The sequence below is a fragment of the Pseudophryne corroboree genome, chromosome 6, assembly GCF_028390025.1.
Source record: "Pseudophryne corroboree isolate aPseCor3 chromosome 6, aPseCor3.hap2, whole genome shotgun sequence".
NCBI classification, from domain to species: Eukaryota; Metazoa; Chordata; class Amphibia; order Anura; family Myobatrachidae; genus Pseudophryne; species Pseudophryne corroboree.
This window is the reverse complement of record NC_086449.1, coordinates 725,727,767-725,799,855: the sequence shown is the minus strand read 5'-3', so window position 1 is coordinate 725,799,855 and position 72,089 is coordinate 725,727,767. Positions and strand designations below refer to the sequence as shown.

General features: G+C 43.6%; 1 protein-coding gene across 3 annotated transcripts; it reads right to left on the bottom strand.

Moving 5' to 3' along the window:
* Positions 1 to 52,759: 52,759 nt before the first annotated feature.
* Positions 52,760 to 61,299, bottom strand: LOC134933312 (uncharacterized). 3 transcript variants are annotated; one of them, XM_063928419.1, is made up of 3 exons: positions 60,832 to 61,299; positions 56,477 to 56,615; positions 52,760 to 55,249 (listed from the first exon to the last, which is right to left on the bottom strand). In XM_063928419.1, the coding sequence occupies exons 2-3, from the start codon at positions 56,543 to 56,545 to the stop codon at positions 54,416 to 54,418; spliced, it is 903 nt and encodes a 300-aa protein (XP_063784489.1). In that variant the 5' UTR covers positions 56,546 to 56,615; positions 60,832 to 61,299; the 3' UTR covers positions 52,760 to 54,415. The 3 variants fall into 3 exon arrangements, with proteins under 3 accessions (XP_063784489.1, XP_063784488.1, XP_063784487.1); XM_063928418.1 differs by having other exon boundaries at positions 56,477 to 56,612; XM_063928417.1 differs by lacking the exon at positions 56,477 to 56,615.
* Between the last annotated feature and the right edge of the window lie 10,790 nt (positions 61,300 to 72,089).

The window sequence follows — 72,089 nt, the reverse complement described above, 5'->3', positions numbered from 1 at the left end:
ACTCTCACTCAAAAAAGTCCGTATTTCGGAATATTCCGTATTTCGGAATATTTGGATATGGGATACTCAACCTGTATATATATATATGTGTATATGTTTATTTTTTATTTTTTGCTATGTGTTTTGTGACAAACACATATGTATAACTATTAATGCTGCTGCTATAATAAATACAAAATCATTCAATTAAATAAGGAAAAAACAAAAGAGTTTAATAATTAATGATATTTAAATGCATTATACATTGGAAAAAGATTAAGAAAACTAATCTACAGCACTTTAAAAACACTTCGGTGACAACACTATACTATAGTAGCCAGGAGCGGTTCTTGGTGCGGGCAAGCAGTGCCTTCGCCCAGGGCGCTGCGGCCTGGGGGCGGGGCCGCAGTCACCCCGCAGTCACCGCTGCCTACCCGCACCCTGCTCCCCGCTCCACGGCTGCAGCAGACGCCGTGGGCTGTGTGGGCGTCCGCTGCAGCCGGCTCCAGGGACAGACATTAGAGGTCAGTATTGACCTCGAGTGTCTGTGCGGCGCTGCTATGGGAGAGACTTCATGACGTCTCTCCCATAGAGAGGAGCCAGCGGCCAGACGGCGTAGCAGCAGCAGCGATTGGGAAGCAGGAGCGGGGCAGCGGTAAGTATTGTTTTTTTATTTTTGTGTGTGTGTGCACAACTACTGGGGACAAAAATGGGGCACAACTGCTGGCGGCAAACAAAGAGGGGGCACAACTGCTGGGGGCAAAGAAATGGGGCACAACTACTGGGGGCAAAGAAAGAGGGGGCACAACTACTGAGGGCAAAGAAATGGGGCACAACTACTGGGGCAAACAAAGAGGGGGCACAACTGCTGGGGGCAAAGTAACAGGGCACAACTACTGGGGCAAAGAAGAGGGGGCACAACTACTGGGGGTAAAGAAAGAGGGGGCACAACTACTGGGGTCAAACACAGAGGGGGCACAACTACTGGGGCCAAAGAAAGAGGGGGCACAACTGCTGGAGGCAAAGAAACGGGGCACAACTACTGGGGGCAAAGAAAGAGGGCACAACTACTGGGAGCAATGAAATGGGGCACAACTACTTGGGGCAAAGAAAGAGGCTGCACAACTACTGCGGGCAAAGCAACAGGGGGCACAACTACTGGGGGCAAAGCAACAGGGGGCACAACTACTGGGGGCAAAGCAACAGGGGGCACAACTACTGGGGGCAAATCAACTGGGGGGCACAAATACTTGGGGCAAATCTGGGGGCACAGCTACTGGGAGCATAACTGTCCACGCCCCTCCCCTCCCCTATGAGGCCACTTTTTGCACGCACAAGCCGTTTTGCCGCAGGGGGGTCGCCAGTGGAAACTTTCGCACTGGGCGCCACAAGGTGTAGAACCGGCCCTGTTAGTAGCACAGGATGGCACACAAAAGTAAAATTACTTCACATGCGGCAAAACAGAAGGCATACAGCAGGAAGAAGGGCACCTCATGCATGTCAGTAGGGGGAATCCACGAAGACGGCGAGGAAGAGAAGCACAGGAATGTGGAGGCGACGGACAGCAGCAGGCATATGCCGCTTCTGCAGGCAGTAAGTATAGCGGTGACTGGGTGCCGATCGCATCGCTGAGCACATGCTACGGGCCCCTCACTACAGTGACACCGCCACAGCTGCTGCTCCTGTGTCTGACTCTGACCTCGCGATCCTGGCCACGTGATGATACCGCCACTTCCTTATGTCAGCGGGTGAGGATCTGGCCGCTGACAAGGGTTTTCCAAAAAAAGAATTTGGTCCATCAGGGGGGTTTCTGGGTACTCGGAACCCCCCTCTGAGTGCGCTACTGCAAGCTGGTGATTAACGGCAGCCTCAGGTATTAGTGTGGTCCAGACACCGTGCAGGCAATTATTAAGGGACAAAAGAGCACTCAGTGTATTGCAGTATCCACTTTCAGTCCAATTACCGACGTCTGGTTACTGTGTGAGCCTGGTTGCCTTGGACGCCCTGCGTGCCTGCATCATGACGCTATGCACGGGAGCCATGATGGAAGCAGTTCCCACCCCCGGACCCCTCTGTACTTCCAGCTCGTGGGTCTTCCCTTTTATAAAGGTATGTTTTATTTCACTTTGTTATCACCTTGACGAAGGGGCATCACGGCCCCGAAACATTGGATGACTATTGTGATGGATTAAACGCACTTTTTGCTCATTACTTATTTACAAAGTCTCCGAGTGCCGCTGCATGTTAGATGTGGTTTGCATAATTTCCTTCCAGAGGGCACCAGAGCAATTCAGCAACACGTTTGGGTGAGTGCCAATTAAAGTACCATATATATAATATATATATATATATATATATATATACACACTAATTGTTTGAAGACACACCCTTTAATGAAATAACTATTGACGAAACGCGTTGAGTGATATGCAATTGGGATTCAGAATGAGCTGGATTGGCTGGCATCAAGCCCGCCCATACAAGGGCGACAACATGTGCAGAACGTTTGCTTTTTTAATGGTCATACAAATATGTATTTGTGAAAGTTTTTACTTGAAGTTTTAGATTAAAATTGTCATTTTATATCTGAATCTTTATTGAAAAATGTATTTTACTGTAATTGGGAATTTTAACTTCCATATAAATTAGGCGCTACCCAAATAACAATCTTTTCCCTTAATTACACTTGGTCCATCCTGGCAAAGGACCATTTTGAGGATATACTTGCTACTTAAAAATATTGAAAAATATTAGCACCCTAAGGAAAACTATTTTATCTTATTTTCAGCGCAATATAGGTACTGTATATATAGCTATATAACTTCAAGACAGAGACAGCACTCAATGGACTTTACAGTGACAATGAACGACACTGCACCCACCATAATGCAGTACTTTACAGCGACAATGAACGACACTGCACCCACCGTAATGCAGTACTGCATTATGGTGGGTGCAGTGTCGTTCATTGTCACTGTAAAGACCGCTGAGTGCCGCTCTGTCTGGAAGTCATTTATCTATTGAGGGCACCAGGACATGTCTGCATTGTATCTGAGTGCCGGGTTTATATATATATATATATATATATATATATATATATATATATATATATGTTAAGGACACTTTTATTGCACTACCTCCATAACAAAGTGTTGAATAAAGATGAATTTCAGTTCTTAATGATAACTAATCCCATTATTCTGATCTTATGAATCTTTGGCAGGAAGTAAAAGTTTCTAATGAATCCACCAAGCCGACCTATTATTGCAGGCATTGGGTCCTTCTTTTTTAAAGAAAATATGTGATGAATCTACCTTTATACCTAAAAGATTTAAATAGTGTTTTAACCTTGGTAGCACAGATGGAATGGATAACGGTTGATGTTCAGAGCTTATACACCTGTATTGAACATGATAAAGGCATCGAAGCCTGTTGGAAACTCATAGATAGAGATGAAGAGGTATCCTTGCTACATAAAAATGGGTTATGTGATTTCATTAGATTTATTTGAAGTCATAATTACTTTAAATTTCTGGACTCCTTTTTTATACAAACTTGTGGCACGGCAATGGGGACAATCTTCGCCCCAAGTTTTGCGAACCTGTTGATGGGTTGCTGGGAAGAAGAGTGCATATATAGAAACAATCCTTACTGGGGAAACCTAAAGATGTACAAAAGGTGTATAGACGACATCAAAATAATCTGGGTCGGTGATGAAGCCTCCTTCATAGAATTCTTTGAATTCATTTCCATCAACAGTTTTAACTTGAAATTCACTTATAACTTAAGTAAAGAGAAGGTGGAATATCTGGACTTAGTTCTAAAAGGAGAAGATAGGATAGTGACTTCTAACCATAAAAAAATCAGTGGACACGAATAGCTACCTGCACTTTAATAGCTGCCCCACACAACATTGGGAGAATATACCTTATTCGCAATTCTCAAGAATCAAGAGGAACTGTAGTAAGAAAGGTGATTGCGGTCAGCAGTTACAAATGTACACAGAGAGATTAAAAGAAAGAGTATCCGGATGAAATTATTGAAAAAGCACTTAAAAAAACAGACGCTTTGAGAGAAGGAATTGAGATGGAAATAGGGAAAACACAAGAATTACAGAAAGATTTGATTCCCTTCATTACGACCTTCAGCTGTCAGGAAAATATTATTAAAAGAGCCCTCGAGAAAAATTGGAATATTCTTCTAATGGATCCAGTACTTAGAGGTCTTCTTCCACCAAAACCAAAAATAGTCTACAGAAAGACAAGGAACTTAAAGGAAATTCTAGCACCAAGCCTACTTAAAGTAAAGAATACACAGAGCAACATATTAAAATGCGAAGGGTGTTATAAATGCGGCAGATGTAACATCTGCAGATATATACATGCGAAGAGGAAAACCTTCAATAACCATGATAACACTGAGGATTACAAAATAAAGGATTTTATAAACTGTAATTCAAATATGGTTATCTATGTACTGGAGTGCTTGTGCAAGATGAAATATGTGGGCAAGACGAAAAGGACCTTGAAACTACACATTCAGGAGCATGTGCGAAATATTAAAAACAGAATAACTACCCATGCCATCTATAGACATTTTATTGAGAAACACAATTGTAACGTAGAAGAGTTCTCATTTAAAGCTATAGAAATAGTAAAGATGGGAGAGAGAGGAGGAGATATTTTTAGAAAATTATCCCAAAGAGAAATGTTCTGGATTTTTGAGCTTGGAACTCTCTCCCCTCAAGGTTTTAATGAATCATTTGAGATCGCACCATTCCTATAAATTATGGCAGCTATTTTTAATTCCTCTTCTCTTCTTCTTCCTTTAGCTAACCATACTTTTTAATAAATAAAAAGTTCTTTTACTTTATCTTTACACTAAATTATATTAATATCTCTATTATGCTACACTTAAAATATTCTTATTACCTTTATCATGTTTTTTTTCACATATTTTAGAGATTTAATTAATAATTAATAATGATCCCTACACTGTATGTATTAGAGGTCATCATTATACTACTATATGGTGATTTTTTTCTGTTATTTAATTTTTTTCACTAGTGCACTTTATGAATCAAGGATAAAGATCCACCTCTTCTCTCATGGTTGACTAGTGTGCAGCCTTTTAAGAAAAATGGACATTACTGAAAAGGATCATTAGATTATAAATCCATAAAAGAATATAAATAAAAGTCAGAAACTTCATCACTTATTAACATATACTTTGATAACATAGAGCTGGAGACCTAACTGTACAAATGACGTCATATTCCCGTGACTGAAAGCTTTTACTGCGCTCCACGGATTTCATTTCCGTGTTCCAGTGGGCACACAGGAAGTACGCGTCCGTGACCGGAAGTATTGACTACTCTCCACAGACTTCATTTCCACATTCCAGTGGACATACAGGAAGGGCTTCTTGCGTTCCAGCGCTATACAGCGCACAAATTGACTTTGGGATCCTTGTTTAAGCACGTTTCTTATGCATTCATTGGCCTATTAATGTGTTAAATCTATTACATGTATGTGGAATCAGTATGATTGTGATTTTTAGGAATTCAAGCTCTGTTTATTTCCCAAGACCGGAAGTGACGTATTATGCATCTCAAATGCATTCCAAACTCTGTTTCTGATGTCTTAGAGTGGTATACTTAGTTTTAAACATTTACTGTTTGAAGTGAGTTTATAGTTTAATTGCCCCACTCTCTCTATATCATTAATATGATAATATTGTTACTTTGAACCACTTCCTGTTAGCTAATGACAGGAAGTAATGTCATGTTGTTTGCTCCACATGTCTCCTCCATCTTTATTGCTAGAAGTATAAGTACACCCCATTGTCTCTTGGTCAGTATCCCCATGATGAAGTTTTGCTATTAAAGATGAAAGGCATTGGGATTTATCCTGGACCCTTTTATGATGGACAGATAAGATTTCAAAACTTTCATTCTTGTACGTTTGCTACCTGTGTAAATTTGTTGTGGACTTTTATGAATTTTTTAATAAACGTGTGTATTTTTTACTGTATCATTGTGGAGTGTGATATATTGGGAATGATACATAGACCATTAACACTCTCACTAGCACAGTGTAAAAGTTGCAGGTCTAAACGGTACACACTATTTTGTCCTCTTTTTCTGTTTCATGCTACCATGAATAATTATTGGCCTGAGGACTGAAGACTGCATTTAGAGATAAGTGATTTTTGTATACTCCCAATACATGTGTGTGTGTATATATTAGTGATGAGCGGGTTCGGTTCCTCGGAATCTGAACCCCCCCGAACTTCACCCATTTTACACGGTTCCGAAGCGGACTCGAATCTTCCCGCCTTGCTCGGTTAACCCGAGCACACCCGAACGTCATCATCCCGCTGTCGGATTCTCGCGAGATTCGTATTCTATATAAGGAGCCGCGCGTCGCCGCCATTTTCACTCGTGCATTGGAGATGATAGGGAGAGGATGTGTGCAGCGTTCTCTCAGTTGTGTTCAGTGTGCTGCAAATATCTGTGCTCAGTGTGCTGCAAATATCTGTGCTCAGTGTGCTTGCAAATATCTGTGCTCAGTTTGCTGAAAATATCTACGTTCTCTGCCTGAAAAACGCTCCATATCTGTGCTGCATTGTAGTATATAGTAGGAGGACAGTGCAGAATTTTGCTGACCAGTGACCACCAGTATATAATATATAGCAGTACGGTACAGTAGTCCACTGCTCTACCTACCTCTGTGTCGTCAAGTATACTATCCATCCATACCTGTGGTGCATTTTAGTTGTTGTGCGCAGTAGTAGGAGGACAGTGCATAATTTTGCTGACCACCAGTATATAATATATAGCAGTACGGTACAGTAGTCCACTGCTCTACCTACCTCTGTGTCGTCAAGTATACTATCCATCCATACCTGTGGTGCATTTAAGTTTTGCGCAGTATATATAGTAGGAGGACAGTGCATAATTTTGCTGACCACCAGTATATAATATATAGCAGTACGGTACAGTAGTCCACTGCTCTACCTACCTCTGTGTCGTCAAGTATACTATCCATCCATACCAGTGGTGCATTTAAGTTTTGCGCAGTATATATAGTAGGAGGACAGTGCATAATTTTGCTGACCACCAGTATATAATATATAGCAGTACGGTACAGTAGGCCATTGCTATTGATATATTACTGGCATATAATTCCACACATTAAAAAATGGAGAACAAAAATGTGGAGGGTAAAATAGGGAAAGATCAAGATCCACTACCACCTCGTGATGAAGCTGCTGCCTCTAGTTATGGCCGAGACGATGAAATGCCATCAACGTCGTCTGCCAAGGCCGATGCCCAATGTCATAGTAGAGAGCATGTAAAATCCAAAAAACAAAAGATCAGTAACATGACCCAAAAATCTAAATTAAAAGCATCTGAGGAGAAGCGTAAACTTGCCAATATGCCATTTACGACACGGAGTGGCAAGGAACGGCTGAGACCCTGGCCTATGTTCATGACTAGTGGTTCAGATTCTTATGAGGATGGAAGCACTAATCCTCTCGCTAGAAAAATGAAAAGACTTAAGCTGGCAAAAGCACAGCAAAGAACTGTGCGTTCTTCTAAATCACAAATCCCCAAGGAGAGTCCAATTGTGTCGGTTGCGATGCCTGACCTTCCCAACACTGGACGGGAAGAGGTGGCACCTTCCACCATTTGCACGCCCCCTGCAATTGCTGGAAGGAGCACCCACAGTCCAGTTCCTGATAGTCAAATTGAAGATGTCACTGTTGAAGTACACCAGGATGAGGATATGGGTGTTGCTGGCGCTGAGGAGGAAATTGACAAGGAGGATTTTGATGGTGAGGTGGTTTGTTTAAGTCAGGCACCCGGGCAGACACCTGTTGTCCGTGGGACGAATATGGCCAGTGACATGCCTGGTCAACTTACAAAACAAATCACCTCTTCGGTGTGGAATTATTTAAACAGAAATGCGGACAACTGGTGTCAAGCCGTGTGTTGCCTTTGTCAAGCTGTAATAAGTAGGGGTAAGGACGTTAACCACCTCGGAACATCCTCCCTTATACATCACCTGGAGCGCAATTATCAGAAGTCATTGACAAGTTCAAAAACTTTGGGTGACAGCGGAAGCAGTCCACTGCCAACTAAATCCCTTCCTCTTGTAACCAAGCTCCTGCAAACCACACCACCAACTCCCTCAGTGTCAATTTCCTCCTTAGACAGGAAAGCCAATAGTCCTGCAGGCCATGTCACTGGCAAGTCTGACGAGTCCTCTCCTGCCTGGGATTCCTCCGATGCATCCTTGAGTGTAACGCCTACTGCTGCTGGCGCTGCTGTTGTTGCTGTTGGGAGTCGATCGTCATCCCAGAGGGGAAGTCGGAAGACCACTTGTACTACTTCCAGTAAGCAACTGACTGTCCAACAGTCCTTTGCGAGGAAGATGAAATATCACAGCAGTTATCCTACTGCAAAGCGGATAACTCAGACCTTGGCAGCCTGGGTGGTGTTAAACGTGTTTCCGGTATCCACCGTTAATTCACAGGAAACTAGAGAATTGCTTGAGGTACTGTGTCCCCGGTACCAAATACCATCTAGGTTCCATTTCTCTAGGCAGGCGATACCGAGAATGTACACAGACCTCAGAAAAAGAGTCACCAGTGTCAGCAGTTGTACCCAATGTCCACTTAACCACGGACATGTGGACAAGTGGAGCAGGGCAGACTAAGGACTATATGACTGTGACAGCCCACTGGGTAGATGTATTGCCTCCCGCAGCAAGAACAGCAGCGGCGGCACCAGTAGCAGCATCTCGCAAACGCCAACTCGTTCCTAGGCAGGCTACGCTTTGTATCACCGCTTTCCATAAGAGGCACACAGCTGACAACCTCTTACGGAAACTGAGGAACATCATCGCAGAATGGCTTACCCCAATTGGACTCTCCTGGGGATTTGTGACATCGGACAACGCCACCAATATTGTGCGTGCATTACATGTGGGCAAATTCCAGCACGTCCCATGTTTTGCACATACATTTAATTTGGTGGTGTAGAATTATTAAAAAAATGACAGGGGCGTGCAAGAGATGCTGTCGGTGGCCCGAAGAATTGCGGGCCACATTCGGCATTCAGCCATCGCGTGCCGAAGACTGGAGCACCAGCAAACACTCCTGAACCTGCCCCGCCATCATCTGAAGCAAGAGGTGGTAACGAGGTGGAATTCAACCCTCTATATGCTTCAGACGATGGAGGAGCAGCAAAAGGCCATTCAAGCCTATACAGCTACCTACGATATAGGCAAAGGAGGGGGAATGCACCTGACTCAAGCACAGTGGAGAATGATTTCAGCGTTGTGCAAGGTTCTGCAACCCTTTGAACTTGCCACACGTGAGGTCAGTTCAGACACTGCCAGCCTGAGTCAGGTCATTCCCCTCATCAGGCTTTTGCAGAAGAAGCTGGTGAGATTGAAGGAGGAGCTAAAACAGAGCGATTCCGCTAGGCATGTGGGACTTGTGGATGGAGCCCTTAATTCACTTAACCAGGATTCACGGCTGGTCAATCTGTTGAAATCAGAGCACTACATTTTGGCCACCATGCTCGATCCTAGATTTAAAACCTACGTTGGATCTCTCTTTCCGGCAGACACAAGTCTGCAGAGGTTCAAAGACCTGCTGGTGAGAAAATAGTCAAGTCAAGTGGAACGTGATCCGTCAACAGCTCCTCCTTCACATTCTCCCGTAACTGGGGCTGCAATGAAAAGGCTAAGAATTCCGAGCCCACCCGCTGGCGGTGATGCAGGGCAGTCTGGAGCGAGTGCTGACATTTGCTCCGGACTGAAGGACCTGCCAATGATTACTGACATGTCGTCTACTGTCACTGCATATGATTCTGTCACCATTGAAAGAATGGTGGAGGATTATATGAGTGACCGCATCCAAGTAGGCACGTCAGACAGTCCGTACGTATACTGGCAGGAAAAAGAGGCAATTTGGAGGCCCTTGCACAAACTGGCTTTATTTTACCTAAGTTGCCCCCCCTCCAGTGTATACTCCGAAAGAGTGTTTAGTGCAGCCACTCACCTTGTCAGCAATCGGCATACGAGGTTACTTCCAGAAAATGTGGAGAAGATGATGTTCATCAAAATGAATTATAATCAATTCCTCCGTGGAGACATTCACCAGCAATTGCCTCCAGAAAGTACACAGGGACCTGAGATGGTGGATTTCAGTGGGGACGAATTCATAATCTGTGAGGAGGGGGGTGGACACAGTGAAAGGGGTGAGGAATTGGACGATGAGGAGGAGGTGGACATCTTGCCTCTGTAGAGCCAGTTTGTGCAAGGAGAGATTGATTGCTTCTTTTTTGGTGGGGGCCCAAACCAACCAGTCATTTCAGTCACAGTCGTGTCGCAGACCCTGTCGCTGAAATAATGGGTTTGTTAAAGTGTGCATGTCCTGTTTATACAACATAAGGGTGGGTGGGAGGGCCCAAGGACAATTCCATCTTGCACCTCTTTTTTTTCTTTAATTATCTTTGCATCATGTGCTGTTTGGGGACTATTTTTTGAAGTTCCATCCTGTCTGACACTGCAGTGCCACTCCTAGATGGGCCAGGTGTTTGTGTCGGCCACTTGGGTCGCTTAGCTTAGTCACACAGTTACCTCATTGCTCCTCTTTTTTTCTTTGCATCATGTGCTGTTTGGGGACTATTTTTTAATTCTGCCATCCTGTCTGACACTGCAGTGCCACTCCAAGATGGGCCAGGTGTTTGTGTCGGCCACTTGGGTCGCTTAGCTTAGTCACACAGCGACCTTGGTGCACCTCTTTTTTTCTTTGCATCATGTGCTGTTTGGGGACTATTTTTTGAAGTGCCATCCTGTCTGACACTGCAGTGCCACTCCTAGATGGGCCAGGTGTTTGTGTCGGCCACTTGGGTCGCTTAGCTTAGTCACACAGCTACCTCATTGCACTTCTTTTTTTCTTTGCATCATGTGCTGTTTGGGGACTATTTTTTAAATCTGCGATCCTGTCTGACACTGCAGTGCCACTCCTAGATGGGCAAGGTGTTTGTGTCGGCCACTTGGGTCGCTTAGCTTAGTCACACAGCGACCTTGGTGCACCTCTGTTTTTCTTTGCATCATGTGCTGTTTGGGGACTATTTTTTGAAGTGCCATCCTGTCTGACACTGCAGTGCCATTCCTAGATGGGCCAAGTGTTTGTGTCGGCCACTTGGGTCGCTTAGCTTAGTCATCCAGCGACCTTGGAGCAAATTTTAGGACTAAAAATAATATTGTGAGGTGTTCAGAATAGACTGGAAATGAGTGGAAATTATGGTTATTGAGGTTAATAATACTATGGGATCAAAATGACCCCAAATTCTATGATTTAAGCTGTTTTTGAGGGTTTTTTGTAAAAAAAACACCCAAATCCAAGACACACCCGAATCCGACAAAAAAATTTCAGGGAGGTTTTGCCAAAACGCGTCCGAATCCAAAACACGGCCGCGGAACCGAATCCAAAACCAAAACACAAAACCCGAAAAATATCCGGTGCACATCACTAGTATATACATATATATATATAATATATATATATATATATATATATATATACATATATATATATATATATATAGTACTAGGAGAGAAGAACAAGCGCCTTATGGTGCAGTAATTTTGTTAATAGTGTATTGCAAATACATCAATTGAAAAGGTCCGTACCAGATAATAACTTGTGTTAGGGCCTTTCGATACCTTATCCAGTAGGTATTCTCCACCAGATAACACTTATGTTAGGACCTATCGATTCCTTATCCCGTAGGTGCTCACCATCTATATATCAGGAAACATAAAGCATCGCCATATAGTGTAGCATCTCAAATATATCGACTGGGATTCCCACCCCTATAAATCACGCGTACCAAATAAATTCTTTAAACAACACGTGTCAGATAAACCTCTATCCGATAGACCCACGCTGGTCCGTATAAAGCAATGGCAGACTACCTTGTATAAAAGTAAAAAATAATTTTTAATACATTGAAATAAACAAAAAAGGCTTAGCTTAATGATACAGGTAGGTAGGTAGGTAGGTAGGTAGGTCGTTGAGAGACCTGACTGAACGACCTACCTACCTACCTGTATCATTAAGCTAAGCCTTTTTTGTTTATTTCAATGTATTAAAAATTATTTTTTACCAGCGTGGGTCTATCGGATAGAGGTTTATCTGACACGTGTTGTTTAAAGAATTTATTTGGTACGCGTGATTTATAGGGGTGGGAATCCCAGTCGATATATTTGAGATGCTACACTATATGGCGATGCTTTATGTTTCCTGATATATAGATGGTGAGCACCTACGGGATAAGGAATCGATAGGTCCTAACATAAGTGTTATCTGGTGGAGAATAGCTACTGGATAAGGTATCGAAAGGCCCTAACACAAGTTATTATCTGGTACGGACCTTTTCAATTGTTGTATTTGCAATACACTATTAACAAAATTACTGCACCATAAGGCGCTTGTTCTTCTCTCCTAGTACTATAGAATTTCCAATGACTGAATATACCCGGGTCATTTACTGAGGAACTGAGCTGCCGCCAGGAATTCTGGAGTGTGCCCATAGGATTTAGATGATCCTATTATTTTACTGAGGACAGTGACATTTCTAAGACTTTTTAAACTGTTAATGACTGACCCTTAGAGGGGAACCCCGATTGTTGGATAAGCGCACTGATCTATAAAAACATTTTGTTCATATATATATATATATATATATATATATATATATATAGCAGTACCAATCAAAAGTTTGGACACACCTTCTCATTCAATGGTTTTTATTTATTTTCATTATTTTCTACATTGTAGATTAATACTGTAGACATCAAAACTATGAAAGAACACATATGGAATTGTGTTGTAAACAAAAAAAGTGTTAAACAAATCAAAATATGTTTTATATTTTAGATTCCTCAAGGTAGCCCCCTTTTGCTTTGACTTTGACAGCTTTGCACACTCTTGGCATTCTCTCAATCAGCAGTGGCGGTTCTTGCCACGGGCAAGCAGTACTTTTGCCCGGGGCGCCACCTTCCGGAGGGCGCCGGCGCCATCCGGAGGGCGCCGCACCAGGGCAAGATCCGCCACTGTGCCCCCCGCAGTGCCCAGCTGTGCCCCCCGCTTTGAAGGGAACCAGACGCGTAGCGTCTAGTTTCCCTTCATTGAGAGGAACTTAGTTGTACGGTGCGCGATGACGTCATCGCGCACTGCACAGCAAAGGTCCTCTCCATGAAGGGAAACTAGACGCTACGGTCTAGTTTCCCTTCATGGAGATGACCTTTGCTATGCGGTGCGCGATGACGTCATCGCGCACCGCACAGCATAGTAGCACAGACACTAGGGGTCATAATTGACCTCTAGTGTCTATGCTGTTCTATGGGAGAGACGTAATAACGTCTCTCCCATAGATCGAGGAAAGGAGAGAAGAAGAGCGGCGCCGGCGGAGGAGGTCTGCAGCGGTCTGGATCAGGAACGGGGATGGTAAGTATACTTTTTTTTATTTTATTTTTTCTTTCAGCGTCGCTACAGGGGCATAAATGGGGGCGTAACTGACCACGCCCCCATTTGAAGCCACGCCCCTATACTTTGCCCGGGGCGCCACAATCCCAAGAACCGGCCCTGTCAATCAGCTTCATGAGGTAATCTCCTGGAATGGTTTTGAATTAACAGGTGTGCCTTGTCAAGAGTCAATCTGTGGAATTACTTTCCTTCTTAATGTGTTTGAGACCATCAGTTGTGTTGTGCAGAGGTAGGGTGAGTACGCAGGCGATTGCAAGGAGATTGTCAGGAAGAGGCCATTTGTGGGTGGCAACTGACCATTTTCTGGGAGTGTCAGGGAAAACGTAGGCGGGATCAAGCGTTTTCATGGAGGGTGTCTGATGTCAGCTTCGGCCCCGACCAGCATGATGTGATTGCAGTGGCTGAGTAAGTCCTGGGCTGTGCAGAGACTGCACAAACTGATTTTTGTGCAGCTCTGCAACACATAGGAACGCATACTTGAACAGCTATTTTACCCTCCCTCTGTAGGCGGCGACTATCTGATCGCAGGACTGCAAAAATCGCTGCCCAGCGATCAGATCTGAATTACCCCCCCCCCCCCCCATCCCATAGTCTTGGTTCCCAAGGTTGGCTTGGCCCAATAGAGGTCGTACCATCTTCCAGCTACTCGTCTCATGCAGGCAGATGATTGATAGTTCATCACATATGAATTAGTAATTCAGCCTGAAGCATAATGGAAAGACAACAAACTACGTTAGTAAGAATAATTATTCCTGCCATTAAGATGTCTAATAAGCTATTCCGTTCATAAGGAGATATGACAAATCACATTTTGTTATATGAGCATGTGAACATAATACGCTGTCACTGAGACACAGGCTGTGACAGAGTAACAAGAAACTGATCATAGTAACACAAATTGTCATACTGTGAAGGTGTCAGGCAAACAGCGCGATCATTGGTTACACTTACACATCCAACTGACACACATAACAAATCATCTCATGTTAATAAACCTGCTTAAGTAGTATTAAAATGATTTTTTCTATAAATGTTAATAAGTCTCATTAACATTTATAGAAAAAAAACCTGTTTTAATACTATGGGTGTACCAGGATAGCATGGGTGGCGTAGTGGTTAGTATCACTGCCTCACAGCACTGAGGTTGAATTAAATTCCCTATCGTGCCTTTCAATCTGTGTAGAGTTGAATGCGTGCCCGTCTGCAGAGCATAACTTGAGTATTTCCACGCCATGCATGCTCTTTAGGGCCGTAACTAGCATGGAGCGACATGTGCCACCGCCCAGGGCACCGCAAAGCAGGGGGCACTGTTCTGCAGCATCTGTCAATGTTTTGTTTTAATTAATCTCACTTGCAACTTCCTCCTCTATAAACCCCGGCATCACCTGCCCGTCCCCATCTCCCCCGCACATCCCTATGCACCTTCAGTCACACACTCTTTTATTTAAGGCATACGTTTCACCATACCTTCCAACATCGGGAATTTGCAAATAGGGACTTCCCTTGAGCTGTGAAGCCGCACCCACCCAAAAAGTGGTGTGGCTTATAGAAAGGGGGCATGGCTTTGCATGCATGCCGCTATCGCGAGCCACGCCTCCCAATTTCGTAACTGTGGGGGCATGGCCAGCACTATGAGAGCTGCTGGCATGCCCCCCCGTCCCTCTGCCTCCTGTGAATAGACGCTGTGCACATGCGCACAGCATCTATTCACCGCTGCGCTGCTCTGTACTAAGCAGAGCAGCCAGTGAGTGACAGGAACCTCCCAACCGCACACACCACCACTACGGAACACTGTTGCCCACGGGTAGGACAGCGGGACAGTCCCCAAAAAACTATTCATTACTAGCTGTTCTACCCATTCTTTGCACGGGATTTTCTGATTTTCACGGTTATACATATACCTGCGTGGTAATAATTGGGTAAATCTATAGAGATGTAATTTGACACGTCTTAATGTAAGTAAATATTAATCCATGGTTGTCGCCGACCTGGTTTGAGAGAGTTGAGAACTCGGGGATTCTCCTCATGCAGGATTAATAGATAACTTAAGTTCATGAACGATGCTGAAGAACACTGAAGAGGTGAGTGATGACTTGTGAACTATGCTGAAGAATACTGAATGAGAGATGACTTGTGAACGATGCTGAAGAACACTGAATGAGAGATGACATGTAAACGATGCTGAAAAACACAGAATGAGTGATGACTTGTGAACTATGCTGAAGAATACTGAATGAGAGATGACTTGTAAACGATACTGAAGAACACAGAATGAGTAATGCCTTGTGAATGATGCTGAAGAACACTGAATGAGAGATGACTTGTGAATGATGCTGAAGAACACTGAATGAGAAATGACTTGTAAACAATGCTGAAGAACACAGAATGAGTGATGACTTGTGAACGATGCTGAAGAACACTGAACGAGTGATGACTTGTGAACGATGCTGAAGAACACTGAACGAGTGATGACTTGTGAACGATGCTGAATAACACTGAATGAGAGATGACTTGTAAATTATGCTGAAGAACACAGAATGAGTGATGACTTGTGAACGATGCTGAAGAACACTGAATGAGAGATGACTTGTGAACGATGCTGAAGAACACATAATGAGTGATGACTTGTGAACGATGCTGAAGAACACTGAATGAGAGATGACTTGTAAACGATACTGAAGAACACAGAATGAGTAATGCCTTGTGAACGATGCAGAAGAACACTGAATGAGTGATGACTTGTGAATGATGCTGAAGAACACAGAATGAGTGATGACTTGTGAACGATGCTGAAGAACACTGAACGAGTGATGACTTGTGAACGATGCTGAAGAACACTGAACGAGTGATGACTTGTGAACGATGCTGAATAACACTGAATGAGAGATGACTTGTAAATGATGCTGAAGAACACAGAATGAGTGATGACTTGTGAACGATGCTGAAGAACACTGAATGAGTGATGACTTGTAAAAAGATGCTGAAGAACACTGAATGAGAGATGACTTGTGAACGATGCTGAAGAACACTGAATGAGAGATGACTTGTAAACGATACTGAAGAACACAGAATGAGTAATGCCTTGTGAACGATGCAGAAGAACACTGAACGAGTGATGACTTGTGAACGATGCTGGAGAACACTGAATGAGGGATGGCTTGTGAACAATGCTGAAGAAGACTGAATGATAGATGACTTGTGAACAATGCTGAAGAACGCTGAATGAAAGCTGGAAGCGCTGGAGACTGTAAGCTGAGAGACACGCTGTATGCTGGAAGCACTGGAATCTGTGAGCTGAGAGACATGCTGTATGCTGGAAGCACTGGGACTCTGTAGCTGAGAGACATGCTGTATGCTGGAAGCACTGGGACTCTGTAGCTGAGAGACACGCTGTATGCTGGAAGCACTGGAACTCTGTAGCTGAGAGACGTGAGCCTGGGGGGTAGTTTTGCAGCGATGATACTCAGGCGCCGGTGCTTTGCCCGGCGCTTCCTTTTAAACTTCCCGCTCCTCTCCCATTGGTGGAGAGGCAGTGGTTGTGTCACCGGCCACCTCTCCCCCGATTCACAAAGTAACATGGCGTCGCCAACGGACCAGGGAAACGCCAGCCGCAGCGCCACGCGACCACTGGGATGGCAGGGAGAGAAGCCACCTTGGAGACCACCGCACACGGAGATGTAAGCGCAGCGGCCGCCGCGCTGGCGCCGTGACAATGGTTCTTGGTGTTACCTGATGAGCACCCGTAGCAGGGACAGTAAAAGTGACAGGACCAATTTTGTAGTTTATTAAATTCTACACACTGGAAGTGCAATTCAAATTTTGATCCGATTGTCTGTTTGGGCATTATCATTCATGCAGCGCAAGCCACGCATCGATATTTACGTCATTATGTCAACTCCCTTCTCATCCCTAGGGGAGGTTTATTAAAATTCTGATTATGTAGTTTTCCTATTTCCCACCTGAAGATTAAAAGATTAAGATATAAATTTCAGCTTCCTAACATATTGGGAAGTGAGAGAATTAGTGATGAGTCAGTTAGTCAGTTAGTGAGTGAGGGCTTTCGCATTTATTGTTAATTCTGATTTCTTTCTAATAAATATTTAAAATGCTAGCTTTAATATATGCTGCGGACACAAAGCGCATCTTATTACCATATATGATAAAAGTGTGCTGTACGTCGCAAACACTCCATCCCTTAAGAGAAAACAAGCACTCACACACATTCTATTACTGAGGTCCAATGCTCAGAGATGTATATATTTGATATTAAAAGGGTATGCATACAATATAACACATGTACAGTATATATATGGTTACAGAGTTACAATTGCACAAGAAGCAGTTGTAGTTACATAAGGATCAATCACAGCCTGCATACTTCACCCTCTTTGCTCAATGCACAGTCTGCTCCATCATTTAGAATCTGCACCAACAGCAACAAAAAACAGAACTTCTTGGGTGAGGGGAAATACCTATATACTGTGTATTGGGGGAAGTACATGTCTGGGACTGAGTCTTCTGTTATTGGTCCAGGGGAGGGAGATCTCTCATTCATGATGTGTCATTGGTCAGTTCATATGCAAGCAACGTCCAGCCTTGAAGATGCCATCATAGGGATTAGCCATGCTGTCTTTCAGGAAGTTCTCTTTTGAATTGTGGCTTCATAGTCATACATTCAATCATAACTAATCGTTGCTATGTGGTACAACCTACCCACTGCCATCAAACCAACACACTCATTCCCCTGATCATTTTGACACCAAGCATGACATGTTTATCTTGTTCTGTTCCAATAATACATATATATCTGATGTTAAACTCTATTATATAAATACATTATAATATCTGGTGCTTGACATGTTTAATTTATGTGTGGTATGAAATATGTGTTGAATATATCTTTCTGGCTTGTCTGTGTGAATGCGAATGCTACCATATATAGCTGTGCACGCTGCGTGTATGCTCACACACAGCGACCCATCTGTTTGGAGTTTGTATGTGGTGCGTATGTAATATTTTTGACTTCGACACTATATACATCATAGCAAGGGGCATTATAGCAAGTGTCAGGGCTTGCCTTATGTCCCTCTATTTTAAAATATGGGGGGTGGGGGGTTTGAGGGGGATGGAAATGCTCTTTCTGGCCCAGGTCACCAAAATGTCTAGTTACAGCTCTGATGTTTTTTAACCAAGCCTACACAAGTATTACCAATGTCCACTTGAGACTGAAATGGTTTCATAGGCCTTTAGCAGGCGTTCGCACAGGTCAGTGATGGCGTGGCAACGTGTCTGAGCAATGCAGAGGAGGTCAGGAGTGTAAATGCACCCATTTCCAAAGTATCATGTCCACCAAGTATAGGCTGGTGAAGGTGCGCACTGGCAATTATGGCGAGTAGCAAAACAAATATATAGAGAGGTGCGGCGGCAGCACAACACATGTACACAGGGGGCTGCACAACACACACACACACACACACACCCAGTTACTCACTTATAAGAAACTCATCTTGTGATTGGAACACCACCAAGCAGGGTAGGGTTAATAATTCTGTTTTTGTGTTACCGTAAATGTTAGCGTAAACCTTGCATGCGAATCTATGTTTACAGTAATGTTTCATTAATTTCTCAAATTCTTGAGCATATTCATCAAACATAACTGGTGCGATCATAAATTTGCCTACATCTGTAACTCTACAATCAATCCATCAAAAGACGTGGAGAATGAGATGCAATTTCTGGAAAACAGATGGCAAGATGAAATCTCTCTCTCTGAAGGGTATATTTGTAGACTTACATGCAGCAATCAACCTCAGAAATCAGCTTCCCGCAGGTGGCTCTTTCTTGATTGCACATGCTGCAGCGCTCCATAGGTACAGTATGAGGTCTGAGATTCCTTTAGAGACTGGTATAGAGAGAGGTCAGCATAGGCCAGCAACTGTTATTATAAAGTGGTCTACCAGATCCTATGCACAGTGGAAGCAGCAATTTTGTGGGATATATCAAAATTCATGATATTGAAGCCTGTCACTTCATTAGTAGATAGAGACATCAAGGAGGTGTAAAGTGCCTCATGCCTCAGAAATGTCTCTGCTTCCTATAGACTTTACTGGCTATGGGCCTGATTTAGAGTTGTACGATATTGCACAGGGAAGCAGCTGTGTAATACCATATAGCTAATATGCTAATGCAGCAGGAGGCATCTGGTGGAAACAGACGCCTCTTTCATGCTTCATGATCCGCTGTGGCGTCTCAAATGTACACCATCATGTCACTCTGCTGGACCATCAGTCCTCTCAGTAACCTTCAGGTTACTCAGATTACCGTCTCAGTCGCAGACAATGACTTTGGCATGCCCACAAAATGGAGGCAACATGCCTCAGTTTTGAGGAATGGACCCGGTTGCCGCCCCTTCCCTGCCCCCAAACGCCCTCAGCCTGACAATCAGTATAGTGTCCTTTCCTTTCCCACATAACTCTGTTTCACTTACAGTACAATTACGGTAGTTTGATTTTTGCTCGCACCTCCAGAAATCGGGTACAGAAACATACCGCAAACGTGCCGGAACGCTCATGATGTAACTTCAGAAAGATTTCTTGCGCCAGGGGTAGGGCTAGTACAAGTGCCCGCTGGCACAGATGAAGGCTATGGATAGGGGCAGTGCGGGCATGCTGCCATTTGCAGCTCTGCATAATGTAGAATATCTGCATTCAGGGTCTGATTCGGATTTGTATGTGCATGTCCTTTTACTACCAAAGAATATTCGTCATGTGTCATTTGGCAACTCTGTAGGTTGCCGCTTAATATGTATGTTAGCAGGGAAAGGGAAAGGGATACTACTGCACTAGCATATTATAGAAAAGTTCCAAATTAGAACAAAAGAAACCCCTAGTTATATTCTATATCAGATATTTGAATTATATAGGGGGTGCTGCCACTGAATATATTGTTGCCAATATATAGTTATGCACAAAAAGAAACAGAGAAGGATTGGACTTGAAGTGGAGCACTTAAACATTAAATTGATACATAAAATATAACTTTTATTAGAGTATATTTGTTAAAAAGACCTGTAGCTGTGAAATATTAAAACCAAAAACATATAAATTGACAAAACAAAGTGTGATATGTGTGAATAAAAACACACACTGTGCTAACTGTGTAGTGCTACACATATATAATATATTATAGGTACTATGACCCTTGAATCAAATTATATGTGTTGTTAGGCTGAGTGCCCAATGGCGCTTTGAAGTCACTGATCAGTTGTACTAGATAGGCTTACTGAGGGTACTGTAAAGTGCAATATTCCAATAGAAAGCTCCCCTTCAGTTTGGGTGCTGTGACCCCTCACTTATGTGCAATCATATGCTTGTACAGCTATGAGTCAGTGTTTATCCTCACTAGTGATCTCAATGCAATTAGCTGTTCTCAATCAGTTTACAGCAGGTAATATCTGAAGTCAGTATCACTTTAAGTGAATAATCTGTTTGGGCGCTGTGACCCCTCACTTATATGCATTCATATGCTTATACAGCTATGAATCCGTGTTTCTCCTCACTAGTGATCTAATGTAATTGGCTGTTCTTAATCAATTTACAGCAGATAATAACTGAAGTCAGTGTCACTTTAAGTGAATGATAATTGGTGTTCACTTATATGCTTATACAGCTATAGATCCTACATTACCATGGATGTGAAACTGGTGGTTTAAAAGCATTTGGCATGCAAAATATACAACTGGGTATCAGGGGAGGTGACCTTGATAATGAACTGCTCAAATTAGAGACCAAGTTAATCTTCCTCATGGACAGTATGCAACCACTGGGCATGAACGAACACAACAGTTATTTGCCATTCCTCTAGGTGTGCTGAGTGGATAAGCACCATCACTTACCTTGTGAAGGAAAATTTTGGACATTTTTTTGTTACTTTTTGGCTCCCTATCCCTAATTGATGGGGAAGCATAAAGGAAGTTCATAGGTGTGACATGGGGGAAGAATTTTTGATTAAGGGTTGAGTGGACCTGTTCCCTGAGTAAGGGGGTTACAGACCCTTTCATTGTATCCAATGGTGGGAACTTTGCGGTCAGCGGTTGACCGAAAGTAACCTCACCGCTGACCGCAAAGTTCCCACCATTGGATACAATGGAGCGCATAGGCGCTACATTGTATCTCTGCCGTGTGCTGCCTGACAGACTCTACAGGAGCACACAGCCAATCAGGAGAGTGCCACGACGTGGCGCTCCCTGATTGGCTGAAGGGACCCTCTTTGACAGGAGTCAGGGGGGGTCCTGGCAGTCGGGGAAAGGGGTCCCATGTGTCAACAGTGCGTGGTCGGTTTTCCGTTTTTTTGTTTTGCCAAGTACGTGGATTATACAAAGAAAACAAGATACCCTGGATTATGTGAGTATAATTTTTTCACAGGTACCCCAAAAATTCTACATGGAGAAGAGGACCGAGCCTCGTGGGAACATAGGTAAGTATGTATGTTTGGAGGTGTGCATGTATGTAATAAACTTATACTGTCACGGTGTGTGTGTTTCCTGTTTTTTGGGGGGGTATTTTTTTAGTAGTAGTACTACAGGTACCAGCGGGCCCGGTTTTCCACCGCATGCTGGTACTTGTGGTTCTGCAAGTACCAGCTTGCGGGGGAGGCTTGCTGGGACTTGTAGTACTGCTACTAAAAACAATATTCACATTTTTTTCAAAAGGCTATCAGCCCCCCATCCGCCGCCCTTGGATGGGGGGGACAGCCTCGGGCTTCACCCCTGGCTCTTGGGTGGCTGGAGGGGGGGGGGCCCTAGATTTAAGGGGTTCCCACTCCTCCAGGGTACCCCGGCCAGGGGTGACTTGTTGGGTATGTAATGCCAGGGCCGCCGGGACCAGTATAAAAGTGTCCCCCGGCTGTGGCATTATGTACCTGGCTAGTGGAGCCCGGTGCTAGTTTCAAAAATACGGGGGACCCCTACGCTTTTTGTCCCCTGTATTTTTGGAACCAGGACCAGGCGCAGAGCCCGGTGCTGGCTTATGAAATATGGGAGAACCCCTGTCATTTTTCCCCCCATATTTTGTCAACCAGGACCGGCTCAAAGAGCCCGAGGCGGGTTTTGCTTAGGAGGGGGGACCCCACGCATTTTTTTTAATAAAAATTAACACTTTCCCACACCTTCCCACTGATAAACATGCACGGATCTCACGGATCCGTGCATGCCTATCAGAACACGGTAAAAAAAAGCAGGTCTATTTTAAAACTGCTTTTTTTTACGATTTGTATTTATTCACGGCAGTGTTTGGCTATTGCCGGCAGTGTTTGTGAAATACAAATTTTAGTAAATGACCGAGTTCTATCAAATAACAGGCGTATTTGACCGATGGTGTATTCATTCGTATTTTTTTTCTTGGACTTCAAAAAAAATACGAATGCCCTCATCACTGCCGAGATTTGTGCTTAGTAAATTCCCGAGATGACACTTTGAAGAAAAAACGCAAAATCGGTCAAAATCGGGAGCTTAGTAAATATACCCCCATGGCTAAAAGATTTTTGGCAAATAGGGCCAACTTGCCACCATTATTCCTGCCATGAAAAAAGGAAAATAGAGGCGCTCATTTCATTTTGACACAATAAGAGCAATGTTGCATCATTGCTCTTATTGACTGTTGAAACAATATATGCAATTTATGTGAGCTCTAAATTTAATACACGTGGCAATTCAGTGAGGATAGGTATCACGCCTTATATTTTATATATGAACTTGTGCTAAACAAAATGTGTTTTATATTGACTGATTTTGATAATAAATATTTATTTTATATTTATATCTGACTCTTTGGTTGTGTAAGAACTAGGACCTCACAGTGTCAAAATGAAATGAGCGCCTCTATTTTCCTTTTTTCCTGATCCATATAGCTGCAGGAGTAGCACACAACTCCTTATAGAGGCGAACGTACATTTGACACTGTTGATTTCAGGTTGAGGATACTAACATTGTTTAATGTATAATTGGTAGACATAGGCGCAGCAATTTTTTCTTCTTTTTTCTGTTATTATTCCTGCCATTCCTGTTATATACAGTCCAAAGATCAAGAGAGAAAAAATACACAGCTCTGCTGAGTATTATTTGAAGTAACAAATGGTTTTGAAAGGTCACTGCTGATTTTAGTCTTTGCAGTGGGGAGACATATATTTAGCAACCCAACCCGGACCATATTAAACATATTTTAAAATGCCAATCTATTTTGTCAAATGATTTTTCAGGATCCATAGACAGAAACATTGAGGGATTGGTAGACTGGATGGCCAGGTGAATCAAGTTCAAAACTTTGGTCATGTCCTATGACTCATAGTCTAGAACAAAGCCCATCTGACCTGATATACATCAACGAGGTGCAGCAAAATGAGTTTCGGCCTGTTTGCCTTAAGTGTTGTCAATAATTTCATTTCAACGTTGTGGCTGAGATGTGCTGATAATTATGGAATCAGTCTGGCCCTTCTCTTCTTTAGGGAATGATAGTGATATGAAATATGAGTGTTTGTTCAGAGATGACCATCTAAGGGCATTAAATGTCTGCAGAAGAGTTGGAGAGAGCCTATCCTATCCCTGAGTGGATTTGAGCGCCTCCTCTAATTCTGGGGTGAAAAGAGCTGTACTAACAAGGCCCTGTCCACTGCCATTAGGGTAGGAAAGCCCACCTCAGGAAGATAAGACACAATTTTTTTCTGCTGAATTATCAAAGAAATATAGTGGGAGCTGTTGGAAAGCTTGTAAGCTCCACATAAATATGAATGGAACACCACAGCTATCTTGGGTGGGTGGTAATCAGTCACCCACTAATTTTTAATCATCCTGATAGAAGTGGCGAGCACTTGCCAAGCTTGTTGCGCTATTGAAGGTAAGGGTTGTGGCATCTATAAGCATCTAATTTATGTCTGTCCAACATTAGTTTATTAACTGCCAATTGTGTCTGTCAGCTCTCGTAGGATGTCTCAAGATAGGAAGAACTTATGTGCGACTTTGAGGGACTGTACATCATATTTAAGGAGCAGACTAGATGGGCTAAGTGGGTCTCATCTGCTTTTAAATTCCATGCTTTTATGTTTCCATCCTCTGATGGGAGTATTTTATAGCCTCTTTTTTTGATGTGTACCAAGATGTATAACCTTGCCCAAGATAACATACAGTATTTGTGCCCTTCCCAGTCTTTTGAGGTGTCATGCAAGTCATTCAGTGCTATAGTGCTATAATGTCTTATTCAGCCTTGAAATATTCATTACAGTAGTGGTCATTAGAGATCATTAAGTCTCCAAGTGTACAAATATGACCAGGCAAATGGGTTGACAGGTGTATTGGTGCATGATCTGACTAGGTGGCATGAGCTGTATGTACCCTTTACATGAGATGTGCTGTAGGCCTCTATGTGGTAAGAACAGATAGTCATGTCTAGAATACACTGTGTGTGGGAGAAAACCATACATTTCTGATCTGAATTGCTAATATGCCATGTAGCGACCAACTGGTGTGTATACAAAGTTTGCCTTATATTAGGTATTGTACCTGGTGGCTCTGGTAGCAGAATCAGACTCATATTTATGTCCCTACCAAAAATCAGCAGACCCTCCATCAATGGTTTGCCCTGGTCCAAAACCTTCTCCAGAAATGCTGGCTGGCCCTGGTTAGGAGAGTAGACAGTAACAAGCGTGACATTCAGTTTACATATTTTACATTTAACCAATTAGGCCTTACCTTCTACTAACTGTTGTCAGAGAAGATAAGGGGGCATGCAAACAACCTAGCTATCTCTAGCCTTTTCCTATTAGAGTAGGTCCCTATGTTTTTTTTCTAATTTTTGCATTCTTTAGTAATATGATGTATAGTAGGTTTAGTGATTAGTGTATCTTCTGGCATTTCTACCCACAATGACACACATATGAAGCACGATTAAAGATAATTACAAACGGTTGGACTGGCCCACAAGGGTACAGTGAAAATACCTGACCCACCCACTCTAGGTGTCAGGTTCCAGACCATGCACTCCAATTGTACATTGTTGCTCTGTGACAGCATCAGTTATCTGGTGGCCCAGGACCACCGATGAACATGGGTGCTTGGTTAGCTTCTTTAGAAACTACACCAAGAATTTCCCTCCTGCCAATCAAAGTGGGTCATAATGACACAACCCTGACACCTCCTCTTGTTGGCTGTTGTCTTTAACATAATGAGCACAGTTCCTGCTAGTGATGGGAATGGCATTGTAGCTCTGCATTCATTCAGTAAGCTACAATTAAGTGTTCCTTTCCAGTGGTAAGAAAGTTAAATATTTGTTACAATGTCACATAACTCACCTGTACCAGTCCTAATGCAATTCTCACTCAGTTTTAGAGACTGGCGGTTCAGTACTGGGGTCCCCCTAAGACATGTATAATTCAGGAATGTGGTTATTATTATTATTATTATTATCCTTTATTTATATGGCGCCACAACGGTTCCGCAGCGCCCAATTACAGAAGTACATAAACAAATAATCAAACATGAAAACAGCAACTTACAGTTGACGACAATATAGGACAAGTACAGGGTAAATAAACATAGTTACATCAGCATATGACACTGGAATAAGTATTAGGTGGCAGAAGACTGCTGGATGTGGTGCAGCTGAAGATTATTAAAGTAAGAAAGGATAAGCACATGAGGGAAGAGGGCCCTGCTCGTGAGAGCTTACATTCTAAAGTTATATATATATACTCTAGGGGACGGGCAGGGCGCGGGTCCGTGAGGGGCACAAGCGCGCAGCCCCCAAAAGGGGCGTGGTCATGCAAATAGGGTGTGTGGTCACTTGAACGTAATACAAGTGGGCGGTTCAGTCCACAGATGGGGGCGTGGGCGGCCGGCGGCGTCACTGTTGGGGGCGTGCCCAGCACCTACGGAGGTGCTGGGCTTCCCCCAAGCTCTCTGACAGCGTGAATCGGACAGGGCGCGGCGCCCTGCTAAAACAGCCTAGCGTGAACACTATATATATATATATATATATATATATATATATATAAATACACATACAGGATCACCTTCATGTGCTTAATTGTTATGCATGTCTTACATCTGCATTCCCAAAACTATTGTGTATTCAATACAGGGCAATACTGTTATCAATCTGGTAATTACTATGTATACATTTATAAAGGGCCCACACTATGCACTCTCTAATGGTTAGCCAAGCATCTGTGGTGATTGGCCACACTTCCTCTGGTGGCTGATGAACCCTTTAAGTAGGGGACCCTAACACTCAATCCCTCAGTGGTTCCTTTATGCCCCAGCACGACACTGATTACAAGGCAATCTATTTAACTGTGCCCCAGCCCACTGTTCCTTTACATATTTATGTGGCATACATCAGTTGACATGGCAGAATACAAGTCGCTATTCCTTTTGATGTAGGCACTTTTTAAAATAAATAAATAAAACGCAAACATTTCTGGTGTCCTTGAATTTCCTGATCACAATTTATCTTAATCTTTCAGCAATCTAAAACAAGGGCAAATTGTCAAGAAAATTATCAGGAAATCTTAAGGAAGGCGGGATGGTCCTGAAACAAAGGTTATCCTCCTATGTGCTATATAGATATCTTGATAAGATTTTAATTTTGTTGTAAACTAGGTGTAGTAGATTAAACCGTACACAGGTCTAAGATAAGACGTGATCATTTTATAACTCCAGAAACCACTGATAAATGTATTATCCATTGATTCAATCTTACTAATCTTCTGTATAATCTTCCTGGTTGATATTTTTTTATTGCTCAAGTGCCACTTCAAAAAGAGCTTGCAGAGGCTCTTCCACTTTTAGAAAACCAAATGGGCAGGGATAATGCTGACAACCTTACGGGTACATTTTACAAGTTATCAGATTCTGTGTAAGGTTCAAGTTAGTTCTTAACAAATTGCTTTACTTAAGATTTCAACAAATTCAAGTTTCTGTGATGTGTGGTTGCCATGATGATAATGGATAATAATGGGAGAGCCACATCATTATAGTACATCCCTATGGGTGTTACAGGTAACGTGAGCAATGATGAGATTGTGATTTGCCACCATTATTAGTTATCCAATGCTCTGTAGATGAAACATCACCCACAGGACACATCATTGAATCAGTTCCTGAGTGTACTAATCTAGTTTGCAAAGTGGGACAAATTTGAAGCCATAGATTGGACACACTAGGAAAAGGGGGGAGCTGCTGGGATAGGTCCCTATATAAAGCGCAGCTGAAAAAGGGGCATGGCTTCGTGGGAAGGGGGCACGATCTCACAGGCCAACCCGGTTTTCCTCACTTTGGGGGCAAAGCTTACACAGAATTACCGCCAGAACTGCCCAGTCGAGGCCAGACCGGCAAACCCCGTTTTTTAGAACACTGGCCAGCTCCGTCCACCCACATGCACTGGTTATATTAACTATAATGTGTGGTACGTAGGCATGCATTATAACTAGTCCTAACATAAAAATAACTAGTCCTATAATAAGACTGCATAGGAGACCACAAATAGGTTGAACTCGATGGACAATTGTCTCTTTTCAACCTTAGTTACTATGTTACTATGTTACTGTGTAATAAGGTAGCAGCTTAGGTGGCACTGCATGCAGAATGAGTCCCACACATTTTGCGTACATCTCTGAATGAGGCCCACTGATCACATGTATGCCACTGTGATGCGGACATGCCCCAGTGTACCACAGCCACAACTCAATCTCAATTTGGTTTACAAGATGTAATAATATGACTAGCAGTGCCTACCCATCGCTGCAAAGTCATTATTCATTTTATTCAGTGATACAGTTTCTTCTTTCTAATTTTTTAGTTCACTCGTCTGTCTTAATATCTAATAGCAGGGCCGTAACCAGGTGTGTGCCGATGGTACCTTGCCCACAGCATCTGGCAGCACCCCCACTCCCCCCCATGGGCGTTATCTCCAGTCAGTCACTATTCACTGCAAGTCCTGCCATCGCCTGTCTCCCGCCGCCGCCGCCTCTGCAAGGGACTGGGAGTGCTGCTGCAGCCGCCATCTGGCAGCACACCCCACCCCCACCCGCATAAACGCTATCTCGCCTGTCTCCCGCCGCCACCTCTGTAAGGGACTCAGGAGCGCTGCTGCAGCCTCCAGCTCCGGGGACAGGATGAGTGTATCTGCCTCCTCTGGAAGCCCAGGATGCTGCATCGCCCTACCCCCCTCCCCCGCCCCCACGTGAGTGAGACGCACACACACACACACACACACACACACACACACACACACACACACTCTCTCATGTGTAAATAAAAGGGGGACTACCTGCCATTACTGTATGTGTAAAAAGGGGTTTCTGCCTAATGTGTAAAAAAGGGGAACTCTGCTGCTGTAATATGTAAAAAAAATGGTGAATGTCTGCCTAATGTGTAAAAAAGGGGGGCTATGTTGCTGTAATGTGTAAAAAAGGGGGCTCTGCTGCCTAATGTGCAAAAAGAGGACTCTGCCAGCTTAATGTGTAAAATGGGGGACTCTGCTACTGTAATGTGTAAAAAAGGGGGACTCTGCCTACCTAATGTGTAAAAAAGGGGGACTCTGCTGCCTTGGGGGTATATTCAATGAGTCGTAAACTGCTGTCTTGTCGGAAAGATGGCAGTTTCCGGCTGATTTAGGTCGGAATGGGTTCTGACCTATTCAATAGGGGCTGTTTTTTTCCGACAAGTCGGGAATTCCCGACTTGTCGGAAAACACGTGGATTGGCGGAATAGCCGCCGATCCACGTGCTTCTGTTGGAAACGGGGCCAAATCCGACAGGTTTTGGCCCCATTCCCGACAATCTCAATCCGACTTTAAAAAAAGTTGGATTGAGGTGAGGAGACGGGAGAGCGGTGCGGCGGCTACGAGGAGCGGTGCGGCGGGTACGGGGTGCACGGCTGGCAGGTACCTTATGACTGCCTTCCCCTGGCCAGGCACCTCTATCCCTGCAGCACGGCAGTGCGGCTCCAGCAGCTCCCTGTATTCTTACACACGGGGAGCTGCTGACAGCAGCTGCACAGACACCGGACAAGTTCGACAGTCGGATTAGGCTCAAATCCGATAGTCAGATTTGGCCACTCTATTGAATAGGGGTTGTCGGATCCATTCCGACAAATGCATGTTGGAATGGATCCGACTTTTATTGAATATACCCCATAATGTGTAAAAAAGGCGGCGCTGCCTGCGTAATGTGTAAAAAAGGGGGACTCTGCCTGCCTTATGTGTAAAAAAGGCGGACTCTACTGCCGTAATGTGTAAAAGGGAGCTCTACCTGCCTAATGCGCAAAACGGGGACTCTACCTGCCTAATGTGTAATAGGGGACTCTACCTGCTGTACTGTGTAAAAGGGGACTCTACCTGCTGTACTGTGTAAAAGGGTGCCGTACCATGTAAAAGGGGGTTCTACCTGCCATAATGTGTTAAAGGGAGCTCTGCCTGACGTAATGGGTAAACGGGAGCTCTGCCTGCCGTAATATGTAAAATGGAACTCTGTGGCCACGCCCCTTCCCCGTGAAGCCACACCCCTATATTTTTGCCGCACGCCCCTGTTTTGTATATGGCGGGGTCGCCGATGCTGTTCCTTGCACACAGTGCTAAAATGTCTAGTTACGGCACTGTCTTCTAGTATTTAGTTCAACAATGAAATACCATTGCAAAATAAATAGAGATCTCTTAACAAAAGTTCGAAGATGTCATAATATGAAAATTCTCAAAGATCGAATGGACATGTCTGAAGCTTAAGAAGCCTGCTCGCACAGTGCCCGTGCAGCTGGGTGCGTTGTAGACATAGACTTGAGTTTGTCTGACTTGCACACGTTTCGCCTTTATTGGGTGTGTGGTGACAGTGACATGGCAACAAAGAACGCATGCATAGTAGAAGGATTCATGAGGGAGGGGGAAGGTGATGGGACTGCCCGCACGAGTCAGCAGCACTGCACTCAGGGACGGGCAAATGACATTAGTTCCCTCAGAGACAATGTTCACTGCACGCCACAACACCGCCAGGTGCCCCCTTGCCCCCCTCCCCTTCCCTCTACCTGCACACACTTTTGTACACTGTGTTGCTTGAATAAAATTCTAATTTTTCTAACTGACATGGGGGTGCCCCATTATTATGTGCCCAATTACCTTTGTGTACCTTTGACCCTCCCCCATTACCCATGTGTGCCTCTAATGACCTGCTCTGTGGCTTGACGATAGAGATGATTCTATACGTTGATTATTTGGTTTGCTAATTAGCCAATTAACATGATAGTGAGATAATTCATAGCCTATGTTACTCGGGGGATCAAGGAGCTGGAGCAAGACTTCCAGCTAAAAACTTAATGAAACACATGATTTCAGTCTTGTAAAGCCAAAACTTCCATTAATCTGGGATTACTCAGTGTGATTGCGGAGCTTCTATCAGTCAGTGGAATGCAGATGGTCGTGTGATTTTAAATGACTCAGGATTAGTCTGATAGAAGGCAAAATATGGAACATCATGACAGCCTAAAAACACATTGGTTCAAAACACATTAGCGTTCCAGTGCTATCAGCTACAGAGGATCTACCCCAGTGAGGAGAGAGAACCATACCAGTGTTTTATATCTGTCCATCTTGGGCCTGATTTATAGTTGTACGCAATGTTGATTTACTATGCGGTGGAGCACTGTTTTGCCACTGAGCAAGTCACACTGTGCATGTGCCCCAATGGTGTTTCGACAGGAGTCACAGATAGGATTTATTTGCAACGCAATTGACAGTAGGGGATTGTTTGGGGGACGTAATGGGGAGTGGCAGCAAAAATGTAGGCCTATCACAATTGTTTTGGGGCATTTTGAGGCTACTACTGTGATCCCGTACACAGCTGCTATGTCTCCAGCATCTTACTTCTGGCGGCCACGCTGAGCAAACATCGGGCTGCTCACAACTTTGATGACTGACCATAGGTGTCGAAACAGGTGGGGAAAGGGGATGGTCACTCCCCGCTCCCCCCCCCCCCCCCCCCCTACATTTGAGAGGCAGAATCTAGTGTTACAGAGGTCAGTGTCAGGATAGAGATAATACACTTTTGGAACTGCTCCACCTATTCCTACATCATAACCCTTCTCCACCCACGTCCAGGGCCCTCCTTTTATTTTATGACACTATTATCTGCATACAGTATCTGTTCTTTACACAGTCATCAGAAAGGGCATGTGGTGGGTATATCCAGCTGGACCTAAGGGAGTGACATTCAGCAATTTAAGGGTGCTGAAATGAAATATCTTGGTGCCCCAACCTAATAATGCTGTGGCGCTCCTGTGACCTGCTGATCTGTGACAGATGCAGGGTCTTTGTACGCAGCCACTGGGATTAGCATTATCGCCGGTGGGCGTCTCAGTACAAATCCAGGTGGCAGTGACATTTTCACATTTTCTCACAGCCACTGCATAGTAAGTACACATTCACAGTTGCTAATGCATGTGCCTACAGCTCTGAATCAGGCCCCTGACCAGCTATTGGGTTGATTAAAAAAATATTTTTTATGCTTTTATGGAAGTAACTTTGCATCCAAATACATCTATTTTTTGTCTGACTTTGCATGTAGCCCACAAATGGTGGACAGCATTTTTTTTACACATGTGAGTTTGGGCATGCCCTTCAAAAATCTAAATAACTCACACATTTATATCTGCCCCTATGTTGACACATTTAGAATATCTACATTGAACATGCTGACACCAAAGTGTCAACATACAAGTTTTTGTTATATTAGCCTAGCCCAACCCTAACCTCAACCCTAAACCTAGCCCTAAACCTAACCCTAACCCTAAAGTTAGCTTTAAACCTATCCCCAACCCTAAATCTAGCCCTAAACCTAACCCTACCCTTAGACCTAACCCTAATCCCAACACTAAGTCTAGCCCTAAACCTAACCCTAGCCATATCCCCAACCCTAAATCTAGTCCTAAACCTAACCCTAAATGTAGCCCTTATCCTAACCCCAACCCTAAATTTAGCCCTAACCCCAAACCTAAACCTAGCCCTAACCCTAATCCCAACCCTAAACCTACCCCTAACCCCAATCCTAAACCTACCCCCAATCCTAAACTTACCCCTAACCCCATTCCTAAACATAGCCCTAACCCTAAACCTACCCCTAACCCCAATCCTAAACCTACCCCTAACCCCAAACCTAACCCTAACCCTAATCCCAACCCTAAACCTAGCCCTAACCCCAACCCTAAACCTAGCCCTAACCCCAACCCTAAACCTAGCCCTAACCCCAATCCTAAACCTAGCTCGAACCCTAACCCTAAAAATCAATGAAAACCCTATGTTGACAATTTAAACATGTCAGCATTTTAACCTTGTCGAACTAAATGCATGTATAAATAGTAACTGTCAACATACAAACCATGTTGACCTTCTAATTGTCGACATTCAGAACCTGCCGACAGGGCCACCCTCAGGTAGGGACTACCGGGACTGGTGTACTGCTTACACAGAATGACCGCCAGAACTGCTCAGTCGAGGCAGACCGGCAAACCCCGTTTTTTTAGAACACTGCCCAGCTTCGCCCACCCACACGCACTGGTTATATAAGCAGAAATAGGTGCGCTCTGGGGTACATTGCTAGATATCATATGGAACGGGCACGCTGAAATTCTTGCATGTCATATACATATACATTGAACATGAAATAGATTCAGGTTTGATTAGGGTGCAATAAACTGTTCATAAAAATATCCTAATTGGTAGTACTTGGATGAGACTTTGTAATCTGTGGGATGGGAGTTTTTATTAGAATACAGTCACTGTATAGTATTTCCTCTTGAGGTAAATGGTCATAGAAGACGGTCTGCTGGTGAGACAGAAGGGGTGCTGGCTGGTGAGACAGAAGAGGGGCTGGCTGGAGATGTAGAGGGGGGCTGGCTGGAAAGACAGAATGGGGACTGGCTATAGAGACAGAAGGGGGTTTGGCTGATGAGACAGAAGAGGAGCTGGCTGGAGAGACAGAAGGGGTACTGGCTGGTGAGACAGTGAGACAGAAGAGGGGCTGGCTGGAGATGAAGAGGAGGGCTGGCTGGAAAGACAGAAGGGGTACTGGCTATAGAGACAGAAGGGGGTTTGGCTGATGAGACAGAAGAGGAGCTGGCTGGAGAGACAGAAGGGGTACTGGCTGATGAGAAATAAGGGGGTTGATGGCTGGTGAGGCAGAAGGGGCACTGGCTGGTGAGGCAAAAGGGATGCCGGATAGTGAAACATATGTAGGGCTGGCTGGAGAGACAGAAGGGGGGCTGGATGGAGAGACAGTAGGTGTGCTGGCTGGTGAGACAGAAGGGGGCTGGCTGGAGCTGAAGAGACACTGGAGGACTGGAGAGACAGAAGGGGGCTAGCTGGAGAGAAAGAAGAGGTGCTTGCTGGATCTGGAGAGACACTGGGGGGCTGGATAGACAGATTGAGGCTGACGAGACAGAAGGGGAGCTGGCCGATAAGACCAAAGGGTGCTGGCTGGAGAGACAGAAGAGGCTGGAGAGACAGAAGGGGCTTGCTGGAGGTGGAGAGACACTGCAAGGCTCCAGCTGCAGAAACATGGGGGATGAGGCAGAAGAAAACTGGGGGAAGGGGCTAGAGTTTATGCTCAACTATCAGGATTACTGGCACATTAAAAAATACTTGGCACCACAGTCTATTTTGCCCCCAGGGGGCTGCCTACTTGGGATCAGTACGTAATTCCGCTGGACGGGATCCCGGCGGTCGAAAAATCCCGATGCCAGAATCCCGACAGGGGTGGCGAGCGGAACGCAGCCCCTTGCGGGCTCGCTTCGGTCGCCACGCTGTGGGCACGGTGCCTCGCTACGCGCGGCACACTATTATATTCTCCCTCTATGGGTGTCGTGGACACCCACGGAGGGAGAATATGTCGGGATTGTGGCGGTCGGGATTCCGGCGTCGGTATTTCGACCGCCGGGATCCCGTCCAGCGGGATGTTGACCGCATCCCGCCTATTTAGTTTGTCTGGGGCCCCACAATTTCTGAAGGCAGCCCTGCCTGTCGACTTTTGGAATGTTGATAAGTCGACCAGACACAATTGACTACTGTACGTTTTGTATTTATATGTAGAGTGAAGTTTCATTTTTTATGAAAGAAGGTTGTAAGAAGATTGAGGGAAATTTCAAGACCCAAGTGCCAATGGGATATCACTTTTTTATTTTTTTAAATAAAAAACACATAAAGCCAGATAGTGAGACAATGGATCAGAAACTTGAAGAGACATGTAAACAAGACACATACAGTAACCTACAAAATCTGTGGGGGCACATGGCTGCTATATTGTGAGAGGGATATGGATGTTATAATATGAAGAGGAACACAATGTCATAAAATGTTGGGGGAGATCCTGGCTGGTATAATGTGAAAGGGGTACAGACTGGTACAATGTGTCGGCAAATGACTAGTATAATGTGAATGTACACTGGACCTGATTCAGAGATGGATACAAAGTCAATGTTCCACACTACTAAGCGATTATCAGCAGACTGCGCAAGTGCCGCAATCACATTCCACATGCGTCAAGGTACCGCTGTGATCCCGCTCACAATGAGGATTTATTCACACAGTGATTGACAGAAAAAGACCATTTGGGGGAAGTAACAGGAGTGGTTGTAAAACCGCACACATGTCATGGACGTTTTTGGGGTGTGTATCTGACGTTAGCTTACGTACAGAAACAGGACACCTGCATTGTTACTGCTGTGCCCAGTCTGCATAGCCATAGTTCTATGTTCTTGCATAATAGTCTGAGAATGTGTACGCAATTGCTAATTTGTTGCGAGAGTTCCGGTGGGTGTCTCTTTTCATTTCTGGGCGGCAGCTTCACTTGCGGTTGCGAAGCCAAAAAAATCGCAATTGCATTAGAGTCCAGTCTGAATCATCCCACAGTCTGATACAATGTGGGGAACATTCATGAGACTATGGGAAGGATAAGCATAGAAGTAAAGAGGAGGTCAGAGATGAGGCCAATGGCATGAAAGGAGAGGGTTGCACCTTTTAGAAAATAATCACTGAAATCTGATTGGTTGCTATGGACAACATGTCCACTTCTATAAACCCACACCTTAGTAAATATAACCCTAACACTGTGATATAAATTTCTACAGAATAAATCTATGGATTCTCTTTGAAAGTAAAAGTTGTGCTAAAAATAATGTGATGAAATGCAAAAGTGCAAATTTACAGTGTGAGGCAGCTTTAAAATGAGGCTGACAAGTTGCAAAGTATAGTCAATTAATTAAACTGACAGAGCCGCATGTCCTAAGGAACAGTAATGTGGGGAGTGTAACTCTGGTATGCATTGACAGGTATAATGATGATAAATACATTCAAGTTTATTTATAGTGCAGAAACTATAACCTACACCAGGAGACATTTTTAAATGCTTACCTCAAAATATTTTAAATGGCTAAAGAGAGACACACGGGTAGGCCTTTTCTTTATGTTTGGAGATGTGGAAACACATCCAACACAACATAAAACGTAAGCAAATATACACAGCTATAAGCAGCTCATCAAAGAAGCACACCATTTACCATGAAACAGTCATTAAAGTAGTGTACCATTTACCATGAAACAGTCATGACAGTAGTGTACCATTTACTATGGAACAGTCATAAAAGTATTACCATGAAACAGTCATGAAAGTAGTGTACCATTTACCATGGAGCAGTCATGAAAGTAGCTCACCATTTACCATGAAACAGTCGTGAAAGTAGTGTACCATTTACCATGGAACAGTCAAGAAAGTAGTATACCATTTACCATGGAACTGTTATAAAAGAAGTGTACCATTTACCATGGGACAGCTATGAAAGTAGTGTACCATTTACTATGGGACACCCGTGAAATTAGTGTACCATTTACCATGGAACAGTCGTGAAAGTAATGTACCATTTACAATGGAACAGTCATGACAGTAGTGTACCATTACCATGGAAACGTCATAAAAGAAATGTACCACTTACCATGGGACAGTCATGAAAGTAGTGTGCCATTTACCATGATACAGTCAGGAAATTAGTGTACCATTTACCATGCAACTGTCATGAAAGTAGCTCACCACTTACCATGGAACAGTCATGAAAGCAGTGTACTCCTTACCATGGAACAGTCATGACAGTAGTGTACCAGTTACCATGGAACAGTCATGAACGTAGTGTACCATTTACAATGGAACAGTGAAGAAAGTAGTGTACCATTTGCCATGGGACAGTCATGAAAGTAGTGTACCATTTACCATGGAAGTCATGACAGTAGTGTACCATTTACCATGGAACCGTCTTAAAAGTAGTGTACCATTTACCATGGCACAATCGTGAAAGTAGTGTACCATTTACCATGGAACAGTCATGAAAGTAGTGCACCATTTACCATGGAACAGTCATTAAAGTAGTGTACCATTTGCCATGGAACAGTCATGAAAGTAGTGTGCCATTTACCATGGTACAGTCAAGAAAGTAGTGTATCATTTACCATGGAACAGTCATTAAATAGCTCCCCATTTACCATGGAACAGTCATGAAAGCAGTGTACTCCTTACTATGGAACAGTCATGACAGTAGTGTACCATTTACCATGGAACTGTCATAAAAGAAGTGTACCACTTACCATGGGACAGCCATGAAAGTAGTGTGCCATGTACCATGATACAGTCATGAAAGTAGTGTACCATTTGCCATGGAACAGTCATGAATGTAGTGTACCATTTATCATGGAACAGTCATGAAAGTAGTGTACCATTTACTATGGAACAGTCATAAAAGTAGTGTACCATTCACCTGTGAAACTGTCATGAAAGTAGTGTACCATTTACCAAGGCACAGTCGTGAAAGTAGTGTACCGTTTACTATGGCACAGTCATGAAAATAGCGTGCCAGTTACCATGAATTTGGGGGAGCTCCACCAGCTCTCAGGATAGTGTGCAACTCTCTAAAAATTCCTCCCACGTCTCCCATGAAGTGGTCAGAGGAGTGGTACAATGGCGCAAATCTCTATAAATCAAGTCATTGTATCCCACAATGCAATGCAGCAGATCTCAGCAATTCACCATTGGGCTGCAATGAAGAGAATCATACCATTATGTCCCTACCATGTTTTGGTCAAACATTAACTATAAATCTCAGTATGACAGAATCTCTTGTATATGTATATAAAGTACATTTGAAGGTTGAGACTCATTCTACCTAGTTATTGCACACCTCCCATCTTCCCTTAGGTCATTTTAATCTGTACAGGTTCCTTTCATTGCTGTCTATATATTAGAATGGGCACTGTTATAAGTCCTGGATAAATTGATATAATGGGGTATATTTACTAAGATTCGTATTTTTCAGAATCATGTTCAAGTTCAATCACGACTGACATCGACAGTGTAAATCTGCAACTTTTTGAATTGATTACGACTCATTTACTAAGCAGTCGTATTCGTATTTTCCGTATCTTCCGATGTCGATGTCATTCGTGCTTTTTTGCTGCTGAATGCGGCCGCGTTTGCTATTTTGCGGCCGCGTTGTTGCGTTTTTTTTACGACTGCGTCACAAGTCTGTTACGGCAGTGATTTGGAATTTGCGGCCGCGTTTTTACTCCTAAGTTTCGTTTACGTCACGCGGCCGTGATTGGTTGTATTCGTGAAGGAGGAGTGTCTGTGCATGTTACTATAAAAACGCCCCAAACACTCCGCACCTCGTGGGTTTAGCTAGTGGAGAGGAGAGAGGAAGGTGTATTTGGAGTTGGTGAGTTTGGTGGAGTTTTTGGTGGATTTGGAGAGGAGTTTGGTGATTGTTGAGTGCTGTACTGTGTGTGTTAGTAGTCTTGTGATCTTTGTAGTATTGTTTTTTCCCAGTTGGTAAACTTTTTTGTCCTTGTTTTTTTTTTTCAGTCTTTTGTCATTGTTTGTGAGTGAGTGAGCGTGTGTGTTGGCTGTGTGGTGTGTAGTAGGAGTAGTGGAGGAGTGTGTTTTGTGTTTTCATTTTTCTGTGTTTTATGTTGTTTGTCATGTCCGACTCAGAGGTCAGTGTGGTGGCGGAGGTTAGTGAGGTGGAGGCTGGTAGTGAGGTGGAGGCTGGTAGTGAGGTGGAGGAGGGTAGTGAGAGGGAGGAGGTTAGTGAGGAGGAGGAGGAGGGGGTGCCTGTTGCTGGATTTTCCAGTGATAGTGATGGTGTTGTGGCACCGCAGCCACGCACCACTACCAAGACTGGCAGGAATATAAAGTTCAGCTATGCTGAAAACATGGCGTTGGTGCGTGAGCTGATGAAGCACCATCGCCAATTGTTTGGTCAGGATGCTGCCAGGGTGTCCTCCCGCAGGAAGTCTGCCCTGTGGGGGCAAGTCATACTTGCTGTGAATAGTGAGGGTGTGGTGAGGCGGACAGAGGACACGTGCCGCAAGCGTTTCTATGATATTAAGCGGCGTGTCAAAGCCAAGATGGCCAAAGAGTCCAAATCTGCACGGAGAACCGGAGGTGGGCCACCTTTACGTGTAAGCTATCGGGACTGGGAGGAGCCTGTGCGGGCATTGATTCCTGGCGAAGTGGTGTCTGCTACTCATGTCCGGGATTCGGACCGACCCACGCAGGATGGTAAGTTTGTTTTGTAATATTGTTCTTAAAATGTCTGTAAAATATAGTTAATTTCATTTTTAAAGTTTAAAGGATGATTTTTTTCTCACAAAACAGATTGCATGCCTATGCTCCCTTAAGGTGTGTTTGTGTTTTGAATGTTTTTTTTTTTTCTCCTTGCTGTAGCATTTTTTTTTTTAATATTTTTTACAAAACATGTGCAGTGTTTTTAAATGTTTTTTTTTCTTTTTTTGTTGCAATTTTTGGCGATAATGCTTGAACATGTGTGTTTGTTTAAAATCCACAAAAGGTTTTTGTTTTTTTTAAAAACTGAAAAGCGGGGAAATTTTTAAAACATTACATTTTAAAAATATTTGCAAGTACTCAATCTCTGCAATATCTGAGACCAAAAACTTATTTTAAATAAATTTATTGTGTGCCACATCAAGTACATTTTGATATTCAACTCAAAATCATGAATGTAGAAGCTCTTAAGCTTAAAAATTTGTTTTAAACAAAACCAAATAGATGCTTACAGTACATTAATGGTTTTCAGTGGGTCATTTTTCCAAAAACATGGTAATAATGTTGGGGTCACTTTTTCCACAGTCACACAGACCAGCCGCCCAGACAGGCCTCACACAAGTCAGGATGATGCCGGTATTGCAGGTAAGTCTTCACTGTAGTCACATATTCTGAAAACACATAGAAGTACAAAATATTAAGTTTAAATTTTGCACCTAGGTTCTGCTTCTGGAAGCCAACCTCCTGTAAGGCGCCCATCACAGGGCTTGGGCCACTTACCCAGGAGGCCAACTAAGACACGGCGTCTTGGCTCTGATTCCGCACCTCCATCATCCCCACCCAGGCGAAGACTTTCGGCAGTGTCACCCCAGCCACCACTGGCACTATTGTCGAGTTCGCAGAGTGATGAGGCCAGATCACCTCAGTTATCTGGTGAGTAAAAACATAAATTAAACACATAAGCAATAATATACACAGTACACTTAAGATGTTGTTAGTTGGTTTGGAGTTTACATGTTTTCCTCAACAATCAATGTGATGTAACGTCTTCAATTGCTCAAGGTGCTTTAATAAAATTAGATAAGGTCTTAGTGGATGGTCTAGACAACCTATTTGTATGAAAAGAACAGATTTGAGGATACATTAAGCACACACACATTCACATTTTTAAAAAAATATGACTAAAATTAAATGTTGGACCGAAAAAAAAAAAACATTAGAGTGTTCACACATCGCCCCTGTCCAGTATGTAGATGGCTTACTTACTCCGCTCCTCTGGACTATACAGGTAAGTAGTCTATATCGTGGTGAGGGGAGGGAATCTAACAGTGTAATGGTGTGGAGGGAAGTTAGTTAAGTGAGGAATATGCAAATTTGGCAATGTTTGCGCCTGTGTTGGTTTTTTAAAATATAAAAATTATAAATTGTTAACGTTGAGAAAAACAAGTGCTAATAATGCAAAAATATAGTATTAGGAATGTATTAATGTGTTGCATTAGCCAGGCCAAATTAAAAAAAATTACAACATTGCATGTTGCCTACCCCATACAGAGCACAACTTGATGTCCGCCGAGGACCAGCAGGGACCAGAACAAGAGCCATCCTTCACACTGCAACTTACAGCTGTTGATCCAAGCATGCCAATACAGTTGCAGGATATACCCCAACCATCCATCAGTCCCCAACTGGCACAAGCTCCGCCCCCAAGCCAAATTCCTGGCGATTTTTGGGCCAGTTGGACAAGCCAACAGGCCCAAAGCAATGCCACCCTGACCCAACATACACAACACCTTGCCAGTCTGCCCCATCATCTACCGCGTATTAGTCGCAACTCGGGCAGACTGATAGTACAAGTAGGGAGAATGGCTACCTCAATGGAGCAAATTAGGGCTGAAAACAGCCAAATGAATGCACATTTATCCCGCATTATAGATGAGCAACAGCGACATCAGCAGGCACTCGTTCAGATCATTCAACACAATCAAGTGGTGAATGAGGCCTTATCCAGGATTGTAGCCAGCCACACTGCTACAAACACTCAGCTGATTGCCAGTTTAAATAATTTGAGCAGCAATATTGCTATGATGGGAGCTCAGCAAGTTACCTCCAGCTCGGGGACCACGACCCCTGTTCAAACGCCAGTAACCTCCCCTGTCCGGCGTTCCTCAAGAGCACGTGCCAGTGAGCCAGCACCCAGCACACACAAGCGAAAAAAATAACACCAGTCTTTTTGTGCAAATAAATACAAAAATTTGTTAAAAAAACACATTCCTGTGTCCGTCTCCAAAATTTTTTAAGCTGGTCTGTATGTATGTAGTTATGTTTTTCAAGGGTAATGACTGTAAATGTTTTGTTAGCATCAACTAAGCACAATGGACACACCACTATAAACAACAAACAGTAAGTAACAGAACACACAATAGAAAGTAGAGCAAAGTGTTTAGTGAAGGATAATTACAGCATAATAAAACTTACCTGTAAAATATCGCAGGATCACTTCTTGACGTACCTGCCTCCCTACAATTGTACTCACACTGTCACCAGATGTATCTAACTCCTCTGCTTGCTGACTGCTTTCTCCCTCACCATGTGCCAGATGTTGACTTAAACACAGATTATGGAGAAAACAGCAGCAGAACACAATCCGAGTCACCTTTGAGGGACTATACAACAAAAGGCCACCAGATTTATCCAGACACCGAAAACGTGACTTCAGCACCCCAAAACATCTTTCTATCACATTCCGCGTAGCCTTATGTGCATGATTATAACTGTGTTCAGCAGGAGAATCAGGTTGGGACAATGGAGTAAGGAGCCAAGAGTAGCAGCCGTAACCCCCATCACCTGAAAAACATATATAGTCAACATTAGGACATATGTTAGATTATTCTATCACCTCCTCCAAAATCTAGGCTGTGGTTAAAAGACATACACACATAACATTTTCAACATACCCAACAGCCAGCCATCAGGCATTTGTCCCTCCTCAAATTTATCGAAGAGCGATGACTGACTGAGGATGAAGGAGTCATGGCAGGCACCAGGGTAACCTGCAACAACACTCATAATTTTTAAATTTGCATCACAGACCACCTGGACATTAGTTGATTGATCCATATGCCTATTAGTATATATATACTGGCGGCCCTTAGGTGATCTCAGCTGAACGTGTGTGCAATCTATGGCCCCCAGCACATTGGGCATGCCTGCAAGCTCATAGAAAGCTACCCTGACAGCACTCCACTCCGACTCCTCAGTAGGGAAGCAGATTGAGGCTTTAATGTGTGGCTCCAACACATCCAAAACCTGAGTGGACATTAAATAAGCTAAGGTGAGTGTCATGTTAGGTATTCTCTACAATACTGTGGTGTTTCAACTTACACAAGCAACACTTATCCATAACCGCATATGTATTTTTAGACTCACCTGCATCAAAAATCTTGAAAAGGTGGGCTGTGAGATCCCAATGACGTCGCCTGCCACAGCCTGGAAGCTCCCAGTAGCCATAAAGTGTAACACAGCCAGGAGTTTGTGTAGGCCTGAGACAGAGCGAGAGCGTGCTGTCTCAGGGTCTATGCCCAGTTTGACAAGGTCATACAGGTGGAAAATGTTGTTTCTATTTAGGCGGAACATCTGTATGACCCTATCATCGGACAATGCATTTAAGTTTAAACGCCCTCTAAAAAAACGAGGCTGGCGCAGCCTCCGCGGTACCTGGACAACCTGTTGGCCATGTTCACTTACCTGGTCCTGATTCCTGGAAGCCTCATGGAGCAGTCTAACGTATCCCACAGCCAACAAAAAACCATTGCCACACACTACAGCCGCCATTTCAGAGTGAGAGTAGTTCAGAATGTGCCTGAAACACTTTTATAGGCCCAAAAAAACAGGTGTGAGTAATGGATAATTAAGTTCACATGTAAACGCGGTTTTCAAAGGCTGGCGCGTTTTTTTTTAGGAAAAAAATGCGATTCGTAATTTTTCGCGGCCACGAAATCATTTTCGCGGCAGCAAATGCAATTACGAATGGTTAGTAAATGACCGAGATTCATATCTAAATAGGCGTAATTTGACCGATGGTGTATTCATTCGTAATTTTGAACTTGGACTAACAAAAAAATACGAATGACCTCATCACTGCCGTGATTAGTGTTTAGTAAATGACCGAGATGACACTTTGAAGAAAAAACGCCATCTCGGTCAAAATCGGGAGCTTAGTAAATATACCCCAATGTGTTAGAAAGATGTTAGGAATTCATATGATGGGGTTCACCTTAACGTGATAGATGGGAATGCATTTTTGGCCAAATGTGCTAAGAACCTAATTTAATTGTAGAGTTTTATCATAATTGTTTTGAGTATCAATATTGTTAGCGCTTAGAGGGTGCACCTGCATTTTCATTTTTCTGTACGATAGAAAAGTGTCAGAACACACAGCACATCGAAGCTTACTTTGGGGCTGCGTATTCACAGATCGGTCAGAGTGACCCAGTCCACTGACGAAAGCACATACAATTATGTGGATGGCCAGGTCATTTAAATGGGGAAGAAAATGAAAAGCTGATGGATGCAGAGTGAAGCTCTGGGCAATTTTCTGCCGGAAAACCTTGGGTTCTGTCATCCATGTGGATCTTACTTTGACACGTAACACCTATTCTAAACAGACCAAGTACTCCTCTTCATGGCAACGGTATTTCCTGACGGCATTGGCCTCTTTCAGCAGAATAATGTGCCCTGTCACACTGCAAAAATTGTTCAGGAGTTTAGCACATCTACGATCAGTCAGACTGACGTGTGTGTGTGTTGGGGGGGGGGGGGGACACCCAGCATAGGGCTAGTCAGCCCCGCATGTCAGTCCCTGCTCCGTCCCACAAGTACAAAAGCATCGCACAGCGGCAATGCTTCTGTACTTCAGGAGTAGCTCCCTACCGGCGCAGCTCCTGCACGCTGGCAGGGAGCTACTCGTCGCTGCCTGGGTCGCAGCGGCTGCATGTGATGTCACGCAGCCGCGGCCTACCACCCCAACGGTCCGGGCACGCCTGCGTTGCATGGACCGCGCACTCTAAACGGCGGCCAAACGCCGCCGGCCCGCCCCCGACCGCCCAGCGACCGCCTCTGCCTGTCATTCAGGCAGAGGCGATCGCAGTGCTATGACAGCCGTCGGCTTTCTGGCATGCACCGGCACACTGCAGCGCCGGCGCATGTGTAGTTCAGATCTGATCGCTGCTGTGCGAAAATGCACAGCACTGATCAGGTCTGAATCAGCCCCAATGATGTGCAATGTGAGTAGGTTTGAAAATGAAGCTTTCTGACAGCTGTGCATGTAATAAATCATGTGGTCTGCAAACTGTCACAAAAAAAGAGAAAAAAAACCCCAACAAAAATAGCATTTTATTCCAACCCACACATTCATTATTTTCCCCTTTGACTCTGAATTTATTTTAACCTTTTTTTTCCGTGTGTCCAGTTAATGTAATATGTTCCTGCTTGTAGCTCGGTTCAGGAGGTCATTTCCTGTTTGTCCCCTATCCTACATCACAGTCTTAACTAAACTAACATCTGTATATGTAATATTCAATGAAAAAATCTGCCAATTTGTCCTAGAAACAATACTCATGAAAGGCAAAGGCGCCACCTAGTGATTAAAAGCATTATATTCACATACAGGTTGAGTATCCCTTATCCAAAATGCTTGGGACCAGAAGTATTTTGGATATCGTATTTTTCCGTATTTTGGAATAATTGCATACCATAAAGAGATATCATGGTGATGGGACCTAACTCTAAGCATAGAATGCATTTATGTTACATATATACCTTATACACACAGCCTGAAGGTAATTTTAGCCAATATTTTTAATAACTTTGTGCAGTAAACAAAGTGTGTGTACATTCACACAATTCATTTATGTTTCATATTCACCTTATACACACAGCCTGAAGGTCATTTAATACAATATTTTTAATAACTTTGTGTATTAAACAAAGTGTGTCTACATTCACACAATTCATTTATGTTACATATACACCTTATACACACAGCCTGAAGGTCATTTAATACAATATTTTTAATAACTTTGAGTATTAAACAAAGTTTGTGTATGTTGAGACATCAGAAAACAAAGGTTTCACTATCTCACTCTCACTCAAAAAATTCCGTATTTTGGAACATTCCGTATTCTGGAAAATTTGGATATGGGATACTCAACCTGTATAATACTTAATTTACATTCTGAAGCAGCTAAATCCAGCTAAATGTCATAATTTAGGCTATGTACACATTACAGCGATGTCCACGTGATGCATCATCACTTGCGATGGGACCTGACATTGGCAAGTGCATATAACTTTCCGATGTCGGGAACGACGAACACAGGCAGGGGGTGGGGGGTAGGGGGAGCTGGGCCATGTTGAATGTCAGACTTCTGGGTAAATCCACTTCTCTTCCTGGGATTACTCTTACTCCAGTGTCGGCTCTTGTGGCTTCGCTTCCCAGTTCATCTGGCCACATACATACAGATGTGCTAACAGCTAATCAGAAGCAGCTACATAGTGCTGCAAATTACACCATTATCATGATGACGTCTTTATACCAGGTCACCAGTACCTGTAAAATCTGCAACTCTTGAGAAACTTATCTGGGAAAGTCTCATTTGGTTGCATATACATGGGGCATGCTACACGCCCTTACTGTATTGAATTTATGGTGTCATTGTCCGGCATATGTGGACATTGTCATGTTTGAATACAGAAAGGAGGATCACAAATTATATGTGATCTAAGGTGTGGTGATTACCTGCAGGAATAATCACCAATAATGTTTTCAAGTGACTGTGTGTATATATATATATATATATATATATCAACCAAATACTCTCCTTCTGCGCTGTTCTAAGGCTAATTAGATACAATAAGATACAGTACTCCTTGGGAGGGGCTGCCTATTTCACTAAGTCCCTTGTTAGGAGGGACTAGATACAGAAAATATAAATATATTTTATATTTTTTATATATATATATATATATATATATATAATTTTATATTCATTTCAGCCTAGATGTAACAAAATGGCTGACATGCAGTGTCCTGCATTTGACCCCCATAGGTCCAGGCCAGGAGAGATCTGCAGACCATAAAGTTTGAGATGACATGTGCCTGATTGGACCATTGTAAAGGAGGATGACATTTCTACATCAAAAGCAGAGATTTGCAAGCTCTGGACATTGAGGGCTGATAAGGCCAATTTGTATGTTAGGTCAACAGAGGGGCTGTAAACAGACCAGGGATCCTGTTTCCTGGCTAATGTCATAAACCTCACTCTTTGAAAGAGATTCATACAGTACACTCCCTACCACCCCCCTTGGCTGTTGCCAAGCACCTAGTATGTCCAACAGGGAAACAGTTAAAAATCCCAAGGGAGGGGGCCTGATGAAGCTGGAGACTATATCTGTCCCACTCATGAAAAAGGAGTTGTGATCTCTTGGGGACAGCTAGTATGCTGGAGATGACCTGAGTTATTCTGTGAAGCCCCCACAGCAGAAATCTAAAATTCGCTTGCGTAAATGAGTAGGGTTTCTGTAAGTTTTTATTTCCTTTTCATTTATTGAGATTGCTGTATTCTGTGTGTGTTTTTAAAATATTCTTAATAATCTTTGTAACCTTTTTGTAACCAAAGCTCTGAAGTATTCTTGAAATTAAAATCCTAATTTTAGTTCTGATTTCTGTCGTTCTTATGAACTCAATGCCTGTGTGGCTCACACTTACCTATTTTTCTAAGTATTGCAGTGTGTGTGTGACAGGTAAAGCTAAAGACGCCTGCAACGTTCGTAATACGTTGAAAAGTCTTTGCTGGTGGCAGCTGAAAGTATTTAAATAATCCCGTGTGTCAAAAGTGACCCCGTACGTCGCATGTGGCAGGTCTCAAATTGGCATATTTGTGGAATTGGCCGGCAGCGTCGTCACAAAGTGGTGGCAAGCGGTGGGATGATAATTGTTTGTTTTTATCTAAGAACTTAAGTGAAGGTGGTAATAATTCCGTGAGCGGAACATCCACTTCACCAGAATCAGAACTCAGAGCTTTATTATAATTTTAAAATCCACACAGTGAGTGGCAATCTCTGTTCCCCTCCCCATCTCTTGTTTTTCTTTTCTATTATTTTATTTTGCGAAGATGAGATCAAAGATGACTAAGTCTAAGCATCTGATGAAGGATGATGGCAAACATGTGCATGGGAATAGTGCATCGGCCTGTGCTGCTGAGACAGTAGGGGATGTATTGCGTACTGGACTATTATGTACTGCGGGTAGTAATAGTGCAACGCTGGATTCTGATGTGGACTCTGTTATCGATGTGAGGCCTGCTGTGGCTGCCTCAAATGTGGATCTTATCCCCCCATTCCTGGAAACTGTCGGAGCTGCGTGCTGGACAGGAAGAAAGTGTTCCAGTGCATGAGAGGAGAGAGAGATAGGGCCTGCCAGTGCTGCACACCTGGTGCAGATGGAGAGTTCTATGGCAGAAACAAGTTCTGTAAACCGAGTAGCTAAGAGAGAATGTAAGCTACAAATGGCATCGTGACAAGAAAGTGATTGCTCGCGATACCATGAGACCAGGGAGGTCACCGTTAAACCTTGCCTGGATCAAGTCCCTAGTATGACTGACTATGTGAACTTGGACAGTACTGCAAATACCCATTGGAGATCAGGCACCTCTTACATCTACACTGAAGATCCTGACCTGGATAAGTATTTACAGAGTGCAATTTCATCTATGAAGTCATCTCCAGCCTGGGCAACCCTTATGCATCTGGGGTAACAGATCCTTGCCGAACGCCAAGCAGCTCTGGAACGTGAGGCTGCCAGGGAGACGGCAGAAATTGCTGGGCCACCATCCGAGACCGCGTCAGAAGAGCAATGGGAGTATGGCCCAGATGACCTGTTTTCCAGGATGAGTACAGAGGAGCTAATTAAAGAATGTCAGCTGCAGGGTCTTGTATGCCGTGACAATACCCGCAGCAAGATGCTCTGTCAGCTCTGGTGGGCAGAGGTGAGCGAGTGCAATGCCCTCAGCAGGTATCGAGCCACACTTCTGCGGTCAGGTTCCAAGATGATTTCTACGTACCTGCTGCGTGAGCTGGAGGAATGTTTTGAAGATGCATGGAGAGAGGCACGCAATGTGAGGAAGCTCGATACCCTATTCTGGCACGAATAGTGTCGCAGAGTGGATGATGAAAGACAACCTCTGCGAAAGCTTCTTTTATCAGCGGAAGAAGCAGTAGTCCAGCCTACAGGGGTGCCCCAGGAGGAACAGGTACCCCCATCATGTACAGTCGGTGTGAACTATGTTACGGAGTTCTCGCTTCCAAAGGTGCAGTGTACCCTACTGGGAGGAGATGTTGGTGCGAACAGCATATTACCACCGTCTGCGCAGAATTTGCAGCTGGAAGAAGCTGATTTTCAGGAGAACCTGATGGTGGAGGAGATTATGTCGACAAGAGAGGTGGGAGTGTCAGATATTACTCCCAAGAATGTGTTCGAGAGAACTGACTTTGGACAATTGATAGCACAATCTATGCCTGACATTTCTAAGTCTGTTGAAATATGTGAATCATCTCAGGTAGTATGTGATGATGCTAAACCTTGCAATGTAATTGCTCTGTGTACAGTGCCTGTAATGCTATGTGATACTGCTGGATCTTGCACAGAAGTGACTCTGGGTAAAAACGTAGTGCCCCGTGAACATGTTGCATTTTCTACTGTGACAGAGACTTGTGATAATACCAGTGAAATGAACTGTCTTGTGGCAGGAACTAACCCTTCTTTTCCTCGGGGAACACTTGCTGATCCGCACATTAATGCAAATATATGTGATGCTAAGAATGTTACCAACCAGTGTGTACTAGAAACTAACTCTTTGTCATTACACAGGGCTGAATCTATTCTGTCAGAATGTGCATGCCCTGATATAGAGTTGTGTGGGGTGCAGTTAGCAGATTATGTTCCACCTGTATCAGTAGTTGGGTTGAAGGCTGTATGCAACAATGTGTCCCATGCCACCCTGATTAATGTGATAGCATACTTACCGATATTTTAAGCGTGGCTTCTTGTTTTTACCTGTGACTGACCCTGGGACATTTGGACACATTCACCCTCTGCTACTCTGCATGCCGTTGGACACTTGGAGAGACTGTGCACACTTTCCATTACCATCTGCTGTGGCTGCAAGGAATCGCTGGGTGATATAACATCTGTGTTATCCCATGAAGTCTTTTTATGAAATGTTCTTGTTCTTTTAACTTCTTGTAAGTTTAATCTGTGCATTAAAACCTGTGCGTGCTTTTAAACAAAATTACTGCACTATGGTCTGTGCTTAATGGTGCCTCTTGTCTAATCCTATATATTGGGGAAAGAGGCACTTATTTTTCAGATGCTTGAGAGTTGATCCGTTCCACTTTGAGTGTTAATGCTTGACACAAGGATCCCATACAGTGAATCTTCATCCTCCACTCATTACATCAACGAGGACTACTTTTATTAAGGGTGAATGCATTCTATACTAGTTGTTCACTCACTTATGCATGTCACTTGGTGAGCGCTATTGTCATATGTGAAAGCTCTTTTTTTTCCATTGTTATATTGTTTGAAGTGTGGGATACACCTCTTTTTACACTTGACTTAGCTGCACTCCAAGCTAATTGCGCACATTATTGGAAACACCTGTTGTACCACGATTAGAAACTAACTCTTTGTCATTACACAGGGCTGAATCTATTCTGTCAGAATGTGCATGCCCTGATATAGAGTTGTGTGGGGTGCAGTTAGCAGATTATGTTCCACCTGTATCAGTAGTTGGGTTGAAGGCTGTATGCAACAATGTGTCCCATGCCACCCTGATTAATGTGATAGCATACTTACCGATATTTTAAATCTCCTCTCCGGGAGATGACCGGAGAGGAGAAGCAGGTGGGAGGTGATGAGGGAGGAGCCAAGCTGATTACATCAGTAGGCTCCGCCCACTCACCGGTAAATGACTGTAATTGGATAAAATATGGCTAGGGGCGGGGCTAAAATGATGCGATTAGCATCTGATCGCGTCATTAGGCTCCGCCCCCCGCCGGGGTCCGTGATTTTACTGTGTTATTCTCCCTATTCTGCCCACTTCACTAGGAAGTGGGCAGAATGCGGGAGGGGAGCCCACTCTTCCGGGGGCTGCGGGGGACTACCCGAAAAACGGGTGTCTCCCGCAGAATCCGGGAGAGTAGGTAAGTATGGTGATAGGATGTAACCCTGTTTGTCCACAGGCATCTTGCCACGAGGTGGGGAGAGGGGACCCTGTTCCCATATGTGTGCTACCCAACCTGCCTAAGAGTGAGGTACTTGAAACTGGTTTGGGCCTACATGAATGATGGTGATGTCATTACTGACACTGAAACATTGCCAGCTTTTCTTGCTATCACCAGCCTCCCTCAGGCCCCGGGTGATCTGGATAACATACCAATGTCTATGTGTGGGGACAAAGAAATTACTCCCTGTATTGTTGAGACAACTCAGGTTGATTTGCAGGTACTCAGGGGCCCCGAAAACCAGCAAACGTCTATGTATAAAATAGGGGCAATGATTCCTTGTATTGATGATAATACTGTGTTGAATACTTTATGTAATACCACGCCTGGGGTAGCAGTAATGACATGCAGTGCAGCAGCACAAAAAAGCTGTGATTTAACCCCTGCAATTGGGGAGGGTGACTCAAAAGCCAGAGATCCCCCTCCGCCCCCCTTCCTCCCTGTGAAAGTTGCAAGCTCAAATACTGGCCTAGGGAAGGGAGTCAATGAGGATGATGTATTGTCTTGTATACGTGTTACCAGTAATTCTGATGATGCATGTATCAATGTAGGAAATAATGTGTCTGTCGGGGGTGCTGCCAGCATGTTAGGTACCAGGGTTGTGTCAGAGAAGGGGGCTGTGTCAACAGCTGAGAAGGGAGAAACACACATTGCTGTCCCTCCCCCTCAGACCCCCTTCCTGCCCTGCTCTTGCATGCAGACACCCAGCAGGGATTCCCATACACTGAGGCTTCAGTGGAACACCTACCTCTCCAGGTTGAACAGAGAGCTAGTCCCAATACAGCACGAGGGCAGGAAGAAATTTTTTGGGAGAAGTGTCTAGGTGTATTTTCCCCAGTATGTGTTAATGAGGAAATTTCTACCCATTGTGGTACCACTAGACCCACGAGTTACAGACACCTGGGAATTATGTGGGCACACTGTATAAAGATGTGTCGGATGTAAGGTGTGACCTAGCTATAGGTACCAAGCAGAGGGCAATGCAGAAGTGCTGCACATTAACCCTTGGAAAGGAATCAGAAAGTATTTCTGCTGATAAGAGACTGTCTCCTTTACACTTAGCAATGGAAGTAGAAAACTTATCAGTGCCAGGAATGGCTGTGCCTGACATAGGCACTGATGTATGTAAAAAGCCTGAAATTATGTTTAATCAGAATGAGAATCCCCATTTACAAGTGCCAGGTGATAAGAGGAACAAAAGGTTTGGACAGTAGTGTGATGCAAGTCCTGCCATGCAAACCCCTCTCTGCCCTGACAGAGAGCAGCCAGGGAAGGGTGGGCCACAGTCAGATGCTGCAGAACCTCTGAGGGGGAGGGCCTATCAACCTTCTCCTGAGGCTGAGCCAGGAAAGGAACATGTTACTCTCTCTCCAGGTGTAGGTAACAGGAGTGTAGAAGTATACAGTGGTTATTCACAGAGGTTGTGTATGGAGGTGGGCGACCCCAGTCTTGTGGAGATGGGGCAGAGTGAAAAAGGCTGTAGCTGTGATGCAGCTATAACACATACACTAACAGCATAGATAGCAACACAGGGAGCACCGTGTACGAAAGAGTGTGTTCCCATCACAAAATACATATTTGCCCACTATACCAAGGAAGGGCAACCAGCTGATCCTGACTTAGCATTTGTAAGGACGCAGATCAGTCAGACAGGCTTGGGCGATAAATCAGGAAGGCTTTATCTCAGAAAGGGACATTTAGGTGAGGATCTCAGTGTCCTAGGTATACCCCAAATGATGTGCAGGGAAACCTGTCAAGAGCATCCTGTAGGAAAAGATGCCCCGACCTCAGGGCCCATGTGGGTGAGGGGCAGGCCACCATATCAGGAAAGGGCACAAGGTGAGATTATGTGGGAGAAGAACATAGTCACCTGTCCCACCGTGAGCATTAATCATGAGAGTACCCCCGTTGGTAATATATTCACCCATGTAGAGTTGGAAGTACCTGGGGATCATGTGAACCAAAAGTGTAAAAATGTGTCTGATGTCGGTCAGAGTAAACTTAATAGATTGTCTGGAGACAATAGGAAACCCCTGAGATGGAGTCTCACCTTGCAGCAGTATACCTGTACCATCCAGCACAGAAAGGGTTCTCAACACACTAATGCAGATGGTTTATCACGGTGTCTTGCTGTGTAGAACTAGGGTGTGTGAGATTGCTCAATACATTCTGCGCTCACTGTTGCAAAGAACAGGCTTACACTTTAATGCAGAAAAACAAACAACACTTTTATGTCTCAATAGTAAATAATTTATTAGTTCTTATAGTATTTTCGTCAGGTATTAATACATAATCATAAATATAGGTATAATATCAAGAAACTACATCAATATCTTACCGAATATTGTAGCATCACTTGAGCACTCTGGATCGGGGAATCTCAGGACGATCGTCTCAAGGGGAAATTCGGTATTCACACGCAGCACGTCTGCTAGCGTCTCAGGTGGATTCCGAAATTCCCCTAACATTCCCCATCCTTTATACAAAACTAAAAACACAATCTATCCATATGTGGGTACATTCCGGGGTTCTGAAACATCTTATCTAACTGAAAATGACAACATGAGTCCTTGTCTATAACAAACTGAAAATAACAACACGAGTCCTTGTCTATTCTAAGAATCCTTCTTCTAGCATGAGACAAACACCCTTTCATAAGACAAACACCCTTGCTATTCTCTTGTCATTATGTGGCATAGTTACTGCGGCACAAAATGGAAGTCAGTCAGAAAACCCCACTCTCACCCTTTCATATCACACTCGTATCACAAACGGCCCTTGACTGATTCCAATTATAACGCATAACTTGCCATTACAACCTTTTGTCGTTTACAACATATGCGGTAAAATACCACACAGTTCCAAATAGATAAAATTATTATTATTATTATTATTATTATTATTATTATACACAGTATGAGAACAGGATGTATCAGAAAATTTAGCATATTGGATGCAGACGGAGAATATCCAGTAAACAAGTCCCACCAATGATGAGAAGTTGCATCCTGGACATCAGAACCAATTTTCTGTAATTGATCAGCAATTATTGTTGTTGTCACTTGATGAGTTACAATAGATTGATTTAGATATTTGATATGATCTTCAATAACTTTGGATTGTTTCATAATTGTATGTAGTTTATCTAACTTCAAATCCCATTGGGGAATACTTAAATTTTGTGGACTCCAATATTTTGTAACATGTTCTTCACGGTCAGCATACAATATAAATGTCTCATTTTCCCAGGTTAAGGAACTAACTTTACTAATACATCTGGAAAATGGAACTACCATTCCAGGTATGGCTGGTGTATCAGTTACCAAACATACTTCTTGTGGGGCTACCTCCATCATCATTGTATATGACAAAGGTAAAACTATCCATTTACATAAATTTACTCCATTCTCTAATAAGCAAGGTTCATAAACTGCAGATTGTACTCTACATATCTTGCCTTGTAAAGTGGGTGTACAAATACTCAAATCATGAGTTCTATTATTCTCATCTATATATTCTCCTTTCATAGTGGGGAACCAGTACCATTCTCCACCAGATGGTCCTAACAACAAAGGCATTACAATATATTTACACATTTGAATAACTTTGGTTACATTATACATAGTTAAAATACCTTGGCATATGGTGTCATTACAAATCATTTTAGCAGCTTCCAAGTGTATCCAAGCGTCCCTGGACACACTTGTATTAAAAATTGTTCTCCATACTTGTTCATTTACGGTCATTAGCATAGTTTGCATAACGCCTTTTTGTTGTTGCTCATACATAGTCTGTAGTGTACAGACGGTCCAATTTATAAATTTAGTAATGTTGGTATCAAATCCAACAGCAAAATCATTACTAGCATTAATTAGCTGGTTCCTTAAAGTATCTATTCCAGCCGATATTTTGGCTGGCTCAAAAATAGTAGGCATCCATTTTGCTTGTAATGTAAGTCCGTCATTAATTTACTACCGGCGCTATGCATCCTATTGGCTAATGTTTCAATATCTATCCCATTTAATACTCCTGTTAGAGTCCCATATCCTCCCAACAATGTATCATACCTGGCACGTCGTTGCCGGGATATACATTGTCTATTATTGGGAGGGAAAACAACTTGTGTGACTAACACAGTCTTTTGAGCTTGTGTACCTACATTTTCACATGTAGATGGTAATCTTTTAACATGTCCAATATCGATTCGTGATGCATTGATATCAATAAACATTAAATCTTGTGCCCACCACGTTCGATTTTTTATTTCAGTAGCATTATGACATACCAAAATTAAAACGTCTTTTACAGCTAACCGAAATGTGGTTGCTCCTTGTTTAGAACAATTCTTATATTCTTTATTCTTCTCTTCTTTAGGGAGAAATCGGAACCTATAAGGTTTGGAGCAGCAACTTATATTTACTGCAGCATTAATTGTGATATTGCCTTCTGACTGATGTAAGGCAAATGTAGGTCGATATCTGTTTCTTTGTGGATCAGGCGGTCCAGCCCACATCGTTCCTGGAATTGTTATATTTACTATATTAGTACAGCGCTGATTGGCCTGACAAGTGAAATTATCTTGGGTTCTTGGTATGGTGGCATTGTTCCATCCCCACCGTACAGTATGCAACTCTCGTTTCTCTATCTTCAATCCAGGTGTCCATGTACTAGAGGGGACGACCAATAATACAATTCCAAGGATTCCAAGACTGAGCCTCACGACAATCTATAGGTACAAAATCAGTGTAAGTTACTCTCGCAAATAACATTTTTCTTGAGGTACATATTCCCATTTCTCTTGTCCTGGTTTCATTATTAAGAGTACTCTGTCTTTTCCCACAGCTATAACCTCAGCCAGTTCAGGCGGCCCTTGAGGCTTCTGTACCCAGATTTTTGCTCCTACATTCACAGTGTTAGATGAACCAAAACCTTTGTCTCCTCGAACAGTAAGTTCGGTTGGAGCTTCTCCCAATTGGATAGGCTCTATCAAAATGGGTATTATTAACAATTGTGCCACTCGGTCCCCTTCACAGATTACGCAGGGGTCTGGGCTCAAATTCATCACAACTATTTTAATTTCTCCTTGATAGTCGGGGTCAATTACTCCTCCTATCACTATTATTCCGTTCTTGGCCATACTAGAACGGGTTGACAACTGTCCATAATGATTAGAAGGCATTTTGCAACCTATCCCCGTAGGTATAACCTTAATCCCATAAGGAACAATAACATCAGGGTTTCTAGCATACATGTCCAACCCTGCCGACATGGGCGTAGCTCTGTACGGTTCTATCGCCTTTTCGTGAATTTTCCAATAAATAAGGCTTTCTACTTTATGTGCTGCCTTGATTGATAAATTGGGGGTCAACATCCTCATCAGAGGAGTTGTGGATTCTGTCAATGGTCGGTTATTTATTATCTGTAAAGCTTCTGAGATATTATCTCTCCATTGCCCAAACTTATCAGATCCATTAACTTTTTTCAGAGTGGATTTTAATAATCCATTCATTCTTTCTATTAACCCTGCCGCTTTCGGGTAATAAGGTATGTGGTACAACCACTCAATATTATGCTCAAGAGCATAATTTTTTACTTGTTGTCCTGTAAAATGGCTACCATTGTCTGTTTGAATCTGTAAGGGCATACCATAATATTGTACTATAACTCAAGTGTCCTAATAGTACTCCATTGTGTAGCAGTCTTACAGGGGAAAGCTACCATTAATCCTGAGTATGTATCTACTGCTGTACATGCAAATTTACACCCTCGACTTTCTGGCAGGGGTCCAATAAAGTCCATCTGCCAGATTTGTCCAGGTAACTTACCTCATCCAATATGACCCATTACAGTATGGGGCACTTCCCTCTTTTGGGAGTGTTGACACAAGGGACACCGTAAAATCACAGATTTCACAATGTCCAATGTGAGGGGAATACCCCTTTCTTGCGCCCACCTGTAAGTTGCCTTTTCTCCCAGATGTCCACTCTTTTGGTGTGCCCAAAGGGCTGTACCCTGTAACCATGATTCCAATTCCTTCGTCTCTCCTGCCACTGGCTCCTGAGATGACTTAGCAATGGCGGCTTGTGCATCTGCTTGTGAATTAAACAAACGTTCAAGTGAGTCTAATGGTACATGTGCATCAACATGGAATACAGTTACTTTTGTTTGTTTAGTGATAACTTCAATGTCCTCCCAGACTTCCTTTCCCCATAACTCTTTCCCATGAATTTTCCAATCATGTTTCTTCCAGCTCATCATCCATGTGGCTAATCCATTGGCTACTGACCATGAATCAGTATAAATATTACATTCACCTCCAATTTCCTGTCTAAGGGCCAAATATACTGCAAATAATTCGACATATTGGCTACTCTTTCCTTCCCCTTCTATTTCTAATGTTTTAGACATGCGGGGATTAAACGCAACTGATCTCCACTTCCTTCTTCCCGCAACATAACGTGCAGATCCATCTGTAAACCATGTGTGACATTGAGATTTGCTGCTTAACTCAGAATAAGGTTTACCCCATTTTACTGGTGATTCTTCTAGCTGTTCTTTAGGAGAAGCTGTACTCACTCCATCTACTGGAATATCTGCAATTTTTTCATGTAAGGATGCCACACCTCCCTCTCCCTGTTTTGCCCTTTCTGAAATATACCATTTCCATTTTATAATACTCTGTTCTTGGGCATGGCCTATCCTATTTGACTTTGGATTAGACATTATCCATTGCATAATTGGTATGCGTGGTCTCATCAATACAGAGTGTCCTATTGTTAACTGTTCAGTATCCACTAATGCCCAATAGCAAGCTAGTAACTGTTGCTCCAAAGGAGTGTACTTCTCTCCTGCATCGGGTAATTTTCTGTTCCAAAATCCTAGTGGCACTCTCTTGCCACTTTGCTTTTGCCACAGTGACCAAGTAGCATATTGTTCTTGTGCTGATACATGTAATTCTACCTCTCCATCTTCCATGGGCCACAAATCTACTGCTTGTTGAATTGCTTGCTTGGCATCTTCAAATGCCTGTTGCTGTTCCTCCCCCCAAGTAAATGCATATTTCTTGCGTGTCACCTTTCGCAAGGGGGAAAGTAACTGTCCTAAATGAGGAATATGCTGCCTCCAAAAGCCAAACAGCCCAATATAAGATTGGGTTTCTTGTTTGTTTTTGGGGGTAGGGAAATCTAGGATCTTCTGCCTGGCTTTAGGGAGGATTTCCCTATGTCCTTTATTCCACTGTATCCCCAAAAACTTCACCGCTTGTGCAGGTCCCTGCACCTTGGCGGGATTAATCTCCCACCCTTTATTTTTCATGTGTTTTATTAACAAGTCTAATTGTTCTTTGACCTGTTCTTCAGTATTTCCTTGAATCATTATATCATCGATATAATGTGATATCTGCATATTAGCTGGTAATTTGAATTCATCTAAATGTTCCCCTACTACTCTCTGGCAGATTGTGGGACTGTGTATCCATCCCTGCGGTAATCGGCAAAAAGTGTACTGCCTACCCATCCAAGAGAAGGCAAACTGGTCTTGTGCCCTCTCTTCTATAGGTATTGTAAAGAACGCATTGGCCAGATCTAGTACGACATACCAGGTCCCTGGATGCACCTGTATTTGTTCTATAATAGTTATTGTGTCCGGTACCGCGGCTGTCAATGGGGGTGTATATTTATTCAGTTCTCTATAATCCACAGTCATGCGCCAGGAGCCATCGCTCTTTTTCACTGGCCATATCGGATTATTCCAAGCAGTAGTGGTATATCGTACCACCCCTGTATCCATTAATTCTTTAATGGTTTCACTTATTTCATGATGGCCCCCCGGTATCCGATATTATTTCATTGCAATTAATTTAGTTGCAGGTGGGACATGTACTGGGGGCATTTTTACTTTTCCCACCACAATAGGTCTGGCCTGAATACAATTACTTCTGACTCCAAAACTAAATTTTCCTGTATCTAAATAAAGGGTCAGTCCTTTTAAAACATCAATGCCTATAATATATTCTCTAATGGGTACTATTAGTACTCGGCATTTCTTAATAGGTAAATTTCCTATTTTTAGAGGTATTTCCACCTGTACCCCTTCAGTTACTCGACCCCCCAACCCTGCAATTTTAATTCGGGGTCCTTTAAATCTATTGGGATTTCCATATATTAGGGTAGCCTCCGCCCCTGTGTCAATTAACGCGGGGACCTCTTGTACATTGCCCCGTGACCAATGGATTCCTAATTTGACATAAGGTCTCTCATCATGACGAATCCATACAGGGGCTTGGCTGGCTACCTATGCATCACCCTCTGAATCTTCCTGTTCCTCGGGAGGAGCAGTAGGCTTCAAACGTGTTGCTACTTTAGCGGCAATATCCTCCCAGGGATATAATTTTTCAAACATCTCCCAGTCAGGCAATTTTTTTCTCAATTAATTTTTTTTTCTTGATCCCTAAATTCTTTTACCTTTTTCTCACTGGTATTCCCTGCAAAAGCAATTTTCTTGCCTGACAAAATTTTTTGCTTAAACAATTTCCATAAATAGGGAGTATCTTTCCCATCTATGGTTTCTTTATCTATTCCTGCTTTCAAAAGAGCTTGGAACATTTCCCGTCTGGATACTCTATTATCTGCATTGCCGGTTTGTCTGTATCCCTGTTCTCCACTCCCTTCTCTAGTGTTTGACTCTGCTCTATCCCTATTCCATTCTCCCATGTCCTGTAATTCCCGCATCTTATCGATTACATCTTCCCATCTTTGATCTGTCATAGAAATTAATAATGTCAGAACCACTGGCTTATATGCAGGGGGAGCTGTCTTCACGAGCCTAGCCCGAGCTGCTACTGAAACCCTTCCTTGTAAATATTCAGCGGCTTCTTCTAAAAGCACAGCGGCTTTCATAGCCTCTTCCTTACATCGTTGAACACACTCTCTGAGGGTTGTCCATGGTTTGTCAGAGGTAGGTATCTCATCAGTGTACCGGGAATTTACCCGTATGCAACCACTGTTAAGAGATTAGTTTGTACTTGAGCATTACCCTCTCTGGCGAACCATAACTGTGCGTCCCTCATAATTGTCCTATCTTTGGATAGAGTTCCAAATTTTGCAACATCTTGTCTATCTACATCAACCCCTCCAGCGCCATCCTCTACCAAACGGACCAGCCAGGTAAGGACGCCTTCCCCGGGGCGTTGTGAAAATTTGGTCAATAGTTCCATAACTTCATTTTGAGTGAAATCTTGCAGTATCATTTTCTCTTTGAGGACTGCCTGCCCTCCACCTTCTGCAACCTTAGTTAATTGCCTGCGCGAGACAGGACAAGCATTTGCCCCAGGAGGGTCAATGACAGGATTGGGAGGATCCCATCCCCCCTTGTCCTCTTCCTCCTCCTCACTACAACTATCCCATACATCACCATCCCATGTATCGGGATCCCATTGAAGATCGGCAGAAGCAATAATTGCTCGTACTTTTCGGGTGTTTACCCTTCCCTTTCTTTTTTTATATTTGTTCTGGGCTACTTTAACAGCAGCCTTCTCGGCAACAATCTGATATTTCTGGGCTTTTTCTGATAACATCTGATTGCTACACTGTAACAATCCTATCTTTCCTTGTTGTTCAATTACTGTTTGTTCTATATCTAAATAACGTGATTGTAACTGCTCATATCTTTGGTGCATTTTACGGTATGCTGATACTAGTATCCAGCACCGTCTTCCCAGCGCCATTACATCACCTGCCTTGGCAGGGACCCCCTCAAGTACATATACAACATCGAGGGGTTCTGCATTCTTGAGTTTACAATCCCATGATTCTGCTAAACCTGACGTTAATAACTCCTGTGCTATAATATTGTAGGGACTTTCAGTCCACCCTGGGACGGTGATTTGCTCCGCTCCAGCCTTTTTTCCCTTACGAAACATCCTTACCGTGCTATGTTGTTATATATCGGCGAAAACTTGGCAAACTGCCAATTGACAAAACTTTGCACAGAGGTAAGTCTGGCCAGGACCCACCACTGTACAAAAGCATTTTACACTATCAGTATCCTACACCGAGATATAAGAAAACATAGATCCTGCCGACTACGCCAAAAATGTCTTGCTGTGTAGAACTAGGGTGTGTGAGATTGCTCAATACATTCTGCGCTCACTGTTGCCCAGAACAGGCTTACACTTTAATGCAGCAAAACAAACAACACTTTTATGTCTCAATAGTAAATAATTTATTAGTTCTTATAGTATTTTCGTCAGGTATTAATACATAATCATAAATATAGGTATAATATCAAGAAACTACATCAATATCTTACCGAATATTGTAGCATCACTTGAGCACTCTGGATCGGGGAATCTCAGGACGATCGTCTCAAGGGGAAATTCGGTATTCACACGCAGCACGTCTGCTAGCGTCTCAGGTGGATTCCGAAATTCCCCTAACATTCCCCGTCCTTTATACAAAACTAAAAACACAATCTATCCATATGTGGGTACATTCCGGGGTTCTGAAACATCTTATCTAACTGAAAATGACAACATGAGTCCTTGTCTATAACAAACTGAAAATAACAACACGAGTCCTTGTCTATAACAAACTGAAAATAACAACACGAGTCCTTGTCTATTCTAAGAATCCTTCTTCTAGCATGAGACAAACACCCTTTCATAAGACAAACACCCTTGCTATTCTCTTGTCATTATGTGGCATAGTTACTGCGGCACAAAATGGAAGTCAGTCAGAAAACCCCACTCTCACCCTTTCATATCACACTCGTATCACACACGGCAAGGTGAACAAGTGGTCAGTAGCGCAGCAATGAGTCGGTGACGTGGGTCACCGCCCCTTGTGCACCATTTGCCGGGGGAGATGTCACGTTTGAATATAGAAAGGAGGATCACAAATTATATGTGATCTAAGGTGTGGTGATTACCTGCAGGAATAATCACCAATAATGTTTTCAAGTGACTGTATATATATATATATATATATATATAATTTTGCATTCATTTCAGCCTAGATGTAACAAAATGGCTGACATGCAATGTCCTGCATTGACCCCCATAGGTCCAGGCCAGGAGAGATCTGCAGACCATAAAGTTTGAGATGACTTGTGCCTAACTGGACCATTGTAAAGGAGGATGATATTTCTACATCAAAAGCAGAGATTTGCAAGCTCTGGACATTGAGGGCTGATAAGGCCAATTTGTATGTTAGGTCAACAGAGGGGCTGTAAACAGACCAGGGATCCTGTTTCCTGGCTAATGTCATAAACCTCACTCTTTGAAAGAGATTCATACAGTACACCCCTTACCACCCCCCTTGGCTTTTGCCAAGCACCAAGTATGTCCAACAGGGAAACAGTTAAAAATCCCAAGGGAGGGGGCCTGATGAAGCTGGAGACTATATCTGTCCCACTCATGAAAATAGTTGTGATCTCTTGAGGACAGCTAGTATGCTGGAGATGACCTGAGTTATTCTGTGAAGCCCCCACGGCAGAAATCTAAAATTCACTTGCGTAAGTGAGTAGGGTTTCTGTAAGTTTGTATTTCCTTTTCATTTATTGAGATTGCTGTATTCTGTGTGTGTTTTAAAATATTTTTAATAATCTTTGTAACCTTTTTGTAACCAAAGCTCTGAAGTATTCTTGAAATTAAAATCCTAATTTTAGTTCTGATTTCTGTTGTTCTTATGAACTCAACGCCTGTGTGGCTCACGCTTACCTATTTTTCTAAGTATTGCAGTGTGTGTGTGACAGGTAAAGCTAAAGACGCCTGCAACATCCGTAATACGTTGAAAAGTCTTTGCTGGTGGCAGCTGAAAGTATAAAAATAATCCTGTGTGTCAAAAGTGACCCCGTACGTCGCATGTGGCAGTTCTCAAATTGGCATATTTGTGGAATTGGCCGGCAGCGTCGTCACAGACATGTAGGGCAAGACTAAATATGCATTCATTTAGAAATGGGCGTATTTTAGTACACATGTACATCACAAAAAGTAATGCATTTTCAATTTTATATGAGGGTGTAACTTTAGATAAACCATATTGCTAGGCAAGTGCAATATTTATTTATCATGCATGGAAAAGTAACCCACACAAGAAGGCCCGATTCAGAGTCGCACTTAAGTTCGAATGCTGCCACATCTAGTGAGTTTTAGCAAACTGCGTATGTGCCGTAGTGAACATACACATCTACAAGCAATTCTGAGTTGAATGGATCTCGTACGTTTCTTTCCATCCGTGAAAGTTGTGCCCTATTCTGAATCATATATATGCTGAGTGGATGCCATATTTGGTTGTATCTCTTGCACATAGTATGGGATAAGTGTTAATACCAGTGATGACAGTTGCACTCATTACATTGTGTAATACAATTCTACTATAGTTGTGGCCACAGCATGCAGTATAAGGGTAGGAACAGAGCTGCGGAATTATTATTATTATTATTTTTTCGGGGGGCACCCAGGCAAGTGGGTTGAGAGGCAGTGGCAAGCGGCCGACCATCAGTACCAGACTCCGGCAGCAGCAGCCAGGCCTCGGCCATCGCTGCTACCTGGAACTCCCGTTAATCCCCGGCCGCAGCTTCCGCCTGCACCTCCCACCAGCCGCCTGCACCAACTCTCAACAGCCTGCACCTACCTCCAGCCCCTGGCCCCCGCTGCCAGCTGCACCTCCCGCCAGCACCTGGCCACTACCTCTTGCATCTACCGAGCACAGAGTCCTGGGACCTGGAGGGCGGCAGCCTAATTACTTACAGCAAGGACACCATCAGGTATAGTGGCATTGGCACCACAGGGTGCTCCATGGTGCATGACTCCATGTTAACCACTATCTCCCTGTTACCAACTGCCTCCCCTGTCATTCACTATCTGACGCCCACTGCCTCCCCTGTCACTCACTATCTGACACCCACTGTCTCTATGTCACCTACTGCTTCCCCAGTCACCTACTATCTGTCTGTCACCCATTGCCTCCATGCAGGGTCGGACTGGAAACTGCTGGGTGGCCCCACTGTCTGAGGTTCCACTTCCTCCTCTAGGGATCAGGTTCCAGACTGAGCATTCAAATTAGATATTATACCTATTTTAAATTATACTGCACACTGCATTTTCTACAGTGCATTGTTGTTTATTAATCTGATACATTATTGTGCATGCACTAGCAGTATTTACTATGTATATTTACCAAGGGACCCTGACCATGCATTCTCTAATGGTTATCCAAGCATCAGTGGTAGCTGGCCACATCCTTAAGCATGGGCCCTTCATGCCCCAGTCCGACACTGCCTCCATGTCCCTCACTGTCTCCCAGGTCACACACTATCTCTGTCACCCACTTCCTCCATATCACCCACTGTCTCCCCAGTCACCGACTAACTGCCTGTCACTGTCTGTCTGACGCTGCCTCCATGTCCCCCACTGCCTCCCCAGTCATCCACTGTCTTTCCAGTCACACACTATCTCTTTGTCACTACTGCCTCTGTCACCCACTGACTCCATGTCAACCAATGCCTCTCCAGTCACCCACTATCTCTCTGTCACCCCTGCCTCCCTCTGTCCCTACTGACTCCCCAGTCACCTACTATCTCCCTGTCAACCTTTGTATGTATGAATGCATACTGTGTGTATGTATGCTGTGTGTGTGTGTGTGTGTGTGTGTGTGTGTGTGTGTGTGTGTGTGTTTGTGTGTGTATGCATGCTGTATGCATGTGTGCTATGTGTGCTAACTTACGACTGACCGACGCAGACCAGGAAAAGCAGTTGCAAGTAGCATCATTGTGGGTCATTCCGAGTTGTTCGCTCGCAAGCTGCTCTTAGCAGCTTTGCACACGCTAAGCCGCCGCCTACTGGGAGTGAATCTTAGCTTAACAAAATTGCGAACGAAAGATTAGCAAAATTGCGAATAGACACTTCTTAGCAGTTTCTGAGTAGCTCCACACTTACTCGGCATCTGCGATCAGTTCAGTGCTTGTCGTTCCTGGTTTGACGTCACAAACACACCCAGCGTTCGCCCAGACACTCCTCCGTTTCTCCAGCCACTCCCGCGTTTTTCCCAGAAACGGTAGCGTTTTTCCGCACACACCCATAAAACGGCCAGTTTCCGCCCAGAAACACCCACCTCCTGTCAATCACATTACGATCACCAGAACGAAGAAAAAACCTTGTAATGCCGTGAGTAAAATACCTAACTGCATATCAAATTTACTTGGCGCAGTCGCACTGCGGACATTGCGCATGCGCATTAGCGACTAGTCGCTCCGTTGCGAGAAAAAAATAACGAGCGAACAACTCGGAATGACCCCCATTGTCAATACCAGCTAACATCACACGCCTCACCAAAGAGAAGCCGTTCCAAGTTCAACCATCACATTAGGGGTGAGCTAATTAAATGTTTGACCAAATATAGCAGGCTAATTTTTAAGTAAATATCCAAATGGCCCTTGGCAAAAAAAAAAAAAGGTTCCCCACCCCTGCTGTAGAAGAATAACATTTACAAGCTAGGATGTAAGGCCTGGAAAAATATGAACTATTTGGCTATATAACCTGTGTGTTGGAAATTGGAATGCAGACTTTTGTCCCACAGCAGTTCACAGAAAAATGCACAGAAAATTCTGATCCATCAATTCAATAATTTTTCTTGAGATTAAGATGTAATATAATTGCTATTGACTCCTACCATAAATCTGTCTTCTGAAAAGGTGTCAGCCACATGTCACGTAGCAAGTAAGAAAACAGATGACACCATGGCATGGTAATTACTTTGCATTGCTGCCTCACTGTGGCCTTATGCTGGGTACACACTGACAAATATATCGACCTTTTGAGTGAACAGACAGTATATCATCAGCCCATCAGCAGGTGTCGTTCACAGACATATTGTGTCGGCTGTGCATCACACGTAGCGCATCTGTTAGTGTGTGTTCGGGCGGTCTGCCTACCACACATATGCTTGTTGCAATGACTGCTGGTGACTGACAAATCAACTGGTTGGGCAAATTTAAATGCCTGCCCAGTTGTGATATCAGGTACAACACATAGGGCAGACGATTGGAAGTAGTAGTGAAGAAAAGAGTAAAGCTGGGCGCACCACTGACCAGCACGTTGGTAGACCTGCCATCGTTCCAACCGAATGGCCGTTACCAGGTAAGTATACACACTTACTGATCGGTTGCTTGATGTGGCGGTCAGGAAGGACACCCAGCTGTGATGTCAGTCCCCCGCAGCAAGTGTACCACCCGCCAGATGTGCAGATACTGTATATCTGTAGATATATCGGACATCAGCTGTGCTGCAGGGCCGATGCGATATATCAGTAGTACACACCCGCCGACGGGCTTGCAATATATCGGCCATTCACTCGGACGCCCGTAATATCGCCAAGTGTGTACCCAGCTTAAGGCACCTGAGAGAGTAAAGAAAAGGAGGTGATGAGTTATGTGAGAGAGCTTAGAAGGCAAGTAAGATGTTCAAAGTGAGAGAAGAGGAAGCATGGCGAGTAAGGTGAGAGATGAGATAGCAGAGTATGTTATGTGAGAAATAAGAAAGGAAAGCGAGTGACATATGATAGAGAAAAGAAAGGAAGACAAGAAAGAAATGACAATAAGGTATAAGAAGAGTAAATAGAGTAGATAAAAGAAGCTGAGTATGATATGAAAGAGAAAGCAAAGCGAGTGATGCACGCTCATTCTGCAGTAAACCATGCCCCTTCTTCAGACACCACTTCCCTGCACGCTCAATGTACCTTTGTAAGAAAGGTCGCGGCTAAACATTTCTCCCTACTGGATGTACGCATACATAAAACTGACAAACAATGAGCCTGTTAAAATCCATTTTTTTCTTTCTGTTGATGAACTTGGAGGGCCTAATTCAGATCTGCATGTAAACCCAATGGTTTACGTACAAATCTGATAGTTGTGGGGCTGCGCAGGCGCAAGACAGAATGGGTCTTGCCAAATCGCTCGCAACCCTGTCAGCCACAGCATGATTGACATGCTGCAGCCTTTTGGGGGCGGCAACCAGAGCCATACTTCAAAACGAGGATGTGTCGCCCTTATTTTGTAGGCGTGACGGGTCCTAGGTTTGCGTCATCAGACCCAGACTTACTGGATATGGATGACCGGATCTGATGGCGAGGATGAGCAAGCTTCAGCTTACGCAGGTTGGCCGGTGCCTAAAAACATCACAAATTGCGACCGATGTTGCGATGGTGATCCAGGGCTGTGTCCTCACATGCAATGCTTAGATCTTTCAAATTCATGCAGTAGGAGACTATCTCCTACAGACGCCTCCTGCTGCATTTCAGTTTTAATTGCACAGCTGCTTCCTTGTGGAAAATATTAGGCCCTCAAGGCGCTTAACAGATAGGATGAACACAATACAGTACATACAGTAATACAGAAACAATAAATACAAGGAGGTTTAGTGTTGCATGAAGTACAGAGAGCATGGAGATAATATAAAGGGTGCAGCAACAATTTTAGGTCATCAGTTGCAGGATTATTCATCCTACCCACAAAGATTCCAGATGAGGCAGTCATTTCAGGTGCGCTACATAGGATTACGCTGGGCATATTATGCCATACCTGGAATCAGGGCCGTTTCTAGACAATTTGGCTCCCAGTGCGAGATTTCAAAATGCCCCCCCCCTCCCCATTGGTATAAAAAAAAAATGCATCCTCCCCCCATATAGCTATAAAAAGATAAAGTATGCAAGGGTGTGTGGCCTTATTAAAATGGGCGTGGTCTCATTAAAGTGGGCGTGGCCTCGTCTGATATCATCACGCCCACCACAGGGGGAAAAAAAAGTCCTCATTTTACACATTACAGCAGGCAAGTGTCCCCATTTTACACAGGGTGGCAGGCAGGTGTCCCCATTTTACACAGCGCGGCAGGCAGGTGTCCCCATTTTACAAAGTGCGGCAGGCAGGTATCCCCATTTTACACAGTGCGGCAGGCAGGTATCCCCATTTTACACAGTACGGTAGGCAGATATCCCCATTTTACACAGTACGCAGGCAGGTGCCCCCATTTTACAAAGTGCGGCAGGCAGGTATCCCCATTTTACACAGTACGGCAGGCAGATATCCCCATTTTACACAGAGCGGCAGGCACGTGCCCCCATTTTACACAGCACGGCAGGCAGGTGTCCCCATTTTACAAAGTGCGGCAGGCAGATATCCCCATTTTACACAGTGCGGCAGGCAGGTATCCCCATTTTACACAGTACGCAGGCAGGTGCCCCCATTTTACACAGTGCGGCAGGCAGATATCCCCATTTTACACAGTACGCAGGCAGGTGCCCCCATTTTACACAGTGCGGCAGGCAGGTGTCCCCATTTTACACAGTGCGGCAGGCAGGTATCCCCATTTTACACAGTGCGGCAGGCAGGTGTCAAGTGGGGGGGGGGAGGAAGGGGGGGAGAGAGAGAGATAGAGATAATACTTACATCTTCCCACTCTCCGGGTCCGGCCGCCTCATGTCCCTCGCGCCGGCCGCCTCCTCCTTCCAGGCTTATCTCCTCTCCTCCCTCTTCCCGAGCGCTCCTGCTCGGGGGGCGGGGCTTCACGGAATGACGCGTTTGCATCGTGACGTGACGACGCAAACGCGCCATTCCGCGAAACTCCTCCCCCCGAGCAGGAGCGCTCGGGAAGAGGGAGGAGAGGAGATAAGGACACACAAAGTGCCGCGGCGGGCACCCCGTGCGGTTGCACGGCTCGCCCGCCGCTAGAAACGGCACTGCCTGGAATTGATTACACATAATGGGGGATATAAGAATACTAGACGAGGGCTTTGTATACTCATCAGAACCCTGCATTTTTCATCCTATAGAGAGCACCAAAAATATAGGGTCTATTCATGGATCAGTGAAAAGCCCTTTATCACTGATAACAGGGCTTTTCACTGCTTCCCCCTATTCATAAAAGGGGTCACCACAGAGAAATCACAGATTTGTTTAGATATCACTTCCCCATACAGTAGTATAAGGAGAGCGATTCATAGAGGCACGATAAGCTCTAAAAAAAGTTGCCACCACAGGATGGCGTAAGAAGGGTTTTGCCCTATTTCTGAAACTGTCTGTCCTACAATAGCATGCGCTGTAGAAATTTTTGCACATGTGCAACTGCTAAAAATTTGCTCAACTGCGTGACCACTCACATTGTGTGCTGATTGCGTGTAACTCATAATCAGGCCCATTGTGAACAGCTGCCTGCCAGAAACAAAAGATGACAGCACTTTAAGACATGACTGGGCTGCTTTCGGATGCAGTTTTTTCCCTGTCCAGAGAAGATGGAATACCCAAGCTTAAGTCAATATATGGAGGTCCACAGTTTACAAACAGGATGCCTGCTTGTGCGTTTCGGTTTATAGCCATATATTTTTCAGAGGGGGTACCTTGTTCCGTCCTGATCATCTGTTTATTCTATAATGCACCAATCAGATGTGGACTTCCCTTCATGTGACCTATAATCACGTGATTTTTGTATGCCCCAGAGAATTAGGACACTTCCTCCTTTCTTTGCGTTCCGCTTAGAGTAACTGGAAGTGTTAATGGTTCAAACTACATTTAAGGTGTCAGTCTGTTATTGTTATTCTCATACATAAAGGGAGAAAAATAAAAAGGGTATTAGTTAATATAAATATTATATATATATATATATATATATATATATATATATATATATACACACAGTTGTGCTCATAAGTTTACATACCTTAGCAGAATTTGTGATTTTCTGGCCATTTGTCAGAGAATATGAATGATGACTCACAAACTTTTCTTTCACTCATGGTTAGTGGTTGGGTGAAGCCGTTTATTGTCAAACAACTGTATTTACTTTTTTTTAAATAATAATGACAACAGAAACTACCCAAATGACCCTGATCAAAAGTTTACATACCCTGGAGATTTTGGCCTGATAACATGCACACAAGTTGACACAAACAGGTTTGAATGGCTACTAAAGGTAACCATCCTCACCTGTGATCTGTTTGCTTGCAATCAGTGTGTGTGTATAAAAGGTCAGTGAGTTTCTGTACTCCTGAAAGACCCTTGCATCTTTCATCCAGTGCTGCACTGACGTGTCTGGATTCTGAGTCATGGGGAAAGCAAACGAATTGTCAAAGGATCTGTGGGAAAAGGTAATTGAACTGTATAAAACAGGAAAGGGATATAAAAAGATATCCAAGCAATTGAGAATGCCTATCAGCAGTGTTCAAACCAACAAACCAACAAAAATTTCAGCCACAACTGCCAGGAAAATTGTTCGGGATGCAAAGAAAAATCCACAAATAACTTCAGCTGAAATACAGGACTCTCTGAAAAAAAGTGGTGTGGTTGTTTCAAGATGCACAATAAGGAGGCATTTGAAGAAAAATGGGCTGCATGGTCGAGTCGCCAGAAGAAAGCCATTACTACGCAAATGCCACAAAGCATGCCGCTTACAATACTCCAAATAGCACAGAGACAAGCCTCAAAACTTCTGGAACAAAGTCATGTGGAGTGATGAGACCAAAATTTAACTTTTTGGCCACAACCATAAACGTTACATTTGGAGAGGAGTCAACAAGGCCTATGATGAAAGGTGCACCATTCCTACTGTGAAACACGGAGGTGGATCGCTGATGTTTTGGGGATGTGTGAGCTACAAAGGCACTGGAAACTTGGTCAAAATTGATGGCAAGATGAATGCAGCATGTTATCAGAAAATACTGGAGGAAAATTTGCACTCATCAGCCCGGAAGCTGCGCATGGGACGTACTTGGACGTTCCAACATGACAATGATCCCAAACACAAGGCCAAGTCGACCTGTCATTGGCTACAGCAGAATAAAGAGAAGGTTCTGGAGTGGCTATCTCAGTCTCCTGACCTCAGTATCATTGAGCCACTCTGGGTGTAGTGTTTAAACTCGTTTTGTATCGGGTGCATTTTCATGCAATATATACGCAAAGTTACGAAGCAGTCGACTTTATGGTTGTCGTGTTTTCCGATGTCGATGCCAGTCGTTTTTTTTGGCACATTTACGGCGGTCATTGTCGTTTGCGTACGTGTTTTTGTTGTATTTGCTGTTTTTTTTCCTAAGTTAAACGCGGCAGGGTTTTTTTTTCCAGCGGCCGCATTTTCACTTTCAGTTTCGATTTTCATCCCCGTTCGTGATTGGTTGTGTTTCAGATGGTAGGAGTGTCTGTGCGCAACCATATAAATACACCCCAAACCGTCCGCACCTCGTGGGTTTAGTTAGTGGTGAGGAGGAGGGAGGTTGTGCTGTGGAGGTAGGTGAATTTGTGGTTTGGTGAGGAGTGTTGGTAGCAATTTCTGAGTGTGGTATTGTGTTTGAAAGTCGTCTTGTCATTCTTGTTGTCTTGCATTTTGTGGTTTTGTCTCATTTTTAGTCCAAGTTATTTTTCTTTATAGTCCCTTGTCAGTGTGTGTGTGTGTGTGTGTGTGTGTGTGTGTGTGTGTGTGTGTGTGTGTGTGTGTGAGTTGTGTAGTGGTAGTGGAGGAGTGTGTTGTTTGTGGGTTTTTTTTTTCTGTGTTAACTGTTTAGACACACAATTATGTGTGACTCAGAGGTGGGTGAGGTGGAGGGTGTGAGTGAAGGGGAGGAGGTCGGTCAGGTAGAGGAGGTGAGTGTTAGTGAGGTTAGTGAGGTGGAGGAGGTGGGTGAGGTTGCTGCAGCAGCCTCAAGTGATAGTGACAGTCAGAGTGCTCCGCAGCCACGCACCACTACTAAGACTGGGCGGAATGTTAAGTTTAGTTTTGCTGAAAATGTGGCATTGGTGCATGAGCTGATGAAGTATCAGAGGCAGCTATTTGGCCCTGAGTCCGCCAAGGTGCCAACACGGAGGAAGACGGTGTTGTGGGCGAAAGTTGTTGCTGCTGTCAATAGTGAGGGGGTGGTCAAGCGGACGGAGGACACGTGCCGCAAACGGTACTATGACATAAAGCGACGTGTCAAGTCCAAAATGGCCAAGGAGGCCAAGTCGGCTCGGAAAACCGGTGGTGGGCAGCCCTATATTCCAAGATATCTGGAGTATGAGGAGCCCATGCGGAGTGTAATCCCTCCAGAAGTTGTCTCTGCAACCCATTTCCGGGATTCAGATAGGCCCAGGAAGAATGGTGAGCATGTGTATTTGCATTTACATTCTATGGTTTTTTATGTTTTTTTTTTAAATGTGTGTCATGTGACGTTGCATATTACTCCCATCTTCAAGTGTGTGTCAGCAAATACATTGTTTTGGTTAATGTTTTATACAAAAGCCAATGTAACATCTTACTTTATTGTATGTCATGTGTTTTTCCTGACAGATATTTTACATGTGTAGTTTGGACTTGGTGTGTCTCTGAATTGTCCTGCAATAATGTTTTCCTTTTGGACGATTTTTCAATTAAAATTGTGACTATGTTTTATATTTAAGTGATCCATGTGCAATGTTTTAAAAACAGTGGTTGTTATGTTAGAGGCTGGAGTACTGGAAAGTGGTTTGGAATCCACTTACATGTGTAGTGTCATTATTAGATAATGTTAATTATTTAATTAAATTAACAATAATTTTTTTTTTTTTTTTTTTGC

What these genes read in the sequence shown, in the direction of transcription:
- LOC134933312 (XM_063928417.1), bottom strand. Translation starts at nt 54,458, where the DNA reads ATGCCTACTATTTTTGAGCCAGCCAAAATATCGGCTGGAATAGATACT.